Source organism: Urocitellus parryii, chromosome 16 (genome assembly GCF_045843805.1).
Source record: "Urocitellus parryii isolate mUroPar1 chromosome 16, mUroPar1.hap1, whole genome shotgun sequence".
In the NCBI taxonomy this organism is placed as follows: Eukaryota; Metazoa; Chordata; class Mammalia; order Rodentia; family Sciuridae; genus Urocitellus; species Urocitellus parryii.
Window position 1 is genome coordinate 2,569,425 of NC_135546.1, and position 72,089 is coordinate 2,641,513.

The following is a 72,089-nucleotide window of genomic DNA, read 5'->3' on the forward strand; positions in this document are numbered from 1 at the left end:
AGCCCAGGGCCTTCTTGGAAGGCTCGGGGACTGTTCCATACTCACATCCCAGGCAGCCCCTGGGTGCAGTTGGCTTGTACTCTGGAGCACCTCCACGTATTCCCAGAGGCTCACTGTTGGGTGTCCAGGAAGAATGAAAATGGCCTTCTTCTGGGTGACATCTCTGATGTCTCCAAGAAACACCAAAGGCTTTGCCTTAGCCCCAGAAGGAGCCAGCTTTCCACACTCTTTACAAGTTACGGACTTAGATTTTGTCACACAAAGTTTCCCCCTCCCTTCCCTATAGTTAATGCATACTTCATGCAAATTTCAGCAAATGTGAAAGCCACATCTACTAATAATATCAAAATATGCAGGGAATCAGATGGCTCTGGCATAAATTGTCTGCACTTTTCAACCCCTAACTGAACAAAGTCATAATTGCAAATCTCCCGGTTTTACTTGTCACTAATAATGGTCTCTTACTTGACCAGCATGAGCCGGCATTAAAGTTGCACATGCTATGAGAATTCTAATTTTCGGAGAGGAGGGACTACTTCTTAAGCCCTGGTTTTTACACAGATTGCTTTTCTGTATTAGCCTTTAACTTACATATGTAAATTTAATTACTTGAGGGGAAAACATACAGGCGTCCTGGGTGACGATTTTAATGACCAGCTCTAATTTGTGTGGTGTTTGAAACTCCGTGTTGTGTTATTTTACTAGGAGCAGTGGCAGTGCACGTGGAAGGTATGCAGGGCTCTGTTGGAATCCCAATTCATGCTGCACTTTAGTTTTTAAAAGCCTAAACTCATCTTCCAGTGAGGACCCAACGAACCTCAGCATGAGAGAAAATGAAGAGAATTAGATTTCCTTCTTTCCTCATTTCTCTTCAGCTTGACCCACAAATTACCAAACTATAATGTTCCAAAATTGAAAAGCAAAATTATTCTAAGTCTTTCCTTGTTTCCTAGAGGAAATATTTTGTTTCTTATTGATTTTTTACAGAAGACCCTGTCTGGCAAACAAGATAGAGTGCAAATTAATTAAGCAGAGAAACCTTTCTCACTAAAGGTACACAGAAGGCCGGAAAACACACTAGACATTTCTAAAGATCACAAATTAGCAAACACTGAAGATGAGCTGTTTAAAAAAAAAAAAATACAGAAAGAGGAGGCTCCTCTGAACAGAAGGACGTTGAGCGACATTTTGGAGGAGCCGCATTGCTCTCGCACCTTTGGACTCTTTCTCGGCTCCCGTAGGTTTTGCTGGAGATGGGAGCTGCTGGGGTGACACACCCTTCACTTATTTGGGGAATGCGATTTTCCATCCTGCCATTTCCTGGCACCCAGACAAGTGTTATAAAAATATGTCATCGTAAGCAGCCTAGAATAAATACTCAAATCCTCAGGGTTGTTTATCATTTCTCAAATGTCGGCCCGGTTTTACAGTCCCAGCTCTTTGTTCCACGGGGGTGGGTGGGTTGTTTGGAGTACACGCGGTTGGCCAGCCCAGGGGTCATGGCATGGGAGTGCGGCGGCTCACGGAGGACACAGTCTAAATGGATTCATGGGGTGGGGGTCTTACTGCCCATTAGTCAAAACCAGCCCACGTGGTTTGTTTTGTTCATAGGAGTTTTCTCAGTTGTGACCTGTGTCCTTTTGGCCAATGAAGGACATGAAGTAGAAGCCTTCTGTGGAGGCTGCGAGCCCTCAGTGGCATCAGTGCCCTGACATGGCTTGCTTATTCAACACCACCCCCGAGCCAGGAAGCAGGGAAGGAGGGTCCGCTCCCATGGAGTCTGTCCTGCAGAGGCTCACGCGCTGGGGAACAGGTTAGCACTGACCAGTTCAATTGTGGTCAGTCAGTCCTACTCCAGATTGCCACCTGCCTTTGACAGTGACACTTTTGGTTTGGCCTCACTGCGTTTTGTAAAAACTCTGTGTACACAGGGTATATTTAACATAAAACTAGATCTACTTCTACTCTCAGCCTATGAGGCTTGCATTAAACTAAAGCTAGATCGTTCTATTTTTAGATTTTTGATTATTCTACTTTCATTGCAAAATGCAAGGTCTGTGGTCGTCGGGAGAGTAGCTGCACATAGGGTATTACTTTGAACCAAAGTAATACTGTGGACTAGTGAACGTTTCTGAGCAGAGAATCTGTGCCCATGCATCTGTTTCTAAGCAAGCCCACTGGCCCTGATGTGCCTGTGTCCACCTGACGGCTACGACAGCAGGGGGTCTATCGCAGTGAGGACCTGGCATCCCACATGACCTTAGAGGGTTCCTAGAGACTCTGAGTGTTCGATGACTGCCTGCTTCGTTTACTAAATAAATAACAATACTTCGCTTATTGTTACATTCTGCCTTTTGAAACATTTCCTGTAGCATGACTTTGCCAGTACAAAGCTGGCTTTTTAAGTGATTTGTCTGTAACCAGGCAGTTTTAGAACTTTTACTTCCTTCGACTGTGCTAAAAAGCAATTCAAGAAGACTTAGAATTCTCCTGGGGGCTGATTTTATAGCAACAGTGAAAGCGCACAAACCTTGTGCTAGCAGCCAATTTCTTTCTTCAGTGAGGAAACAGCAACGGCACAAATGGTTTAACGCCATCATAAAACCCACTAACCATTGGGTATTAACATGCTTTTTATCATGAAGTTTTTATTGAAAATGATATTTGGAAGCTACTAATTTGGCGGCGATTTTTACCCTCCAGCATCCCCCCTTCTCTTGGAGGGCCTGGGAGGCCGTGGCCCAGGCACCCTGGAGCAGAGAGGTCGTGGTGTCCTGGGCTCGGCTGCGGGAGGCCAGTGGCTTGGATTCCACCCCCAGCTGAGCTCTGCCAAAAAGAAACACCTCCCACTGTGTCACCCACCCTAACCCCTAAAATCACGCCAGGCACCATTTGTGACATGGCTGGTACGTGCCTGAGTACCCTCTAATACCAGCTGCAGCATTCAATGGCAGCACTTCAGGTCTCAATGCTGGCCCTCCACAAAACACATGGAAAACCTGTTCCTCTCCCAGAAAGAAGTCAAAGCAGACTGCACATGCACATAGATGGGGACATGCATCCAAGAGAGAGGGAGATGTCTGTGCCCGCCTTCTCCAGCCCATCTGGCGCACGATTGGAGTAAACTCGTTGGGCAAGCGCTGGACAGGGATCCTTACTCTGCGAACCCTCTGGCCCTTCGGGAGGACGCCCAGTTGACGTATAGGTGGACAACGCACCACAGCCGCGCACACAGCCAAATGTGAGCCCTGCACACACCACCCAGAAAAACCTGGGCCTTTCCCAAAAGGAAGTGAAGACAGACCGTGCGCACGGAAATAGCGCGTGTGCCTCCCTGCCATCTGGAGCAGGAGCCCGGCGGAGGAGACGGGCGGGGGAGTAGGAGGCTGCTTCCCGGGGTTCCACGTTAGATCTGGGTGTACCCAGACCATCGAGGGTCAAACCTCAGCCAGATTTCCTTTGGAAGCGTGGCGTTCAATATCCACCAGGCTCCTGGTGAGACGTCGTGATACCACCACCAGACAGTGGCTTGCACGGCAGTTTAAACATGTTTGTGTGTGTAGCAAACCTTTGTGTGTGAGCTGTAAAAACTGTCATTAGGGCTGTTTCTCTTGGGAGAAACTGCCTGCTCGTGGAGTTAGGAGCAGTTTCTGGGGGAAAGGGTTGTTACTGTTGGGGTTTCGCTTGGCCATTTGACCTATGGTTTGGCTTGTTTTGCATTAACCAGCCCAAGTCCGACCAGCCCCTCATCACTTTCCAGATCTTACTCTAAAATCATACCAAGCTCTTAACTAGAAACAACCGTCTAAGCACAGCTGAATCTAGACCTGGCAAAAGATTCCTGGTCATGTGCATTTTTTGTAAGCATCGCACCCACACCTGTGTTAGTCCAATGTACACCAGTTTATGAGCTCCTGCCTCACAGATTGCAGGGACTGCGGCTTGTTCTATGCCACAGTTTAAATAAGGTAGATGCTCACCTTTCAAGTGCCTCCTTTGTTCTTTTCAATATATCCTCAGCACTAATCAAAGTGAATGTGAGCTTTTCCCTTGAACTGGTGCCCCTCTGTGGAGTGACCAAGGACACTGAAGGGAAGAAACCTTGATGGAATTTCCATTCTTTAGAGACTCCCAGCCTCTCTGGAAAATCAGTGACAGAAACGTGACAAAACCCAGGAGTTCCCAGAAGTTTGTTTAAAAACCAAGGTGAGAAAGCGTGCTCCCAGCTCAGCAGCCGGGCTGCCTGCGAAGGCCCTACTGCGCCCCGTGTGACTGATCAGAGGCCGTGAGCCCAAGCAGCACAACTATAGTTCCTGACAGTTGATGACACATTTTACAAAGAGCTAGAGGGGAGCAATTGGGAGCTTGCGAGACACAAAGTGATAAATGTATATAGGGAGAGGGAGATGATAACCACCCGGATTTGATCAATACCCATTGTATGCAGGACTCAAATTATCACAGTACTCCCCCCAAATATGTTCGACCATTATTATGTGTCAATAAAAAAGGAAAATGTTGGCATGACCTGCATGGGGAGGGGGCGATGAAGATTGTGGGGGTGTCTGGGTTTTGTGGAATTGTAATTTTTTTCTAAGTTGCTTTTTCCCTTTTGTCAATACACAAATGGAGGAAGTTGTGAGCAGGTTTAAGAAAAGCCACCATGCCTCAAACAACCTAGGAAATAGGTGGGCTCAAGGGCAGCACCCCTGAGCTAGGCAGCTTGCTCTTCTCTCTGGCTGGGTGGTTTCCACTGTGGTCAGAGCAAAGGGGACTTGTGTATTCAACACACAGAGTATAGCAATGAATATTCCACCCAGGATGGTTTCTGACAGACCTCAGCAAAGCAGGGAAGCGGGGTCTCCTTTTCTTCTCCTGTCTCTTGGGGTTTGTGAATCTCCCTTGAAGCAGGCGGAGAAGTCTCTGCAGGAAGGCCAGCCCCCTTCCAGAACCTACTTTGGTCTCCTTGTATATATTAGAACAATTAACATCTAGTCTCACCATACAAAGGACTTTCTCTCCTTTTATGTTGTAGTTCTTAAAATTCCCAGAATGGTGTACAGTAAAACTGTTCACTTGAGAAATTAAGTACCGTATGTGATAAGACAGTTGGATGAAATTTTTAAGCTGTCATTAAAAATGATTATAATTAGGACAAACTACAAGAAAATGCTTTAAAATTGAGACCCAAGTGAATTAAAAATTAAGGGGTGTATTATGTATCATCATGTTGAAGGGCCGGGCCTTACCAGCTTGCTCCCATTAACATGAATGCCGGCGTGCCTGCATGCCCGCTGCGTGCCCCGGGAGGAAGGCAGCCCGCACTTGTGTCTGCTGGTCACGGGCAAATCCACGTCCAGCTAGACGGTGCTCTCCGTGTACCCAGGAGTAGACAGGGAGCTCCTCAGCTCTGAGAGCTTCTCCCAAGTCCTTCTTTTCCTAGGAGGACACTAAAATATGTCAAGGCTGAGCCCTCGCATCCCACAGGGTGTTTGTTCCAGGTTCCTCTGGGCTGAAAGTGTGACCATATCCTTCAGGCCATTTTTGTCCCCTGGGGGTAAAAGTCAATTTCCTCCCCTTCAGTTAGAGAGATAAGAGTCATGAACCCTTTGCCAGGCCGGGGTGTCTGGCAACACCTTCAACCTTCCAAGGGCACGTTCCAGAAGGGCACAAGGGGGTCCTCTATCTCCCTTGGCTTCCCACCAGTTACCCTCCTCTCTCTGAGCTGCCTGCTGCAGCCCGCATCCTGATGGCACCCATGCTCCTCACCCCCAGGGATGGAGACACGTGGTGGTGACACTGGGTGGCAAAGCTGAACCTTGCTCACACTGAGGTCATCCGTAAGCACTAGTTCATCGCCCTACCAAGCCTTTGGGCCCTCTGTAGCAGGGAGGGAACGGCAGAGAGGTGGAAGTTACACAGAGGGAAGGAGGCCGGGCATGTCTGGGTACCAAGGCCCGGCCTCATGGGGCAGGTCAGGGGTGCCAGTCAATTGGTGTGAAAATGTGCTAAGAGACTGTCAGGCAGGAACTCTTAGAATAAACCAGATCCAGAAGGCCTTTGGGTTTACAGAATGAATATTGGCCATTCTGTCTATTTGAGAGACAGCGCAGAGCACCATGCTCCTCCCGTGTAACTGTGCAGCGGTGTCTGGCGGGCAGAGTCTGGAGGTGGCCGGGTCCTTCCCACACCCACCATTCCCCCCTTTGGCAATCTCTCCCCTCCAGTGTGGGCGGGAATGAGTCTTACCTCTCGCCAATGGGGACAGGCTTCGTGTTCACACACAGGCATTGCATGGGCCCAGGGCCACCTTCTGTGATGTCTCTCTTTGCTGCCTCTGGGAAGCTGGTGCCTTAAAGAAGGGCACACGGGGCCACCCCCAGGAGTGAGGGTGGCCTACAGCTGGCAGCCAGAAAGAAAAAAAAAAAAAGACAAGATGCTCTCAATTCTGCACCCAGGAGGAACCAGAGCTACCGGCCATCTAGTCTTCCAAGAAGAGCCTCCTGGACACCCAGACGGCAGCCTGTAAGCCACCTGAGCGGTGGCCAGGACCCTCCTGGAGACTCGAGGTCATTGGGCCGTGTTCTGTTGGATGCTCTACCACGTAGCCATAGCCAGGTGTCCCTCTGAATTTCACGTGTGGCAAGCTCAGGAATCAGGAGCTTGTCACCTGATCCGTGAATGACTGTCACCGTCACTGATTGTCTCTCTCCAATTTGTCTCATGAAAATGCCAAAATTCTTGCAGAAGCAAGAAAGTTCCTTGATTTTTTTTTCAAGTGGTATGTGACCACTGTTTTTGACTGAAATTATATTTGTTATGGTCTCAAGAGTTATCCTTCCCAAATGTCAAGTGTCTGCCATGGAAGCTCATAGGTAAAAGGAGACTTTTCCACACAGGATCCTCAGCCCTGGGCAGACCTCAATCGTCTGGGCTGAAAAGCAGATGTTGTTTTTTTAAACTTTTTCTTACAAAATAACTGGTAAGTGAAAGAGCTTGCAGAAGAAGCTCAGGGTCCAGTGACTGGACACACCTATAGTGCAAACTGATAGTTCTCAGTGCTCAGACTTAAGTCCAGTCCTTGCCAATGTATTTACCTTCCAGAATAATGAAATTTGGATAAATTGGATTAAGTTGCTGGTTGCATGGGTTATGGGGAGATCTCTCTCTCTCTCTCTCTCACTCTCTCTCTCTCTCTCTCTTTTTCTTTAGATGAAGACTTATTTTATTGGTTTATTGGGCTGGTTTTGTTTATTTTTAAATTTAATTATTTCATGTTTTTTTAGATTGGGTCTCACCATGTTGCCCAAGCTGGCTTTGGACTTCTGGGCTCATGGGATCCTCCTGCCCCAATCTCTATAGTAGCTGGGATGACAGGTACATGCCACTGCACCCAGATTTTTTTTTTAATCTCTCAAGGTCTAGCTACCAAAGACATTATTATACTGTGTATGTAAAAGCCTCTTCCTCTGTTTCTTCACTCCATCTCCTCACCCCAGCACTGTGAAATCCACTTTATTACCTCAGTAGGGATTTGTAGCCACAGTAATTCCTCCTGTGGCTCATGACTTGGTTTCCATCAGATGGTCACAAATTTGTGTGCTGTGACTTCGCCGGCCAGACCTGCTGTGCAGCTTGTCCTTGTGAGGACCCATGGCCTTCCCTGTGGTCTACGGGTTGTGGACATGTGGCCCTCCCACCCAGGTGGGCTTGGGGGTGACCTTGGCGCAAGTGGTTCCTTGAATCCTGGCCTGGTGCCAGGGCTGGCATGCTGCCCAGTCCCTTCTGGGTCCTGCTCTGCTTCCATGAGCTTTCTTTTCACCATCTTGTTTAGCAGAAAAGGAAACTGAGGCTCAGAGGCTGTGCTCACATGCGCTTCCTCGGGACACCAGGGAAAATTACAGTGGCGAGTTGAAGGAAAGATTTGACTGGGGATGAAAAATGCCAGGGTCTGTATAATTTAAACAAAATGAAAACTTTCTAATCCTATTTCAATATGAGAATCATCCTAACATGATTTGCCATATAAAGTAATAAAAGCCTTATTTATCCTAATAGGTTTCCCCAGTGGCTAAATAAAGAGATGAAACACTGACACAGGCATTGCACACAGCTGGAGCAGACCTCGGTGCTGGTAGCAGTTCCTTGCAGGGTTCACCCTATGGCTCCACGGACCGTCCCTCACCTGCCCTGGCCGTGGCTAACTCGCACATGGAAGGAAGGAGCCCACTGAAGTGTTTTCTGAGAAGCGCCTCCAGCTCCTCCGGCCTGTTTTATTGTTTCATCTTCTTCTAATGTTTATTATTTAAACTTTTGTTCTGAGGACCTAAATAGCACCACCTACAGCCACCTATATATGCGTTTCGTATAGACACGTATGTGCTTGGGTGCTGATTTCTTTTTAGAGTACTCAATGGCAAATGGTCTTCTTCCTTCCCCTGTCACTCACCATTCAGGAGCCGTGTCCTTGATTCTGCTGCTTGGGTCACCCATTCGGGCCGCCCGTCCACCAGCCTTGCTGCCTGATTAGCAAGGAGCACTCCCTCTCCCGGGTCTTAACACAGAACTCCCAGGAGCTGCCAGACATAAAGGCATCTGATGCCAAAACATCCAGGTGGGGAGGAAAAATTAATAAATTATAAGAATATTTTATATATACAATTCCAAATATGGTTGTGTGGAGTTTAGAAACATCTGGGTGATGAATTGGAAGTTCGCTTTGGCTTTGGCTTTGGCTCTTGGGCACAACGTAAACACAGGCTGCAAGTCCCTGGAGATAAATGGGAGGTGAGAAACTGCAAGAGGTGGAGAGAGGAAGAATTCGATTTTAAAGCCCTGGCCCACGCTGCTTGCCAAGTCGGAGGAAATGCTAAAAATCCAAAGCAGTCCAAAGTTTTTTCTCTCAGTCATATTAAAGATACAGTGTCCCAGGTAGCTAAAATTAGAAGCCACTTTGCATATTCTTCTGCCCTTTAGATGTAAAGTTTGGGAAAACGTGTATTTTTTTTTTTTTCATTTTTAGTTTATATTTGTTTTAAAGGCCCATGAACATGCTGTTGGTTGCAGTTTTCGTCTACTGATGGTACATAGGAACTAAGATTTGGGGCATTGAAGAGCTATTTTCTGAAAATAGTCTTTAAAAGTGCTATTCCTTTAAAAGTACCAGATGAAGATATACGGTGTATCGCATACAGTATGAATTTTAAAGCCTTTCACATCCAATTACTTGCAATAACTCAGCTTCCTTCCCAGCCTATAATAAATCATGTATATGTAAACGCTACAAAATTTAAATATGAGTAGAGTTTTAGTATAATAGTATATCACTAAGAATCAGTATTTTTGTTATATATAGTGCTGTTTAGTTTAGCGTACGTGAAGTGAAAATATCATTGATCTAGGTTTGCTAATTCAGAGTTTGTGGAGCTGGCTTGAAGTTGACTCTTCATTAGAGAAGTCATTTTTCTTAGAAAGCTCAAATTAAAGGTGTAAATAAGAGGTCAAATGGGAATGTATCAAGTACTGAAGAGTAAATTTAAAGTCCTCCAGAAGTACCATTTGCATACAAAATTGTTATGCTAATTATAAGTAATTCTTATTAAAGTAGGTCTCCTAAGATGCTCTTCAAGGCAGGTTCCCTTAGTGAATTAGAGTTACACAGTGTGGTAGAGAGTAATGAACTATAGAGTTTCTTTTAAATACTGTATTCTCCAATTTCAGAATTTTCATTAATTGTAAATTACCTTCTTGCTAATTAATCCAAATCGCTAACATTTTGCTAGAAATTTCAGTTTAGTTCCTAGCTTTCTCTTACAAAATTCAAGTTTGAATTTTTAAAAAACATTAAATTGGGCTGGGGCTATAGCTCAGTGGTAGAGCACCTGCCTAGCACATATGAGGCACTGGGTTCGATCCTCAGCACCACATAAAAATAAAGGAAAAGTATAATGTCCATCTACAACTAAAAGATTTTGAAAAAGAAAGAGGATTATAGTTTCTAACTAAATTTTGTGTGTTGTAACATTAGATTGAATGCTTTTATGGTTACAGTATTCTGAATTTCCCAGTGGTTAGAACTGGCATGTAGGTAAAATTACTAACAGAGAAACTTTCTAACAGAGGCAACTCCCATTAGAATTGGAGTAATGGACTCCAGGTTAAAGCTTGTCACTGAAGCGGGTGGAGCATTGGCTCCTGGTCAGATCTGCCAGTGGGAGGGACCCTTAGGCAACCCTACCAGCTATTTGGTCTCTAGGGATTCCTGTTTAGGTCCTTGTGGACCCAATACTGAAGATACTATTTGGAAGATGGAGACAATGTTGGGCTGGATCTGAGTTCTCCCAAGCAGAGGTTATTGCCGAGCTCCCTCCCCAACATAGACTCACAATCTTTTGCCTTCTGAGAAACTGCTCAGCACAAAGGGACAACTGCTCCAGAATGTTCTGACATGCCACTTACCTCTCCCTGTTCTCTGACTCCTCCTGGCTTCTGGAAGACTGGGAAACCTGGCTTACTCCGGCTTCCGTCAACCCTCAGCCTGCTCCTTTCTCTCACTGCCCCTTGTCCTTCCGGGTGCAGGACTCCTGTTTGTCCCTTGTTCTTCTACTCTCCTGCTTTGGTGCTGCGACCTAGGCAGACTGCACCTCACCTTCAGTCCCTCTTACTCACCCAGGTAATGCTGGCAGCCTCTGTGCTCTGCTCTGGCTTGGCCATCTAGGGACGTATCAGCGAGTCCAGCTCCTGCCCTTTGCTTTGGATCCCTGTCCTTTTGATAACAAGATAAGACTGTGTGTTCTGTCTGAGTCCTCCCTAGATTCCACGCACTGACTTGGGTTTTGTGGTCTGTCCACTTAGTGATTTCTGTGGATAGATTATTGGCTTACAAAAACCTTTTCTCTGTTGAAACCTACCTGCAAATTGGATTGGAATATCTTATCTTGCTCAGATTGTCAATCCTTACCAAATGTTCAATTCTCACAGTTTATTTTCCAATATCTGGCTACAATCCTCCAAGCTAATGTTTCCAATTTTCCTCCCTCCTGCTGGAATTGGCATCACCACCAACTAAAACCCGACTGTATCAGACTCTGAGTTGTCTTGCAGCTGGCACATGTCCCCAGAATCTGAAGCCTAAGAACTAAACCTCAAAGTACCAGAATCCTCTGGGACCAGCCACCGCCTGAACCACTAGGAGAATCTTGTCATAGGTGCACTTAGATGAGAGGCAACTGACACTGTGGACAGCCTCACCCAGGGCATCACCATCCCAGCTCAAGAGCAGAAGAAATTCTAAGTGCCAGGCACAGTCATATGCGCCTGTGGTCCCAGCTACCCTGGGGGCTGAAGCGGAGGATTCACTTGAGCTCCTGGGGTCCAAGGCCATTCTGGGCACACAGTGAGATACCTCTCAGAAGAGGGAAAATACCGAGAGAACTCATAATTGCATAACTAAAAGATTTCCCTGCAGGGTTTTTGTCATCTGGTGAGCTGGCCCCCAGGATTCTTCTCCTCCCAGCTCTTTGCTGGAACCCAGCCTCTCGCATCAGCATTTCCCTTTGCTGTTTTCTTGTTTTAAGATGCCTTATCTCCAGGACTCCAAGACAACTGCCCTTTACCACCTCTCAGCACATAGTTCAGCTGGATCAGGGGAATGCAGACAAGGATCATCAAGAAGCAGTCCTTTATGCTCTGTGCTACTCGGGAGGTTCCTGACCACCTCTGAGATGTCCAGCAACAAATAATATACTAAGCTAAAGGGGGACAACAGTGTTGAGCTCTGTCTAAGCCTCGTGCTCCCAGAAAGCAATGGGAGTTGGGAAGTGCCCCTACCCCTGCATTCTGAGAAAGAGCACTCTGCTGCTCCCGTGAAGACTCACCTTCATCAACGACCAGACGAAGCCCACCTTCCCAGGCTGCAGGCGTAGCGCAGAGGGGCAGCTGCTTGCTTAGCAAGCTCGAGGCCAACTTCCATCCCCAGCACTGCGACAAAGGAAAAGCCAAAGAGTGTCCATCCTCACGTCTCCCCTGAGGCCTGGGATGACCCTGTGTTTTCCTCTATGAAGCCCTAGGGGATCCTCCTGAATGACTTCCTGCTTAGTGAAATAAGCTGAGCCAATGATCTTCTTAATGATCCCGTGCGTATTGTCTGCTCTGTAGACATCTTCAAAGCATGCCCAGGAGCTTGGTACCCTGTAGGATGGCTTCGAGCTGCACTCAAGTCCTTTGTGTCATTCAAGGGAGGTGCATATTCATAATCCTACAAACTTCCTCAGTGGTTGTTCAGGGTGCCCAAATTCTCCCGCAGTGCAAACTGACATAGCAACCAACCGGGTGTCTCAACTCAGACTATAGAGACACCACCGCAAAAACTCTGATGCCCATTAATGTGATCTCTTCCTGCAATCCCAAGTATTCGTGTCCGGGGAAAGATGCAACAGGAAAATTTCCCGGTTCCCTGGTTATTTATTTCTATAAATGAAATAGAAATTAAAATCACTTGTCCAGCTTAAAAAAGGAAGGGAAAAAAACCAGAGTTGTTCACTTCCTGCTGCTCATCACTAAAGTGATGTCAATGCACATCTGTCAGCAGGTCAGTTCCCAGCGTCCTGTCAAATAGATCCCTTCCTGCTTTTATGGGCTGTATTTTGTGAGCACTGACAGTAAGAAAGGCAAAGATAGGAAGATAAAAGAATACTGCAGAAAACGTAAAATTAGAGTAAAATATGTAAATTGGAAAACTAAAGAATTTTCCTGCATAATTGAAGATATGATCATAAAGGAGACCTTATCTCTGCCATCTACTTTATCTTCAAATTAACAGTAGAGAGAAAATAGACTTACCTTTTGACTACTAATACAAAGTCTAAGTCACCTAAGTCCTTTGTGTCACTCAAGTCCTGTTTTCAAAACATCTCATCCAGAACACCCTATGTTCTGAGGATGAGCTGTTAATTCTGTAGCTTTTAATAACTGACAGCTCCACATTTAAATCTCAGGCTGCACATAAACTGTCAGCATCCAAATTTGCCCAGACAAACAGAACTGGAAAAAACAAAAATAACATGAAGAAAAAACATGCTAGTTAGCAGCTGTGTAAATAACAGCAGCCATGTTAACCAAAAAATGAGGCCAGCAGCCCCAGCAGAAGCAGAGGAGGAAATCCAGTCAGTGCCCTGGATCTAGAAGGGTCCACTGCAGTTTCTTTCCAAAGTTTGATCCTTCTTTCAAAGTTACTGACTCAAGGATCCTGGAGGAATAGCTTCCACAGCAGACCCAGGTCATTCAGGAAAAACCCAGGACTCAAGCAAAAACATAGAGAGAGAGGAAAAGTGACCAGCCTCACTCTCTTCATCTAATCATCTGCATTCACATTTACATGGAAAACCAAAAAACTGCTTCAAGTCAAATAACAGAGGGAAAAAGCTTCTTCATCCCTTGCAATGAGGCCACTATTCTAACTCAGTCAAAACCTCTTAGGCTGCACTGATGCCCAAGTGGGCTGAGGGTGGCTAGAGGCCATGGGGGCCAGGGGCACAGCTTTGCAAGCAGAAGGAACAAGTCAAGAGCTAGAGACCAAAGCAGAACTGTCCAAGAAAAATATAAGGTGATTACAAAATTTTAGCTACAAAATTTTAAAGTTTTGTAGTTACTACATTAAAAAAAAAAAAGCAGAAATGGAACAGGCACATCAATTTTAACTTATTTCATTTAACCTGACTACCTAACATAGTGTCACTTCAACTTCTAATCAATTTAAAAGCTTTTAATGTGATATTTTGCATTTTTATGCCAAGTCCTCACAATCTAGTGTGTACTGCATCTTTGCAGCACCTCTCAATTTGAATGCTGCAGTTTTAACAGTTGAAGTGAAGATAATTTTACTCAAACAGTAATGCTGTGTTTAACAGGAAAATATTTTATATGGCTTCAGCTTTTAAATTAGCATGTAAATTGATTAAAATTTAATTGAATTTGGAAATTCAGCTCCTCCGTTGCACTAGCTATATTTCGAGGGCTTGGGAGCTATATTCGGCCAACGGTGACCATTTTGGACAGCACTGGACTAAAGGGCCAGGAACTGGGCACAGCGGCCAGCATGGCAGAATGTGGAATTTGGTTGTGCTCTGTGTGTAATAACCAGCCATGGCAAGATTTGTCACTTTCTTATTTCTGATGTAACAAATTATATCAAACTTAGAAACTTAAAAAGCATGTATTCGTTATTTTCTAACTCTTCTGGTGGGAAATCTGAAAAGAGTGGTTCAGGGTTGCATCCTTCCAGAAGCTTCTCAGGAGAACCCTTCCTTGCTTCTTCCCACTTGTAGACACCACTGGCTTTCCTTCAACCTGCTGCCACGTCACCTCGTCTTCCTCTCATCCTGACCCTCTGCCTCCGTCTTACCAAGACTCTCAAGTGGATGCAGTCAACTTTGCATTACTGTGGCCAAAATACCTGCTGACAAGAACAACCTAGAGGAGGAAAGATTTTTGGGCTCGTGGTTTCAGAGGTTTAGTGTGTGGTCCCATGGTCGGCTGCCCCCATTGCCCTGGCTGAGGTGAGGCGGGACATCATGGAGGAAGAGCATGGCCCAAGAAAGCTGCCTAGAACAGGGTGGCCAGGAAGCAGAGACGGGGCTGGGGAGAAGACGAGCCCTTCCAGGGCACACCCCTAGTGACCTGCTTCCTCCAACCAGGTCCTACTTCCCTGTAGTCCGTCCAGTTACTGATGGGTTACTCTGTCAAATCGATTGATTCACCAAGGAGGTCGGAGTCCTAATGCTCCAATCACTGCCTAAAAGCCTCACCTCTGAATCTTGCTACTTTGGGGACCGTACTTTCAGTATTTGAGTTTTGGGGGGACCTTCCACATCCAAACCATAATAATCATAATAGTTTCTCTCAAATATTCCATGAAAATATCTCCATCTTGTGATCCTTAACTTTGTAGGGAAATTCAGACTTTGCCTCAAAAGATTCAAATTTGGGTCTGCTGAGATGAACCAAGGATAGACATATTAGCAAGGGAACGGCATATACTATACGCTCATCAGTGTGCTCGTGTGCATGGGCGTCATTCAAAAGAGGGGACTAGAGGCTGATGGCGGCTTAGATACCTTCTTGGAGGGGAAAGGGGAATGGTGAGGAGGAGGGAGCTCCAGGCAATTTTAGAGAGTTAGATGACTTTCAGAGCCGTGAATGGGCTCTACAGCAGACAGTAGCCGGGGACAAGGTTGCTGCCCGCTCTGGGGGAGGCGAGGACAAGTACTGGGGCCGTGAGGGCTAGAGCAGACGCTATGGGCAAAGGTCGCCTCATCAGGCAGCTGGAGTCTCCCAGGTGCAGTCTTCAGAGGATAGATGGTGTATTTAGCGGAGATAGGTGAGGACCTTTTTAGTCTTCTCTGTGAGTTACTCTTCCCTGGTTAATGAGCTTTGGGGAGGCAGTTTGAGACAGTTGCAGCCAAATAAGGGAACTTGAGAGAGGTCCTCTGTAGGCTCAGCGGTGAGGACCCAGGAGGGTCAGAGAGAATTGTCCTGGGGAGCTTCCAAGGCCTTCCAGGTTCTTGGTTGAGTCTCTGAAGTAAAGTGCAGATCATTGAAAGTTCACGTACCTCAGCTTCATGTGACCAGAGCTGCCTAAGGAAATGAAGCTGAGGAATCCACCACACCTGAGCATTACCATGCAGGGAGTCCCGGGAAGACGCGACGGCACAGGAGGGCATGAGCAGGGGAACTGTAGCAAGGCCTGGCCGTCAGGTTCTTCTTGGTGCCCTCCATCGTCATACCCAGGACATTCCTTTCTTCAGGGCACAGGTAGGACACCTTTCACATGAGGGGCTGAGGGCCAGCTTCAGGGGAAGGTCAGAGTCTTTCTTTCTCCTGTCATTTTACAATTTCCTTCAGGTAAAAATATTCAGTATGCCCAGGTGACATATTTTGGAGGAGCACATCCTAACCAAAATCACACTGCTATTAGGTACAGAATGACCCATGCACAAAAAGTGAGGACACAGCCTAAGCGGAAGCCGTGCAGAAATCCAGGTGCGGGTGATGGATGGTATTGTGGAGAAGCGCTGATTCGGTCTGTCTGGGCCTCCCCTACTCTTCTCCAGGACACTACTCATCACCATGTCACTCATGAGCTTCAACAGGCTACCAGGGTTGTGGCTCCGTGACTCAAGGCCAGCCAATCCACATGGCTGACCATCCTGGCAAGATGATCCAGGAATAAGTACATGCCTCAAAATGGATGTTTTAAATCTTGAGTTGTTCACTCTGGAACTAGAGGAAACTTGGCTCACAGGGGTGAAGACCTAAACCTGAGCGGTATGGACAGCTGTCTTTCCTGCCACATGGAGAAAACTTGGAGTAGAATATGATGGAGCCTGAGAAAAAGAGAGAATTCCAACAACACCGTGTGCGTTCCTTTTTCAAGTTGCACCTGGGACATTGCCTTGGGCTCTCTGTAGCATTGCTTTGTACTGCTTGTGTAAGTGTGCGTTACACTTCTCTCTCAGGCAACCAGATGAATCCTGGCTAATACCAGTCTCAAAAGGACTTGAAGGGTCGGGACTGGAAACGCACACCTCTCTGTCTCTGGGACTAGATATTCTCTCATTCTTGCCTCTCTGTGTTTGGGTTCCTTCTTCTCTTTCCCTGCAAAATGACTCGCTCAGCTTCTCCATCATATGGCAGAAATGGTGTTCACAGTGTTTGTCCTTCCTGTAAGCTTCCAGCAGAGACCAGCATGGATGAATCACAAAGAGAAGTTCCCAGAAAAGAGATTGTGGATGACCCCGCTTAATCTGTCTGAGGTCCTGCATCAGCCTCCTAAGTCACTGGGATCACAGGCATGTGCCACCATGCTCTACCCAACATTCTTATAAATCACACAATATGGATATTACGGTTCTCAAATTTGAAAAAATTTAAAACATGAATTTATAATTCCTTTGGTTATGAAACTGAGCTCATGACTGAGAAGCAAAGCAATTGAAGAGGGAAGGACCCAGGTCTAGCTCAGTGGTAGAGCACTCACCTAGCTGTGCAAAGCCCCTGCATTCCATCCCGGGGTTCCGGCTTTTTACAGCTCTGGGAAAAAGAGATCTTTGTAAATGTAGGCCAGCCCTTCAGACCAAAGAGAGGCCAAAGAGAGCCTGGGCAACTTAGCAGACCCTGCCTCAAAATAAAAATGAAGAAGTAAAAATAAAAATAAAGAAATAAAAATCCTGGGGACGTCGGGATGTGGTTCAGTGGTAGAGGCCTGCCCAGTTCTGCTAAGAAAAAAAGATGAAAAAAAAAAAGTCCACTTTCTCAGACACCCCTGTTCTGCCTCACCCACACGTTTTCAACCCGTGTGTCTGGTGTCTGGCATCATCTTTGCCATTGAGTGGAATAAGGAGAAAAGTTGAAAAACAGAGAGGGGGATGGGAGGGAATGTGGGCACTCTGCAGGCTCCAGACCCGGTACATACTTGGACGTTGCCCCTGGCATGTCTCATAGTCAGCGCAGACCTAATGTCACAGTTTACTTCAACCTTCTTCTCCAGCCTCCAAACCAGGGCCTGGCCTGAGTGGACCTCACGCCTGGTGGAGGTCCTTCCCCTCTGTGCCTCCCATGCACCTTCTCCAGCAAGTCCTACATCAGAGTCTGCAAACTCTTCTTGTAAAAGGTCAGACTGTAAATATGTAAAATATTATTGTTCTCTGTCACAAACGCTCAACTCTACCCTGGGGACAAAAGGAACCCTAGGCAATCAGTAGGCAAAGGGATACGGCCATGTTGAGTAAAACTTTATTTACAAAGACAGGCGTGGGCTGGACTGGGCCTCTGGGTGAGTTTGTCTCTGTCCTGCATCACTCCTTGCTCCTCCCCATCTTTTCTTTTCACCCAGGTTCATGCTCTACCCCCTCTCCATGGCCTGTCACAACAGCTGTCTAGTGGCTCAAGCCACCTGCCTCCTGGTGACACCCCAAACAGCCTCCACACATCAGCTGGCAGGTCTTCCCATAAACCCATACCTAGGCTTTCCTTGTTCCGATGATCATGACCCTGCAAGATGCCACTGGGCGGTCCTGCTGGGCCATTGTCCCTTCTTGCAACAAGCGCCCACCCCGCTCTGCTGTGGTCTCAGTGTTAGTCCCTGGAGCTTGCTGTGTTCCTCCTGACCACATCCCAAGCCTGTGGTCTGGACACGCTCTGTCACATCTCTCTCAGACCACAACTTCATGAGGATGGGAAGGCCCCCGGAGGAAGGCAGCCCTCCATCTCTTTGACTTCAGATTAGCGAACACAAGTTTAGATCTCTGATCTCCAGGCCTGTACAGTGATAAACTTGTGTTGTTTCAAGCCTGGTTGGCTGTCATTTCTTATCAGCAACAGTAGAAAACCAAGCGCTCATGCACTACTTGTGGAAAGACCCAATAAATGAATAAGCGAGTGAGTGATGGGTCAGGATTCAGCAGTGAATGAAATGGACCCCAAACGCCAAGTGCAGACTGATTGGTGGAGACGGGGGTGTGGTCTCTGAAAGGGAGTCCTGGAAGGTGGGAGTCATGCCCTAGGGCAAGGGCAGCTACGACATGGGTCAGAGTCCTCTCCTAAAAGCTCTATTCAGTTGGCAGGCTGTGTGGGACCTCAGAGGGCTGTCTTTTCCCTGAATTTAAGGAGGAAGATATTTCTTTTCATTGATTTGTCTTCATGATCCAAATCAATTGCTAGCTGAGGCTCCTCTCCCGGGGACCCCTCCTTGCCTTTCACTTTCTGAGAACAGACGCAACCCAGATGCAGTAGCAGTGCTCCCACCAGTTTCCCTGTTGTTCGGTTCCTACTTGAGGCCAGACGTGGGCCTTCAGCCAGGACCCCAGGAGCAGCCCAGCATCATTCTGGGTTCTTGGTCGCGTTGCTTGCTTCCCGGTGCCTAAGGGATGATAAGGCCCAAAGCGGGAGAAAGAGAAGAAGCTAATGTTTGGCCCCAGGGATAGATAGCAAGGGACCTGGTGATTTAAATTCATGTTCACAGGCACCCCCATTTTTTAAATATATATCATTTTCTCCATAATTATTGGCTTTAGAAACTAACTCTCTTTGGACTCGGCCAAGTCTGGTATTCTAGCAGCACTGTTCTCACACAACATTCACTAAGAAGAGGAGACAGACAGAGGGACATATGAGCTGGGTCTTGAAGGATGGACAGGTACACAGCCAGGAGGGTGTGGGAAAGACCCTGCTCTGGTCCTGCACCCTGACCCTGCAGCTGCTTCCCCTAAAGTGCTCATGGCAGGTGTTGGGTGTTCCAGCCACACTTGCTCTCTGTGGATCTCAGCCTTGGCACTTGGCATCCTCTTTTCCCCAAGTCTGCCCTCCCCACTTCCAATCTTTGACCCCCTGACACGTCTTCCTCTCTGAGAGGAAGCCCATTCCTTCTCCCACTGTAAAACATAGCCTCTCAGTGTGACTGTGTTCAGCGTCCAGCTCCTTCCGCAGACTGTGTGCATCATAAGGGAGCCAGTCAATCCACTCTAGCTCTCTGCGTTATTTCCTGGGCTGAAGAAGGGGCGCCATTTGCAGAAGATGGAAGGGGACTGGAGTCTGAATCGTAGATACAGACAGAGCAGAGCAGTTCCCATCTTGCCACTATGGGCCCTCTGCTTTGGTATGTGCTCAAGTTTGGATATGGTTTGGAGTTGAAATGTGATCCCCATTGTGAGCCATTGGGGGAGGCTTGATCTGACGATGGTGTTTACAGGGGGGCTCTGGGAGTTGACGAGGTCATTAGGTGGCACCCTGGGATTGAATCTTGGTGGCTTTATAAGAAGAGGGCAGGAGACCAGGACACACAGACACAGGCATGGTCCCTGCTCTGCGGTGGGCTGTCTCTGCAGGAGGAGGCCCATTGGAGCCCACGCTGAGCTGCTGGGGACTTCCATAATACCCCTTTGTTTCAAACTCCCCTGTTGTGGTATTTGTGTCGCCAGTAGCAGAAGGCAAAGGAAGCCAGCACTGTGCTGGGAAAGACTCTGAGCTTGCCTCAGATTCACTGGGAAAGAGCTGCAGCCCGTGCAGTAGAGAAGGCAGCCCGACCGACCGTGAGTTGGCATTATGGAAAGGGAAGCACGCGTGGCCTTTTGGTTTGTCCTTTAATATCTAAAGCGACTTATTTTATTCTGTCTTTATGTGCCGTGGGTGAGATTTCCCTGAAGTCGGGGAGCTCCCCCAGGGGCTGTTCTAGGCCGCTCGCCTTCCTCCAGGCATGGAGCTGAGGGTCACCGTGGCTGGATAATTGTGCGGAGAGCTTCGGGAGAACCGGGGGGCATGGCAGGAGCCAGCCTGTGCGCCAGCGCAGGGCCACATCCTGGGTGAGCTCATGCGCAGCTTCTCTTTCTTCTGAGCTGAGCTGATGCGGCTCTGGCACCTGCTTTACAGCCCCACTTTGTGCCATCAGGCAGCACCACATCATTGTCTCCGAGTCATCGTGACAATCAGGAGTCATGTTCAAATGACAAGGAAATTGTCGCTAGAATAAAAAAAAAAATAACTTGAGGGAAATGATGATTGTGTGTTCTCATTATCTGGCTTCCCAGCCTAAATATTTTGGCCATTACGAATCATTTGTTTTTCAAAATAAAATGAAGACCATACACTGCACTAAAAGGGGGGTTTCTTAGAAACCAGGTTCTTTTTTATTGTTTAATGAGACACGTAACAAAGATGGGTAGACACTGCCAGCCTTGCAGGAGAGTCTGTCAGGTTGGGGAAAGTTGGTATGAGGATCGACAGCAGGTGAATTATGAGCCCATATACAGGACCACCGGCCTTCCCCCACCCTGATGTCCCTGGACCACCAAACTCCCTGTGACCTTAAGCTCATTCGCATCAAGCTCCAACACCGCAGTCGTCCGGGTGCCAATCTCAAGTGATGGAGCTTGGCGAGTTCTGTTGAATGGATAAACGGTGGCTCTAGTCACCTGGGCATTCAGAGCATGTGTCTTTTGTAAGAGAGCTACACTCTCCACCCCCAAAATGTGTTCCCTCAGCTGCCAAATCATTAATGAATACGTTATTAAAGTACCTGAGCTTGTGTGGCTGAATGGCATGGATTTGGCTTAGGACCCTCTTGGCCTTTGAGTTTGGCTTGCTGAGAAGTGAGGGCTTGACCTGTGTTCCTCAAACACAGGCAGGTGCCTTCCAGAGAGCGCTGGAAGTCATGTGGGCACATGGCTTCTTCCCATTCAAACTCTGTTTTCATATTTTTAAAAAATAGCTCAATATTAAATAAAATCTGAAAAATAACAATAAAAAACTATAGCTATTCAAGGGGACCTCCAAAAACTATCTGGCAGCCCTTGACCTCTGGCTTTTACCTGGGAAGCTCCAATCTCACTTGGGTACCACAGTGGACACACTTTGAGAAACACCAACAAGTGTCAGATTCCATCGGATCTAATCCCATATGGTTTCCTGTCTGGGAAACTGGGTGAAGCAAACTCCAATGGCAGTTCCTTCCTCCAAAAGGAGGAAACTTCGACCGTGCCTGTGGGTGGTTGTGGGAGCAGGGCTGTGTGGGTAGCCAACGCTTCTGGAGGCCTCCCCGCTGCTGCTGTCGTGGTGTCCGAGTGCGCCAGCCACGGAGAAGACTCTACACAGCGGAGCCACCGTCAAACGCTGAGAGGAGAAGAGAATTGGCGGATAAAGTTCAACCTGAACCAATGTTCAAAACTTATGAAAAAATCAACTAAAGTGCTGGGTTTCCAGTGGAGGTCAGAGAGGTTTTCTATGGCAAAGTCTCTGGTGGTCCTGCTCGTATTCTTCCTACCCGCAGGGCACTTACCACCTCAGGACTGGAAAGCTGACATTATGATAGGTCCAAGGTTACCCCATCTTCTGCCGGCATTCCTGGCAAGGCTAGCCCTGACCTCTCGTTGCCAGTTCCCAGCATCTCCGTCTTTCTCTCCTCCAGGTGCTTTGCTCACCTTCTCTTCCTCCCCCGTCTGCAGACAGACCATAAGGTAGGACCTAAAGACTGCAAATGATGTCAGACTTGCCATGGTGCCATCTTTGACCAAACTTAAATACAAGATTTTCCAAGCAAACACAGACAGTAGAGGGAACAAATAAACCCCAAACAGGAGGAGGTGTGACTTGGAGCCACTAGCTCTGGCTGCTGTGGCCAGCCACAGTGTTCAGGGCAGCATCCGTATTTGTACCATGTGAGCACATTCCCCAGATCCAACTAAGGATGCTTGAGGGGCGGCTTCTCTTCTCCTCTTCAAGTGCATTCCAGGAACTGAGATTCCCAACCTGCTAATTCAGCTGCGTGTTCTATGTGGGACCGAGACTAGCATCTCAGAAAGTGAAGACTAGGAAGGTTCCTGAAGCATTGCATAATTCAAAACATAATTTAAGACAAATTTTCCCATAACAATAAGTGAGATTCTCATTACTTTCCAACGATGACTTTATTGGCATTTTACTACAATACATTTTTCTTGACTGTAAGAACTGGAATTTGTTTTTAAATGCCACCATACTGTGTAATGTTCAAGTTTGGGCTCTCAGAGGCATGGCGTCCTAGGGAGAGTAAGCTAAGGAAAAGCAAAGCCATCTTGTGTAGGACTGGTCTACAGCTGTTGCCCCACTATGGTGGCAGAGCAGAGGGCCAGTGAACACCACAGTGCTCACAAGGCCTGGTGTCCTTCCTCTCTGACCAGCTTGTCAGACCTGGTGTGTAGGGGGACACCAGCACTTGGGCTTGACTTCCAATGCTGCTGTGAGCTTTGCAACTCATTCCTGGCTGTGGGATGGAGCTCACGATGCTGTTCGACACCTACAACACCACGAGGTCCTGAGCTAGTTCTTGCAGGAGGAGGTGGGTCAGCGCTGTCAGAGTCAATCTGCAGGACTCCTGCATTGGCGAGCACATCAGTGTTAGCAGCTGTTGTCCTTGTTGTTGTGTCTGGGGTCTACTGTGGTGCCCCAAATAAAACTAGGCTGAGGCCAGTCCTTGGAGAACTTGGAAATAGAATTAAGACAGTGCTCTGGAAGGTAAAGGGGCAAAGTAAACCCACAGTAAATCAGAGCAGGCAGAGGTAGGGCCGAACTCCTGAACACAAAACAGCGCTCATCCAGCGAGGCTTGGTTGTATCAACATATTTTGGAGAAGAATATGTCCAACCTTAGGAGAGTTTGGATGGACAAAGATCTGAAGTCAAGGCAAAGACACAATGAACATACAGGGTCGAGACTGTCCATCCCAGCCCTGCCTAGGAGAGGGAGCTTCGTGGCTGAGCTTCTGTCAGATGCCACATCTATCTTAGCTGACACTATCTCCCCCCCCGGCCCCCGGTGGTGCTTGGGAATTGAGCCAGGGCCTCATACAGGCTGGAGGAGTGCTATACCACTGAGCTGCATTCCCATTAATATTTAAATGCTTGCTTACTGAGCAGGGTTCCAACTATGAGTTGGCCTCCCAACTGGTTCCACCAGATACTAACATCCATCCTCAAGTACGAGAGTTTATGATTAGTGTTGGGGGATCCACAAACCTCTTGGAGTTATATCCAAACTATTGAGAGTCTAGGCATTTTTCTGAAAATATTTCTGCTTGTCCTCTTGGCCACAAAGGTTTCTATGACCCCCAAAAGATTAAAAATCAACTGGTCCCTTAACAGGGGTGTCCCCTGTGAATTATGTCTTATTGTAAGCAAAGAATTTGATTTTCTGGCCTTATTTGTCCGTCTTCGTGGTATAGGATAATGTGTAGTCTACAACCTGCCCAACCACACGTGGTTACCCTGCTTGATGAACGTCACCACTTCCTAGAAAGCAGCAATGGGAGAGAAGAAGAAAGGGAACAGAACAACAGATTAGGCCTAGGTGTTGACGAGGTCCCAGATTCTCTAAGTCTTCCGTATCTTGGCTGATGACAAGTTTCCCGCTGCCACTACTAACTAAGTGCACCTTTTCCTATTTTAATCTCCTTTTGTAAGCCCTTCATTTAAAATTTTTCACTTAATTAATAGTCTGAGGCACATTTAGTAAATTGGACTTGATTCTAAATTGCTTTGTGAGAGTTCCAACTAATTTTATACTTGAACCTGAAGAAGGACAATTAAAAAAAAAAAAGCCAGCTTTACTGGGTAAGAGCCTTGGCAAGAAATAAGAAACTCTTATTTTTCTCAAGGAAAAATAAACAGTGGTCAGAAAGGTAGGGAGGATGAAGGGAGAGGTCCGCAGGCTCAGCTCTGAGTCCACGTCTGGCCAGGTTGGCCGGGACCTCAGGATGTGCTATTGATGTCCACGCGCAATCTCTGGAGGGCACTGGCCCAGGGCCAGCAGCTGTCTCCTCTCCCCGTGAGAACACGTTTTCCTGAGTTCAGGTAAATAGTGCCACACTGCAAGAGGATACCTCTCATGTGGAGCACCTCGTGGGAGGACTTCTCTGAGCTGCACCCCTGCTGAAGGCAGCCAGACTCCCTCGTAACCAGCCAGAGCCAGCCCTCCAGAGACACAGAGACTCACACAGGTAGGACCAGAGGGCAGCCTGGCAGAGAACCTGCAGGGCATGCTCTCCTGCCAGGGGCATCGCTACAGCCAGGAGGTTAGGGGCCCCGGACTTGGAAATGACGTAGGCTCCTCAGTTCCTCTCGGAGTCACTCACTCTTCCAGAGCATCGTGGGTAATGCCTTCCTGCTTGGCTCTGTTGAGGAAACGCAGGGCCGTGCGGGGCACTGGTGATCTTTCAGCAATCACAGCACCCGCGTCTTCTGTAATATCTTGCCATCACTGTCATCACCATTCACGTCACCTCACCCCAACCCAACACCCAGCTTTTCTCCAGCTTCACAACAAATCACGGGGTATGTGGCCAAATAACACAGCTGACTGCAGCAAGCGGAGGAGACAATGCTCAGTCACGAAACTTCAAGCAGATCAGTGCCCTAGGACCCTGAAGAAGGCAGCCAGCTACCCTCACAAAGAAGTGCTGTGTCTGGATCTTGAACATGAGCAGCAGATAAAGAAGAGGGAATTGGAAATGGTTCTGGCATTAGCCAGGTTTCTTTTCTTTTTTCTTTTTTTTTTTTGTACTGGTGACTGAACTACTTGGGGGCACTCAACCACTGAGCCATATCCCCAGCCCAATTTTGCATTTTTATTTAGAGACAGGGTCTCACAGAGTTGCTTTGCACTTTGCCATTGATGAGGCTGGTTTTGAACTCAATCCTCCTGTGTCGGCCTCCGAGCTGCTGGGATTACAGGTGTGAGCCACCGCGCCCGGCTAGCCCAGGTTTCTTGATCTTAGCGTGTGGGCATTCTGGGACATGGCATTCTCTTGGCAGGGAGGAGTGTATCTTGTGTAGTGCAGGACATTTGGAGGCAACTCTGGCCTCCACCCACTAAAATCCCACAGTACCCCCCAGCTGTAACACCCAAAATTGTTTCCAGATATTGCCAGTGTCTGGGGAGGGAATTTGTCCCTACTTGAGAGCCCCTGGGTCAGTTCACTTGCATGGATCATAGGGCCATGCCAAGAAATAGGACAGAACAAGGGCCTACTGCAAAATGAGGCTGTTCCCAGATCCAGGGAGCAGGACCATGAGACATTCTCCACCCACAGGTTACCTTGGGACAAATAAACTCCACCCCTTTACAGCCTACTGTGGCTCAAGAAAAGAGAGCAACAGTGCTGTTGGCTACAAGCCCCTCCCTGGAAAAGGAAGGCGAGGCACTTGATGGACTGACCTACCAAGACTGTATGCAGGGCAGAAGTGGCAGTTCCCAAAGGCTCTGACCAAAGGCGATGGGGCGAGGAAGCAGGGGAAAGGGTGCCGGTGGGAAGTTAAGGCACAGGGTGCCATCGCTGGGCCACTGAGCTGTTTCTGACTAGTGCTGAGTGCCTTGTATTCACTTGAAAAGAAAAAGGAAAAAAAAAAAAAAAAGACCATTCCTAGAGGACTTCTGAGGAAGGCTCCACAGCGTGAATGACCGGAGGCCACTTGGTGCCTCCAGGTGTTTCTCTGTAGGGGGAAGGCTGGAGTCCGAGAATCTTCCGGGTCTGATGCCTGGCAATTCAGCTTCCCTTTTGCTCCTCTATCCAAATCCTTGTTTGTCCCACCTCCCAAGCCCAGCTCCACTGCCTAGACCTGAGCTGTGTGGTAGGAGGAAGCCAAAGGTGGGCAGCGGGCCTGTGCCAGGGCTCCGGGTCAGACACCCCTGCAGCTTGAGCTGGAGCCTCCGTCCGGGTGAAGGCCGCCGTCGTTTCAGGTTTGTCTTAGCCATTGCAGTTTACTGGGTGCATTAAATGCAAGCTCAGCTCATGGCCTCCCACCCACTTGCAGAACCCTGAGTACAAACAGTGACCTTCCTCTGTGCACTCGGCACCTGCCAGCAGATGCTGCAATGACAGTGACAGATGTTATAATGGGAAAGCCCGCGGTGGTCCTGCTCTGTGGCTCCACACTACCTCACTCATTTGTTGAGTGCTGTAGTAGAGAGGAGAGGAGAGGGAGCATGGGGTGCAGGGAAATGGGGATTAAACATGTAAATATGTCATTATTTTTAATGACCTTGTTTCTCGACATCAAGTCTGTTTGTATTGACAAATAAGTATGCAAATGTTTATATCAACACTCACTTCATTAAAATAGTAAATGGTTGAAGTTAATATTAGTGCATCATTGAAATCTTGAGTAGTTTTGATTACATAGCAATAAGCTACTGATGAGTATCATTATGTACCAATCATACAAAAATGAGCCACCGAAGGCCATATTTCCAAAATTGGGATGAGCAAGTACTTTCACAAAAACAGACACATGCAAGTGCCAGAGACTCTGTCTCTGCAAATGGAAAATTGCATCTGCACATATGCAATTGGACATGCATGGTGTAATTAGTGTCCCAAAGGATGCGCACATGGGTGCCTTAGACCCCAAAGACACTCTGCCCCTCCCATTCTACCCACCCTTGTTCTCTTGATTCACCCCCACCCCCACCCAAAGATAATATTTTAGTTTGAAGACAAGATATTTTGAGAAGAGCAGACTCTTTCCAAGTAAGAAGGCATGCACGTGTATGCGTTCTGGGGCTGGTTTTCCTGGAGGGACCACTTCCCTCTTCAGGTGTGCTGCTTCTCCAGGTCTGCCTTGCTGAGCACACTGTCCCATGCAAACCTGGTGAGAAGATTCAGCACTGGAAAAGGTGATTTGAGAGATACGCAGCGTGTTGGAGGGACCAACGTCATTTACTTGAGAATATTTCCCAGGACCCGACTGAGGATTTCTAGACTTCTTTGCCATGTGGCTTAAATTTTCAGTCTATGCGGGAGGCGTAGAAGTTCTCTGTGTTAACAAAGTGCTGAGTTTTTCACGTAGAAATGAACTGTAAATAGGTTTTTGTTCCATAACAAGGAAGATCTGGTTGGGCAGAGGCCAGCCAGCCAGTAGTTTGTGGCACACTTGTCACAAGCAAGGTGCTTGCAGGATCTGAAAGGACACTGCTTCCTGAGAGGGCATGTTGGAGTTGGCAGGTGAAAGACGTCTTCATACAGAGAAATGCTGGATTGATCCAAGTGACCAGAAAGAGGAAAATAGAGGGCTGCTGTCAGGGGAGGACTGGCTGAAGAAACCACGAGGTTGACCTTGGACTTGGACTTGCAGGCTGGTGGTGGGTGGGGGGCGAAGGAGCAGTTTTGACTACAGCAGGAGCTGGAAGCAGGAAAGGAGAGGTCCTTCCCTGGCACAGGGACGAGAGAGGAGCAGCATCCTGGGAGCCCTGAGAATAAAGCCGGGCCGGGAGGGCAGAACCACTTCTCACAGGTCTTGACATATCAGCCAAAAGCAATATGGAAAGGAATGCAGTGTTGGGAGCTACCCTGGAATGTATTTATTTTGAAACAATCTCAAACTTACAACAAAGTTGCAAGAATGTTACAAAGATTAAGTTGCTGACATGACTCCAGATCACCCCTGATACTTGAGAGTGTATTTCCCACAAACAGAGACATTCTTCTACATCTACCGTACAAATATGGAGATGAGGAAATCAGTGTCGTCGGCGTTACAGTTGCCACAGTACCATTTGTCTGGCCTTCTTCTGTCTGCAAGTTTCCCTGACTTTCAAGACTTGAATGCTTTTGAAGATTACAGGCCAGTACATTTGCAGAATTTCCCTAAGTTTGGATTTGTCTCATGACCCCTCTTGATTGGATTCACTTAATTCATCTTTGGCAAGAATATTGCTGCCTTGGTTTGGATCTGGAATGTACCCAAAGGCTCGTGTGCTGAAGGCTTGCTCCTCAGTGCAGCAATGTCCAGCATGGGGCATTGAAGTGCCTGGATCAGGGGGCTATGATGTCAGTGGAGCAGTCCACTGCTGGAAGAATAACAAGAATGGACCATTGGGAGGAGGTGTGAACTGTAGGAGGCGGGTCCCACTTGGAGGACAAGGGTCACGGGGTAAAAAAAATGACTAATACAATCGGAGAAGTGAAGCTGTTCTTGTTGGGATATTCCTTTCATTTATTTACTTGTGTCTGTGTCTGTGCTGAGGGTACTAGAAATTTGACTTGGTGGCCCTCTACTACTGAGCCATACTCCCAACCCTTTTGAGACAAGGTGTCACAAACTTGCCCAGCCTGGCCTGGAACTTGTGATTCTCCTGCCTCAGCCTCCCCAGTCCCCGAGATTGCAGGTGTGCACAGCCGATGATACCACCAGTTATCCGTGACGAGTCCTGCTTCCCCACATATTGAAGTTTGAACATTACAGAAGCACCCCAGGCAAGAATATGAAGCAGGGTTTATTAAAAAGGGGTGCAGCTGGTATCCTGCTATCCTGAGAAAGGAGGTGTTCTGCCCTTTTATACGTCCTAGGCTTCCTTTGTTCTCCTGCTTTTCTCCTTTATCATTCTGCTTCCTGCCTAGTGACTAGGCCCAGGGATGCTCCAAGGGAGGGCCAAGGGGTGGGAAATAGGTGGGCTGAAGGCCAAGGGCAGGGTGGAGCAGCCCTGTTAACAAGCTCACAGCTCCCTGTAAGGATGGAAAGTTCCTGCGACAGGTTACCTCAGCAACAGGTTGGAGCAGGGGCAGGTTCTTGATAAGATCCCTCAGGGGACAGTCTCCAATCTCCCAGACTCACTCCTAGATCTGACCTGACTCCATTTACCTATCTACACTGACTGCCTGTCTAATTCTGGCTTCATTGCCACCAGCTTTTCTTGAGATATCCTGTGAGGTACCTTGGAATTTCATTTGTGCTTGGGGACAGGAAGTCTGATCTGTGGATTCACAGGGAAACTGAGCAGAGAAGTGAAACTCTCCTGACCTTAGGGACAATGGACACATTGTTGATTCCACCAAATGGATGGCAGAAGAGTCTGGAGGACACACAGGACGGTCCTCATAGCCTGTGGTCTTCTGCAGTGGAGGTAACAGGGTGTCCTGGTCTTCTGGCCTTTAGCTCCAGCCACAGCCAGGCCAGCATCTCCTCCTGGGACCCCAAGCTTCCCAACAGCAAGCCACGTGACTAGACCCGAGAGGAAGAACCACCAGTGTGGAAGTAAGGAACGTGGAGTCTGCTTTCCCATGCACACCCTGCGTGGATAGTGGCGGGGAGCAAAAGATGGGCTTCAAAGTCAGGGCACCACGCAGTAAGAGGTCCTCATTTAGTACAGAATCAGGAGTGTGCTATTCTGGCAGGAAGTGCAAGCTGCAGGGAAGACCTGAATTGCCTGGATATCAGGTACAGTTTTTAGAAAATGTTTGCCATAGCAGGCGAGAGGCCAGAGGCAGGAAAGAGGCTCTTCTTCCCTGAACAGAGACACTGGGCAAGGGACTGAGGCCTGCAGTGCCAACGCTTCTGTCCTGTTCCACTGAACTGCACTCCTCCCAGGGCCGGAGAAGCAGGGTCACGCCAGAAGTGTCCCAGAAGAAGACCAAACCCACGCCCAGCTCACCCTCAGATGGAGGGAAGAAAGCCCAGGGAACCAAGCCTAGGCTTCCAGCAAAGCCCATCTCAAGTCCTGCCCTTGCCTCTTACACACCAGCGTTCCACACTACTTCCCTGCCAGAGCCTCAACACAGCCACCCAGGAAGGGGAGCCACTGGCTGCTGCACTGCTACTGTAGAGGACATTTTGTGACAGCGAACAATTGCAGAGAGCTCCCTGTATGCTTGGCATCTATGCGTCTGGTTTTCTTTACTCCTCTTAACGATCATTAAAAGTAGTCACCTTGCGTGGTAGAAAGCAGGGGTACAGGAAGGAACGCTATGAGGGTCAGCTTGTGCATCGCTGTGACCAAAACACCTCACAAGAACAACGTGGAAAAGGGAAAGTTTATTTGGGCCTCAGGGTTACAGAGGTCTCAGTCTATAGATAGCTGACTCCATTGCTCTGGGCTCAAGATGAGGCAGCACATCATGGACAAGGGGCCAACAGAGGACAGCTGCTCAGCTCCCAGCAGCCAGGAAGGGGGGGCCAAAGGAAAGACGGGTCTGGAAGGGCACCTCCCCCTACAGTTAACCACCCAGTGAGTCCATTCAAACTAGGACGGGCTGATTAGGTCACATCTCAGAGTCTAATCATCACGCCTTGGGACATTCCTGCCTTAACAGAGCTTTTATGGGACACCTTATATACAGAGCCTAACAAACAATATTGCCAAATATGTTGCATCAGATACAAACAGTGTGTGACCTTCAGAACCGTCATATGACTCCTTCTGGTGTGAAATAAAGAGGCTGAGGTTTCTAAACTAGAGACTGGGGCAGGTGAGGACAAGAGGGGCCCCTCAGGGATCCTTAGCTCAAAGGCAAGAACAAGCGTCTGCCTCAGACCTCCAGTCAAGGAGCACCACGTGGTGAGCTCAGGCAGGCGCCCCACGGTGGAAAGGAATTGCCCAATCATTGCAGAAAAACCCCGGCACTGATTGGCCAACGTGGGCTTGCAGCTGCGTCTCACAGGAGGCGTTTAGTGCAGACTGCTGGGCCGCCCCAGCTCCAGCTCAGCACACCGGGGTGGGGCCCAGAATTGGCATTTATAACAAGCTCCAGGTGATAGAAGTGCGGCAGGTCTAGAAACCCTGCTTCCAGAGCCACCATTGTAGCACAGAGATTGCAATCAGCTACTCTGGAGAATCAAAGTCCATTCCCAGTCTTGCTCTATGATTTCTAAGCAGAAGCTCAATGTTTTGGGGGTTTTAAATGTTTAAAAATTAGTATATAAGAAAAAAACCTCTTTCTACCTTCAAGCATGGAAAGAATCTAGCCACACACATTCCTTTGTCACCCATGGGCTGGCATGGAAGTTTCCTCCAGTTTGGCGGGCTCGGTTCCCGTCTGGCTCTTGGAGGGGAGACGAGATTTGTACCCTGGATTAATACATGTTCAACGTCTGTATGCTACTACTCCTTACTTTCATACCTTCTTTACATCATGCATTAGTGAGATTTTAGTACCAGAGTCATGGCCACGGGAGGAGCTGCCATCATGCCCTGGTTAACATTGCTCCTGGCCCTCAATCCGCACTGAGAAACTATCATAGGGCAGCTCCCACCCCGGCCTCCCCCAAACTTCGTTCCTGTATGCGTGAGTGTTAATCTTCATCTAAGAAGTGACGTCTTGGTGGCCAGTGTGTCGATGTCCGTGTTACCGTAAACTAACGGGGAGCGCTCTCCAGACGTGGTCCTAAGAGCCCTGCGGCTCTCCCGCACCTGGGACCCAGCTGCATTCCATGAGGTGCTTGATTTTCCTCGTGGCCCTGCAGAAGGAACGGTTCAGGGTTGACTGGGGAGAAAACCCAGCCCTCCTTCAGGCCTGTGTGGAGCCCCGCAACAATGCGGAGGGCGCCCAGCGCCCACGAGCCCCCACGGGCACGCGCTGGGTTCCCGCCCCCACGGGCACGCGCTGGTCCTGGGAGGCGGAGGCCCCGCCCACTCACGTGGAAAGGCCCGGAGCGCACGCCGGCGCCCACCTGAGGTCAGGGCCACGGGCTCCTCCCGGAGCGGAGCGGCCCGCGCCTGGGTCGTGGACTTCTTGGCCGTCAGAACCGTGAGCACTTGTTTTATTTCTCCACGGGTTAACGGGTCTGAAGGGTTTCGTGAGGCGCCTACGTGGATAAGATAGGCCCTAGGTGAGATTTTGTTCTCGTCAGGTTTTCTTCTGGTGTCCTTGACATCTAAGAACTCTGTTTTGGAATATTAATCAGAAGATGTAGAAGGATTTTCTGTAACGTTGACATAAGATAAACTAGAGTCGCGCTTTTTCTTGCTAGTGGGTTGGTTTCTTTCCTTGTCTCACGGGGGCTCAGTCATTGCATCAGTGGATGATGATGATGATGATGATGATGATGATGGTGATGATGGTGATGATGATGGTGATGGTGATGGTGATGGTGATGGTGATGGTGGTGGCGGCGGCGGCGGAGGTGGCGGCAGCTACACAGCCTCTGTGGGCTGCGTGAGTATCCAGAGTCTGGCATCGGAATCCCCACTCTTAGCTGGTCTGAACGCTAGCGAGTCTGCCACATGGAGGACCCAGGGCATCCCAGTCAAATCTGAGGGGGAGAGCCCCATGTGATTTATGTGAGGAATCAAGTTTAGATGTAGAAAACCTGGCATCTCAGAGAAAACTCAGAGCCTTGATAATTGATTAAATTAATTGATTAATATATAATCATATATAATTAATATATAATCATATATATTAATTGATTAATATATATGGAAAAATTGTGAAAATATGGTCTGTGGGTAATTTTCAAGCTGCAGAACACTCCAGGTACCTACCTAGAACGGTACAGATGCATGGTGTTCTCTAAAAAACACCTTAATGAGTAATGCTTTTACATGAATGTGTACATTATTAATCGGATCATCTATGCAACTTGGAAAATATTCATATATTTGTATGCATGAGATAATGTGTCTTTCAGTTCCATGAGCAATGCTTGCACACACACAGATTCTCGAGCCCTGGTAACAACTTCACAGCCCGGAGACTGGGCTGCAAGTACAGCCCAAGAAAAATAATTATTAATAAATATTGTAGGGTTGTATGAGACCTGGAGCAACTTTACAGGCTGTACCCCTAAAAGGTTTTGAATAATGGCTTACGTTCAACTTCCAAAACTAGTTGCTCCTCTACAGCAGGGTTCTCAGCACTTCTGAGAGTCGCTTGGAGACTTGGTAGAGCCACAAGGGCCAGTTCCTAGCTTCCCTGAGCCTGGCCCCCAGCTCTCCAGGTGATCCCAACATACCCCAAGTGGACACGTTGTTGTTGTTGTCGTCGTAGGGCTGGGCTTCTCAACCTCAGCTCTATAGGCCTGTTTGCTGCTTAGCCCTCTGCTGCGTGGATGTCCAGTGCTCTGCAGGCTGCTGAGCTGCTTTCCTGGGCTGCACCCTCCGCAGTCATAATAGACCACAGGTCTCCAGGCCACTGTCCCATGTCCCTGCAGATTGGGGCTCACCCTAGTTGAGGATCACTGGCCTCCAGGACAGAGTGCCAGTTGTGTGTATGGATCCTAGGGTGAGGTAGGTTTTCCAGAGACCTACACGGAAAGCCCCAGACCCAGAGAGCCTGTGGCTCTGCCCACCGTTCCTCACCTCCTGGGTCGTGCCCGGGAGATGGTGCTGCCATGATGAGGCTCCGACTGAGAAACTCTACTCTATTCTGATCCTGACATATATGGATAGGCCCCGCTGGATGCTCGAACATTACTTTGTGGTTTGGGCTCAATTTGGAGGCGATATGCAAGGCCCCCCAGACATTTGTGCCAGACCTGGTCACATCTGTCACACAACGACCATATCACCAAATACCTCTTTCAGAAAAGAAGGAAGTCTTTTCTAAAGCCAGTTTTCAACCTGCGTTTGAAGATTATATTCCACAAAGTTGAAAAATGTCCTTGTCCATTTTGTAGTGAGTTAGGGCATAAATAGCCAGCTCGCTTCCCTCGAGTGAGGTCCCGGTCCCACGTAGTAGCTCTGCTTCTGCTGTTTTACCGACTTTTATTTACTTGACAGGGTCTGACAGGAAATTCTCACACAGATCATATATCCCCATTGATGGGGGCACTGGGGAGCACACTCGCAGTGCCTGGGGCCACAGGGTCCATGGCTGGCATTTCCTCAGTTCCCTTCCACCTCCTGGCATGCAGCAGAGCCTCCCCCTGCATCCATGAGGTCTTTGCAGCACGTCAGCACAGTTCAGAAGACCTAGGCCCTTTGCACCATAATCACCAGATAATGGTGCAAACTTAAAAGGCTCCAGAGAAGGGAACCTGACAAGTGTAAGCACATGATCCTCTGACTGAAACCCTGCCCCCATGACAATCCGCCTAGCTTTCTGGGTAGATCTGGGTGGGTCTAGGGTCTGAAATACCTTGCTCTTCAAGGTGGCTGGTTTGTGTTGAAGTCCACAGTGTGCAAGAAGTCTGTTCCCTAAAATGTGCCCTTCTCCTTTGCTTTCACTGAGAGACAGGTGGCTCTCAGTGAATGGGAGCGAGTTTCATGTAGGGAGAGAAGCTCTTTGTGCGAATTACCCTACATTCACTCTCTTCTTTGCAAGGAATCAGAAAAAAAAAAAATCTAAAAATAAGCAGAGACTCATTATTTGGAATTCCTCTGCCTGTTGTGTTGAATTTTGACACTGGCATTCCAGAAACTCCCAGAGTGAATTAAAGAGGTGTCTTCTATCTGTGTTTGCACAGACATATCAGATCCAGCCTTGGGGGAAAAAATACCAAATTTGCCCCCATCAGATGCTCCTCCCCTCCCTCCTGGCCCCAATTCTAAGAAGCATCTCCAATCATTGGTAATGCAAGGGGCATGAGAGGAGGTAACAGTGCAGTTTATAGCAGAGATAAAACCCGGCTAGAACACTCACCTTATGATGCTATTAATATAAAAGTAATTATGAGGGTTGGCTCTAATTAGAATGTTCGCTTAGAATTGAGATAGAAGGGTAGAATAGTTTTCTGGTGTTGGAATTTCATTCGTTGACTTGACAACTTTTTTCCATGCTTTTTACCAAGTGGGACTTAAAATCTTGATTGTTAGGATGGCAGCATTTAAACACTGATCATGGCTGGGGGTGTAGCTCAGCAGTAGAGTACTTACCTAGCATGTGCAAAGCCTGGGTTCTACCCCAGGGACCATGAAAAAATTAAAGTTGTATAAGCATTGACTTGAAGTTGCTTATGATATGTAAAATCAGCATTCAAAGGAAGCTTGCACTTTATGTGTACTCTATAATATATAATATAAAAAAAAAATCACATAAATACATGTACACATGTCGAATGGCTTGAATTCGCCCCTAGAAAAGGTATGTTCAAGTCATAACCTTTGAAACCTGTGAATGCAATCTATTTGAAAATACGGGCTTACTATAGATGTAATCAAATTCAGGTGAGATCAAGCTTGGTGGGCCCTAAATCTGGGAATGGGTGTCCTCATAAGAGCCAGCACATGCACACAACAGGAGGAAGATCCCCAAGCCAGGGAGGGCAAGGTCTTCCACAACCTTCAGAAGCTGCAGGGCTGGAGGGGGAACCAGGTTCTCTGAGGTGCAGGAGGAATCCGCCTGCTGACTTGTTCAGACTTGTACCCTCCTGAACTTGGAGAGGATAGGTGGCTTTGGGCACCAGTTTGGGCCATTTGTCACAGTCCTAGGAAACTAGTAACTTTTTCATGTCTATATTGAGTATATTTTTATTCAAAATAAAACCATTTTGGCTTAAAATAAAACAACTTTAAATGTTTTTAAAAATGTGGTTCAGTCTTAAGTCCAAGAGATGGTTTCTTTAATTAAAAACCAAATAATACCATTTTCCTTTTAAAATCCATTGCTCTAAAAGACGTTCTTCTGGTCTGGGCTTGTAACTGTGTGGTAGAGCGCTTACTTGGCATGCACAAGGCCCCAGTTTTGATTCTTAAACATACCCCCCCCCAAAAAAGGGGGGGGGGAAGCATCTGGAAACCTAAAATGTAATTCCTATCAAAAAACTAATAAGAGGGCTGGGGGTTATGACTCAGTGGTAGAGTGCTTGCCTAGCAAACGTGAAGCACTGGGTTCAATCCTCAGCACCACATAAAAATAAAAGTATTGTGTCTATGTACAACTGAAAAAAATTTTTTAAAAAACATAAGAATGAAAACGTAAAGGAACTCTAATTGCCTACAATTGTCACATACCGCCACAGCTCTGTACTCTCTGAACTCATTTCTTTATATTTCATTCAACAATTTGACTTATCTAACAAATATTCCTAACAATTCTAGGACATTACTACTGTAAGTGATGACCAATACTGGAGTTTTGGAGTTGAATCCTCAGGGCAGATATGAGTACATAAGTTGTTATAAACCAACCATTAAGGGAGAACAAAGAAAATTTTTAAAAGAAATACTGCACAGCTAACTATGCATGTGTATAATGCCAACAAGAGTCATCAAGGAAATCTAAGTTTTACATTCTGTGTCTTCAGATGTAAAAAGTCAGAAGCTGTAGGGAAATGTGTACTGAAAAAATAAACATTTCAAAGTTGCTTCTTCAGAAAAAAAAAATTATGTGGACACGCTACTTACATGTAGCACACAATATCCTTCAGTCTTAATTATAACAAGTATTATGTTAGCTGCCAAAACATAACCTTTAATTTTGGAAACAATTTTTTTAATTAATTTGTTCTTATTTAGAAAATTCTTATGAATGTAAATGGGCTTGTCTGTGATCTGTGTTGATATTTAAGGTGCTTACATAACCATATGGAAAACGAGATGAAAATTCCTGTTTACATTTCTTGAACATTTTACATATTTTTTAAAGTTCAAATTTTTTAATGTTAAAAGTGTTCTTGTTTATAACGCACATAAATATGTTTCTCAGAAAAGTAATTCTAATAAATGTTTGCTTGAATCTTTGAATCCAGCTTCTAATACAGTACCGGAAGCTTGGGTAGTATAAGAGGTGAGGTGAGTCTAACTAGTTTAACTAACCAGTGGCCAGTTCAAAATGGTGTCAGATTTGTTATCTTTGCAGATCTGGGTAGTGACACCTGAAATTTTAAGTACTTTTCCCTCTACAGAGTTTTAGCCACCCCCTCAATATTTCATACAAGTCACCCTGTGTTTTTTTCCAGCCATAGGCAACAGTTTAAAATTTACATTTAAATCTGAGCGCCCTCAGGCACCAAGTTCCTCTCACCCCTCTGTGCTCTCTCTCCTGCAGAACTTGCTGTCCCTTTATGTGTCCTTTCTGGCCCCCCAAGGCATCTGAGTGTTTTACTAAAGCTATGACATACTGTCTAATGAACTATCAGTAACACCTTCACAGTTTCATCCACCATTGACTATTAGATGTTGCTATTTGGGGTGTCTAAAGGTTTTGAAGATGTGGGGGAATCTCCCTGGTGTCAAAGGCTCACCAGAAAAGCCCCACACTCTCCCAGGAGGACTCCAGAAGCCTCCAAACTGGACAGGGAAAGGCTCACACACACTGAGCGCTTAGGGAACCCCCCTGCCACCACCAGCCTTGTTATTGTAACATTCAGCCACAGAGCTCACTGAGTGTGAGGTTTTTGGCTGGGCCAGGAGCACTCGGAGCCGGTGCCACCAAGACAGGTGTTTGGTGTGTGACAACGTCTGGCCCAGCGTGGAACATAACCCATCTCAGTCATCCTGAGAATATTGCAAGAGAAATAGAGCATGGGATTTAACATTGAAAATTAGAAGTTGATCCTACTTCTTAGACTAAAATTGAGATTGACAAAATTGAGATTTATCTACATAAACCCTTAAACAAAGATGTGGTTCTGAATCACAATTAGGGAACTGGGGAGAAAAATGAAGTTGAGGATTTTGTCCTGTTTAATTTCTTAAAGGAAACTCTCTTTCAAAGGGAAAAGAACTTTAGAAAGACATAGGAACAGCTTTTTCCTATGTCGTCCTGGGCTGGTCTCTGGCAAGCATCACGTCAAACACACACGTGCTTCTCCATGTCCTACTTCTGAATGGGTCCCCAGCCTCCATAACTACCTAGATACTCATGTGCTAGGAGACCAAGCAAAGACTCATCGATCAGAAAGAGGGTGTCTATGAAGTCCTGACCCCAGACTATTTCTCCATCATTAGCCCCAACCTGTTTTGCATGAAAAGTGTGCTAGCTAACACAGACCTCAGGTGACTTAAAATAAACCCTGTTGCAACATGTTGGCCTAAGGAACCTTCCCGTGACTACATCATCTAAAGCCCAGCTGTCATTCAAAATGATTAACAAGCACCTGCCTGTTGGCTTTGTGTCCCTTTCATGAACAGGAAGTAACTCCAGGGCCATAGACATTTTGCCTAAGAGATACATGTTTTAGCTATATAAAGACCAGAGCAGAGTCTCAAGAAAACCTCACTTAATAATTGAGTTCATCAAAGTCACAGGACACAAGATAGTATGGAAAATGTAAATTTTTCCCCCCAAACGATGAGCGTTCAGAAACTGAAATAAAAAATTACAGTGCCGTACAGAATTGTTCCAAAGAAAGCAGCATACTTAGGTATGCGTGTGACAAAACATCTACAGGATTTGTATGCTTAAGACGATGAAATGCTGATGAATGAAGTTAAAGACCTAAAAATGTACATGTACAGCCTTCACGGATTGGAAGCCACAACATCATAGTAATGTCGTTCTTTCCAAATTGATCTATATGCTTAATGCAATTCATATCAAAATTCCAGCAAGATTTCTCAAAGACATAGACAAGCATATGCTAAAATTTATACAGTCCTAAGCCCTAAAAATAACTAAAACAATCCTGACACAAGATTAAAGTGAAAGGAATTGCTTATCTGACATGAAGGCTTGCCACAGAGGGACAGTAGTCAGTACAGCATGGCTTTGAGGGGTGGGTCACAGGACACAGGAACAGAAAGGACAGAAAGACTCACACAGCCAGCTCGGTGGAGGAAGAGCAGCCCTTTCCAAGGTGCTGCTCCAACAAGTGGACATTGTCAGGCCAAACTGAAGAGATACAAATCTAAACCTGAGGCCCCTGTGCACCAATTAAGTCAAAATGGATAACGCGCATCTGTAAAACGTAAACCTGTGAAACTTCTGGAAAAACCCAGCAGAAAACCTTGGGGACCTACAGGCTGAGCAACAAGTTCCTAAGCTGTGCCCAAAGCATAATTATCACTCTTGGTTTGGGCTCCTTCTTAGGGAGGTCACCTACCAGATACCGCGCACTGTCAGGGCGTCAGAATGGGTGGGTGTTGGGAAGAAGAATCTGTTTGGTTGTTTTCTTAGAGAATCACTCTGGTTGTTGAATTAGACACATAAATTGTACCTTAGATGTTCAGAATGTCATTTGCTCATATTGCTTTAAAAATCACAAACGTGGTACAAAAGTGGAGGGTCTTCCTCACTTGAAGTTAAACCATTCGCCTTAAGAGAAGGTTAACAGTGAATGTTAATTCTCAGCTCTCGAGATCTCTGCCTTAAATAGGAACTGTCTTTTTATATTAAAACATGAGGACAGTAGCCTTTGGAAAAGATGTGCAATCTAATTAAAATGGAGAGATTAGCTGCCCTTGGAATATTTGCAAAGCCTAGAAAGGTAATTTAATGAAATGTATACAATTTTATCTGGCTTTAATTTTTAATGAGATAATTTATAATGTGCGCCTGTTTCTCTCACTTCCTTGCAGTGGCCAAATGGTGAATGTGTTTATCAACAACAATAGAATTCTAAGACCCTTGGGTCTAGCAAGATCTGGAAGTAAGAGCCCGTTGACCAACACAGCAGAGGAATTTCACTCTGCCTGCCAAGTGCTGCCTTTCGGCTAGAGTGGCAGTGAGTTCCCAACTTAAGACTCTGTAATGGAATAGATCCAAAAGTTTAAGCCATCTCAGAAAAACACTCCAGGGGGAGTTGAATAGTGACTTTTTTCTGACAGACTTGAACCCATGAGCAGCAGGGACCCATGAGTGTCCACAGCAGCAGCCGGGTGTTTTCAATGCAAGGCATTTTATCTGCATCATGATAAAGCACCATGTGACAGGCCCCATGCCTCTGGATTGCGTGACTCTTAACCCGAGTTCAGATTCTCCCCTCCTTAAGCACATGTCTGAATTGAGTTTTCCTGGCACATTTGAAGGCAAGCCTGGCTAGATGTCTTACTCTAACTGGTGCAGTAAGTGGAAACAATAGTTGGAGGTTCTAGTGTGAAGCTTTAAAAACATTTCTATTAATACACATTGATTGTACATATCAATAATGGGGTTCATTGTGATATTTCCACACATGCATGCAGTGAGCACCAATCAAATAAAACTTACCATATCCACCCTCCCACATCCTCCCCATCTCTAGTGATCCCTGTTTTGACTTTCAGGTTGATGGTTTGAGCTTCCGCCTATGGGAGAGAATGTGAGGTACATGATTGTCTTCGTCTGGCTTATTTCATTTAACATGAGCCCCTTTAGTTCTGTTTATTTTGCTGCAAATGACAGGATTTCATTCTTTGTGGCTGAATAATATTCTGTTGTGTATATATATACCATTTTTTCCTTGTCTGTTCATCTGTTGGTGGGTGGGTACCTAAGGAAAACTGTGTGTCCTAGCTATCGTGAATAGTGCCACAGTAAACAGGAGCATGCAGGTATCTCTTTGTTCTTATTTCATCTCCCTTGGGGACATCCAGAAGTGGGACCCCTGGATCACAATGCAGGTCTATTTTCAGCTTTTTGAGGAACCTCCATACCATTCCCCATAATGGGGTAAGAGTCCCTTTCTCTTCGCACTGTGCCACCATTTGTTGTTTGGGGTATTTGTGCGTGTTCTTCACAGTAGCAGTCCTGCCTGGGGTGAGATGGTATCTCATTATAGTTCTGGTGTTTATTTCCTGGATGATTAATGACATTGAGCATTTTGTCATTTGTTTTTTGACCATTTGTATTTCTACTTTTGAGAAGGGTCTATTCAGATAATTTGCCCATTTTTACATTGCATTCCTTGTTTTTTAGTGAGATTTTGAGTTCCTTATATATTCTGGGTTGTTTTTGTTTGCTTTCAGAATGTGCTACGCCAGAGTCCTGTCCTGAGGGGCACTCACAGCCTCCTTCAATTCTGGTTCAATTCTCCCACTCTGCACTGTCTCCTCGGGCCCTTGGTTCCTTCCTAGGTGCTGCAGGAGCTCTTCAGTTTAACATCATCATTTATTGATTTTGGCCTTTGTTTCCTGCACTTTTAGGGTCTTAGCCAGAAAAATCCCTGTTGGTAACAACGTCTTGACTGGTTTCCTCTGTTTTCTGCTGGTGGTTTCAGAGCCTTGGGCCCTTGATTTAGGTCTTTGTTCAGTGTGAGCCAGTCTTTGTACATTCTGGGATCACTGTTGTTCCGCTGTTCTGTGTCTGTTTTGATGCAGTGTGACGTGGTCACGCTGGCTCCGCCAGTGCCTTGAAACCCGGCAATGCAGTGTCGCCAGCTTTGGTCTTCTGCTCGAGGTTGCTTTGGCCACTTAGGGCGTTTTGTGCTTCCATATGAATTTGGGGATTTTTTTTCTAGTTTTGTGAGGAATGTTGTTGGTATTTTGATAGGGACTCTGTTGAGCTCTGAATCGCTTCGGTGGTGTAGACATTTTAACAAGATTAGTTCTTCCACTCCGTGGACATGAGAGACCTTCCCATCTTTTAGCGTCTTTAATTTCTTTCATCAGTGTTTTGTAATTATTATTGAAAGGCTTTTCACTTCCTTGCTCAAGTTCATTCCTAGAGGTTTCTGTCTGGTGACTAGGACTGCTCTCGAGAATTCTCGCTCAGCCAATTCATCATTGTGTAAAAATGCTGCTGACTTTTGTATGTTGGTTTTGTATCCAGCGAGCTCACTGTGATGGGCGCCCGTTGTCCCTGGTGGGGCCTGCAGTGCTCTCTGTATGTGGAGTCATTCCATCTGCAAGCTGGACTAGTTTGACCTCCTTCCTGTTGGTGTGACTTTTATTTCTCTCTCTGCCCAAAACTTCTAGTGCATGTTGAATAAAGGTGGCAAATGAACGCCATGATCTTGCTCCTGATGTCGGGAGATCTTTCAGTTTTCCGGTTCAGTACAACATTGGCTGCAAGTCTCCCGGGTACCGTCCCTGAGTGCCTCGAAAGGGGTATGACATCCTACCAAGAGCTCTTCCTTCTTCTGCTGGGATGCCCACGTGGTTTTCCCTTGGCTCTGTGGATGTGATGGACGTTTACTGGTCTGTCTGCGTGGGGAGCCACCCCTTCGTCTCTGGGGGGAAGCCAGCTTGATCCTGCTGAGTGATCTCCTGGATGTGCTGCTGGATTCCATCCGCCAGGGCTGTGGAGTTCAGTGTTCATCGGGGATGTTGGTCTAGAGTTTTCTCCTCAGGTTGTGTCTTTGTCTGGCTTTGGTAACAGGATAACGCTGACCTCATAAAATGGGTTTGGAAAGGTTCCCTTTGAGAAGCGTTGCCATTACTTCTTCAAAAGTTTGGTAAAATTCGGCAGGGAAGCCCTCTGGCCCTGGGCTTCTCTTCACTGGGAGTCTTTTTATTAGTGATTCAATCTCCTGGTCTTTTCAGGGCTCTTAGGTCCTCATGATTCAATTTTGAAAAATCCGATGTCTTCAAACATGTATCCGTTTATTCTCGGTTGTTCAATTCCTTAGAATAGTTTTTCATAATATTCTGTGATGATCCTTTGTATTTCTGTGGTATTGACTCTCTCCTTTTATCTGTAATATTATATATTTGGGTCTTCTCTTTTTCTTGATTAATCTAGGTAAAACCTTGAAATTTTTGTTCATCCTTCAAACAAACCAATCCCTTTTCACCAATTTATTTTATTATTTTTTTAAGTCTCTATGTCACTGGTTTCTCTTAATTCTTCTTTTCTGAGTTCTTGAGATGCATCATTAGGTTGGCTGTTTAAAATCTTCCCTCTTTTGTGAGCACTTATGACTGTAAGCTTCCCTCTTAGCAATACTTTGGGAGAACAGCAAAAGCAGTCCTATGTTGTGCTTCCATTTTCATTTGTTTCTAGAAATTTTTAAATTTTCTTTGACCCACTATTCATTCAAAAGTACGTTTCTGGGGCTGGGGTCATGGCTCAGTGGTAGGGCATTCACCTAGCATGCCTGGGGCCTGGGATTGTATTCTCAGTACGGCATATAAATAAATGAATAAAATAAAGGTCCTTCAACAACTAAAGAGATTTAAAGTACAGTTGCTCCTTCTCCATGCATTTGTATGATCTCTAAGACTTCCTTAGTGTTGTTGACTCCTAGCTATTTCACTGTGACCGGGAAGTGTACGCGATGTATGCAGTTTTTTTATTTTTCTCAAAAGCTGATTTTTTTCACTTAATATATGGTGTGTTCTAGACACGTTCCATGGATTGATGAAGAGAATGTGTCTTCTGCAGCTGTGGGGCGGGATGTTCTGAAAATGCCTGTCAATTCCATGTCATCCGTAGACTGTTTCTGTGCTGATGTTTTGTGTGGGTGGTCTGTTCAGTGATGGTGTGGGAATCCCTCTCTCCCTTTAAGTCAAATAGTGTTTGTTTTCTCAAACTGGTGCTGCCACTTGAGATACCTGCAGGTTTACAGTTTCGTTTCTTCTTGCTGAATCAAACCCTTGATCAGGACACGTGACCTCTTGGGTCCCTTCTTGAGATCCTGTCTTAGTCTGTTTCCTCAGATATGAGCTGTTCCTGCTCGAGTATCATCTTACTCCTGCTCTCTATGTGCCTTTACATGTGAAGTCAGTCTCTCATAGGCAGCATGTTTTTGGGTCTCTCTCTCTCTCTCTCTCTCTCTCTCTTTCTCTCTCATCCATTCAGCTAATCTGTTTGTTTTAATTGGAGAATTCAGTCGATTTGCACTCATGGTTAATGAGAGGCAAGAACCTATTTCTGCTACTTTATTCATTTTCTTTTGGTTTTGAATGTCCTTTGTTCTTTCTTCCTCGCTTGGTCTTTGCTGTTGGTGGCTCACTGTATTGGCGGTGTCTGGTTCTTCTCTGCTTCTCCTGAGTTTCTGCTGCTTTTACAGGGTGTGTGCTTTCACCAGAGGATGTAGGACCCCATAAGTGTTTTTGATAGGATGGTGTTGTCATGGATTCCTAGTGTTTGCTTGTTTCAGAGGGTTTTCCCCTTTCATTTTCTCAGGGCAGCTTTTCTGGGGACAGTGTTCTTGGTTGATGGTTACTTTCCTTCGGAACTCGGAGCATGTTTCCTCATGGACTGTAGAACTTCTGCTGAGATGTCCGTGTGAGTCTCATGACGATGTGACGTGGCACTTTCGCACAGTCTAGATTCCTTCTGTTGCTGGCTACTCTTGGTTTGACGCAGTGTGGTGAAGGGCTTTTCTGGTCATGTCTGTTTTGAGTCCTTTAAGTCTTTCTCAAGATTGGGGCAGTTTCCTTTTATTTCAGTGAAATTGGTTTTCTATGCCCTTAACTTTCTTTCTCTACCTTTGCATATTCCAAATATGGATATTTGTCTGTTTGAGGTTGTCTAAAATCCTTGAGTGGTCTTTTCGTTGGGGGAGGCAGTCTGGAGTATTTCTAAAGATCTGTGTACAAGTTCGGATGTTGTTTCCTCTACTTGATCTACTCTGTTGATGACACTTTTGACTGTATTTTAAGTTACTGAATTCTCCATTTTCAAGATTTGTTTGGTCATTTTAAACATCTGTCTCATTGCCCAGTTTCTCACTCCTACCATGTGTTGCCTTCCTAACTTGATTCAACTCTTGATCTCCTCAAGCTTTTCAAAGATCATGCTTTTATATTCTCCATCAGGCACTCCGTCTACGTCAGTTGGTTTGGATTTTGTTGCTAGGGCATCGTGTTCTTGGGAGGTGGCATATCGCCTCTTGTGTTTGCACATTGATGTGTGCCTCTGGTGCATCAGAACCTACTGCCATGCCAGGGTCGCTTCCTAGTGAGCAGAGCTCTGGAGCTGTGTCTTGGTGTGGCCTTTGTTTCCAGCGGGCACCGCAGCAGTCTCCCCGTAGCTGGGCTGCTGTCATAATGAGTGTGGGCAAGGTGTGTACGTGGTGGATGGGGAGTCCTGCCATGAGACACTGCAGAGGGGGCACTAGAGCAGCTCAGACACTCGTGCAGACAGGAGTGGCCAGGGCTGCTCACTGTGCGGCTGCCCCTGTGATGGGAGTGGCGGCCATAAATCGGGCCATGGCAGCTTCCTCGGGCACTGTCAATGCCACTCCTGTCCAAGGAGGCACCTCTGGCCTTGCAGCCCCAGCGGTAGCAAGGGCCTAAAGCCCTTGTCCTCAGAGCAGTCTGTGGCAGGAATTACTGCCCCCAGGCCCCATCTGGGCCTGCAACCGCAAACCATTGGTGTCCTCCCCACAGCTGTGGGCTACAGTGTGGGAGCTGGAGCCAGTTTTTCCCAGGCCCCTTCAGTTGCAGTGCCACTTAGGGCATGGGACTGAGACTGGAGGTGACAAAGTCCCGCTTGGCCCCCTTTGGCCAAATGCACCTGGGGATAGGGCAATAGTCAGAGCCACAGAGCTGCTAGAGGCCCCCAGGGCATCCCTGAGGAGGGCAGCAGCAAGACGGAAGCCTTCTGATGCCCAGGAGGACAGTGGGAACCATGTGGGCACTTGCCTTCACTGACCTGACTCTGCAGGCAGCCGACCAAGCCCCTGTGCTCGGAGGACAGGGCTGTGGCCTTCTGGTTCTGAAGGGCAGTGTCCCCTGTCCCTCCATGATGCAGTACCTGTTTTCTTGTGTAATTTATATATAAGAACTCTTATTATATAGAGAGAGCTCAATTTTCCATATCTCTGGTTGTATACATAGTGTTCTCACACCAATCTCACATCTGTACTTTGGATAGTAATGATCATCACATTCCACTATCATTAATTACCCCCTGCCCCTTCCCTTCCCCTCCCACCCCTCTGCCCTACTAGAGTTCGTCATTCCTCCCATGCCCCCCCTCCCTACCCCACTATGAATCGGCCTCCTTGTATCAGAGAAAACATTCAGCATTAGGTTTTTTGGGATTGGCTAGCTTCACTTAGCATTATCTTATCTAACTCCCTCCACTTACCTGCAAACCTGTTTTCTGTAGTGCACGGCATCCAGGGGATGTGGGTCACGGCCACTTGCTGCTACCACAGCCCAGGCAGGGCAATGGAACGCCTGTCCAGTCATGAGCGAGACCCTGGAGATTCCCTTCAGTAGGGGTGGGGACACAGCCAGTGCATGGGGAGGCAGAGGGAAACTGCACGATTTAACATGGAACGCAGCTGAACTTGAGCAATCCCCGCCTGCCAAGGGGAATCTTGAAATTGCCAAGCCAATTTTCTTTCCTCTTTCTTCTAAAGAATATGGCCTCTCTCCTGCAGGAGAGAGGCCAAGTAAATCTACATAATAAAAGACTGAGAAAGAGAAGATGAGGGAAGCAGAGGGAAAACAAGACTCAGGAACAGAGGAGAGAAACCCCCAGGAGTAGCTGGTAGGAGTGCGCGCCAGGCACTGCCCAGGACATTGATTAGTGGGCTCTCTTCAGTGAACAGAGAAGCACGCCCTCCGTCAGGTGGTCCATGAGCTGAAGCTCTGTGGGAACCTCAGATTCATTAGGAGAACACAAACACGCATCATCTGCTCTCTCTTGTGGATTCAGTATTCGAAGGGGGTACGGTTGCATTTTGTAGGGCATGGTGAGTAGTTTTGAGTCAGGCTGGGTGCAAAACATAGCTTAGCCAAGTATTAGTGTTATGGGTTAATGAGAGGCGTCTCCAAAAGCTCAAGTGTGAGGTAGCGCAAGAGGGTTTAGGGGTGAAATGAGTAGGTTTTGAGAGCCTTAGCCCAATCAGTGCATTGATCTCCTGAGAGCGTTAACTGGGTGGTGACTGCAGGCAGCCCCCAAACAAACTTTTCCTCTTCTAATTGTTCTTGTCATATCTTTGGGTCACAGTGATGCAACCCATAGTCTGTGAGTCAGCTTGACTGAAGCAGACACCTTGGTAAGATCCAGTTGTCCATAAGCAGACAGTTTTTAATATAGGCAACATTGCAAACTCCCAAGCATTGCGTGGAGCATACTTCCATGAGAAAATGTATTTGTGGTTTATTTATATTTGCTAAATCTAGTGTCTGCAAGCAGTGTTACTCTGATCCAGACCCACAGTTCCTCAAAGCCACGACCATGATCTACTTTCTTCTGCTCCCCTCGAGTGAGCGCCAAGTGGTCCGTGGACATCCAAGGTAAAGGACCTCAGAGAAGCAGTGAGCACTCCCGTGTGTCCTCACCAAGCCAACTGTATGTCTGCAGGCAATGCAAGCCCTCAGCAGGGACTATATTATGATCCCTGCTTTTATAGAAGGGAAATTGTGCATCCAAGACACCAACAACCTAGCCAAGGACACGCAGATGGAGATGACGGAGTGGAAGCTCTAAACTCAGAACTCAGTGTAGTCATCTGTCACTTGGGATTATTGTCTTGGTCTATTTTCTGTTGCTATAACAGAATATCTGAAACTGGATAATTTATATAGAAAAGTGATTTATTTGGTTCACAAATAAAAGAAGCCCAAGAACATTTCTCTGTCATCATGACAGTCAGCATCCAGTGTAGGCCTGTGTGATGCAGTGTGACAGGGCGGGGGGCGTCCTGTTGCAGCACATGCGAGCCTGCCAGAGATCCTCTTTATAACCAGGGCCCTCGAGTCAGGACTCTAGTGAGTGCAGGAGTGCATTAGTCCACTTGTGAAGATAGGGTCCCCTCCTGAAGTCCTCCAAATGTCATTCACATATGACTCTGCGGACTCAGTTTCTAACTCATGAAATTTAGGGGACACATTTAAACTCTAGCAATGATTCTGTTAAGACGCTTTCCTGGGAGGACCTAGTAAGTCACAGGACACCCCACCGTTTCCTGGAAAGATCTAGAACACCTTGCATCTCGTGGCTCAGGTCTGCCTGGCATAGTGAAGCGTGAGACTTCTGGTGCAGCTTTAACCTTTACACAATTGATGTGGGTCCCCCAAAGCCTATTGGCTGGTGGGCAGCACGCCCTGCCCTCACTGGCTGCCCACCAGGGCTGTGCTCAGCTAGGGGAGCAGTGAAGGTCCCTCATGCCTGGGGCAGATAGTTAGTCCTGTGATGCCCTGTGCAGAAAAATGTATGAAGTCACCAAAATGGCAGCTAGGTGAATGTCTGCTTGCCACAGTTCTGTGGAGGCCAAATGCACCTTAAAGATCTTTCCATATTGGTTTGGAGAATAGACTCTGTACGTTTGGCAGAGTCTGAGAAGTGAAGCTCCCAGGGCAGGGGCTCTTCCCGTAGATCTGATCACAGAAAAAGTCCTGCAAGTTTGCTTTCCACTCTCCCAAATGCCATTCACAATTTTAATGCCTGAGTATCCACCCCTTCCTATGGGACAGACGGTTTGGAAGAGACTATCACTTCCTTAGCCCAAACAGATTGATATTTCACTGGGGAACTGGCTCTGTCTGTAGATGACAACCATTAAGCTTCTGGCTGCAGAGAGGCCTTTGATTCATTCGAAAAAGTGCTTTGGATTAGGCCCTGGGGAGACGGTGACATGGGGTGGTTTAGACCCTTGTGCAGCATGTAGATATGTTCTCTCAAGAACGCGCTCATTCTGTTCAGGTAAGGCTGCCTGGTCTGAAATGCTTGGGACCAGAAGTGTCACGTTTTGTAGCCCTTCAGGTTTTGGATTTTCAAAAGACGAAGGATACTCAACCTGTCCTGCAGTTGGAGAAAAAAAATAACATGAGTCACAGAGCTCTGAGAAGAATGGACAGGGCAGAGGAGCGCCTGCAGTCCCCTTTGGTTGTGTGTGGCCGCCTCGGTACCAGAGCGCCTGTCATCCCACGTTCCAGATGAGAGAAGGCGAGTGCGGACTGGCTTGGTCTTCCACGTGGCTTCCCGGAACACCACTTTCTTCCACAAGAGTGGCTGCGCCCCCATTAACCAGAACACATGCACTTGAAAGTGACAGACGCTGCACTCAGAGTGGCTTATGCTAAGAAGGGGTTTTCTTGGGTCATGAAATCAAATTGTCCAGAGAGAGAATCTGAGTGGCCCAGGTCTCCAGTGTATCAGGAGCAGCTCACCCCTGCCAGGGGACTCTGATCAATGTGAAGGCCTGAGGGTGTTTTCCACCTCAGCAATAGGAGGGGGAGGAGGAAACAAGCTCGTCCTTCCTGGTAATTCTCAGAGTTCCCCAGCCTGGATCCACTGTTCAAAAGCACCAGGATGTCGGTGTCCAAACCAAGAAGAGGGTGAACACCTGGGTTTGGGGTGGGGCAGCTCCAACAGAATAACAGGGACAGAGGGAGGGCCACGGGGTCATCCATAGCAAGTCGAGGGGCTGCCTTCTTGAACAGAAGCTAAGGCACATCGCGCAGAGAAAAACAGATATCAGGTACCTGGGTTTAATGGCTTCTCTGTGACGTTATAAACGCAGAACTATAACTTGTAAAACAGAGTTAAAGAGCTTTTGTGAAATTGCGTGATGCTCCAGCCGTGGCTCGTCCCCCCGAATTCTGTGTCTGGAAGCCTGGTGCTCAGGATGGCAGGCGGAAGTGGGGGAACCCTGGCGGGTGGGTCTAGTGGATGTTATCAGGCCTGGGGCACCACCCTGTGAGGGAACTGCACCGTTCTAGGGGGACCCTGCTTAGCGCGCTGGAGAAGGGGCTCTTGTAATAAGTGCACGGCGGGCCCTTCCCAGTCTTGGCTTCCCGACTCGCACATGACTGCACTCTCCCCCGTGACACCATCCCCCTACAGCAGGACAGCAGGAAGACCCTGCCCAGGGTTTCAGGCTGAACACGTGATGTTGAGCACAGAACCCAGTTCACAGTAAGAACTCGGCAATATCTGACCTTTCAGCATAAATGACGCAGACAAAAGGTCAAGGCCCAGACATCGATTCTCACCAAGACCAAGTACATCATTCCCAGGACCCAGGGCACCACGAATCCGTGGGTCCCCTCTTACAGGCATCAGCAAGGATTTCGGGACAGTGACTGCAGACCAGGGACCCAAGTGCACAGCCATCAGAGCACAGGGCCTTCACCAGGTGTAGTGGTGGCAGGCCTGTGACCATGGCTCTGATTTGCTCATCTTTTGAGAAAGCAAGTCACTTCTGGGCAAGAACCGAGAGGGCCTGTGCCCAAGGCCCACCTCCCTGGAACCTGGGAGCGAGCCCCACTGTCTGCCCCTGCTGGGAGCATGGATGAGACGAGCGGCTCCTGGGAAATGCCATGTTGAGTCGACTTTAAGGAGGTGCGAAGGAAACAAGAGACTTTTTTTTTTTTTTTTTTTGGATGGGGAAGTTTCTGGAGATGGAAGGAAATGACAGTTTGGGAGGGAATTTTCAGTGGAATAACATTATAAATAGCTCTTAAAGCCCAACAAAGTGAAGACCATAAAAATGGATGCATTGCACAGCCCGGAATTCCACCAAGATTCTCTTTCAACAATGCACTTTATTAATAAATCGGTTCTCTCTACTCCATTAAAATCATAAAGCTAAGCAGTTTGTGGCTGGGTTAATGTCATTTCTGTCCTCACTTGAAGAGCTCACTTGAGCAGCAAAGACTTGTTTTGATCTAAGAGATTTAAAAATACATTTTTGAAAATTTGATTCCTATAATTTGGAAAAAATAGATCTTGTTTATTCTGCAGGGTGAGTTACTGTACAGCTCCACAGCCATAGAGGGGGGGCGCCCAAACAATCCTCTCATCTTCCCAGGCATCAGTGGTAGAGGAGAAAGTCCCCCTTGCTTTGTCCGACCCAAGATGATCCAAGATGACCCAATCCTGCGCCAGCCTCAAACTCAAGGGCGAGCACTGGGCCATGCCCTCCTCACTTTGAATCCCGTGGCAGTTTAGCCTTGACTGCGACCATGACCAGTAGCAAAGTGGCGTGCTTCTTAGTCAGTGGGAATATTAAATGAACATTCACTTGAAACCTCACATGTGAAAAGCAGTCAGCTGGGTGGGAGGCACATATTTACTTTAGCATCCCCAATAAAGGAAAGAATATAAAGTAAAGAAAGGACAGGGTGGACGGCAATTTAAAGCATGCGTCACACCTTCAGGAAGCCCCAGGAGGGCTGAGGGTGACCACCAAGGTCATGGACAGAGGGAAGACGGCAACACAACTTTGCATTTGGCCTGTGGTCAGAAAAGTGACCATGGAAACACGCTCGGCTCTGCGTGCTCCTCGAGGAGGAGCTGTGTGCCGCCGTGTTCTTTACCCAGCTGCCCTGCGTCTGCCCCCACCCCTGCCTGTCCTGCAGGAGCCCTCGCAGGCAGTGACTCGTGACTCGTGGCTCAGCAGCTTTAGGGTGGGTTGGGATCTGCTGAAAGGAAAGACTTGCCCTACCTGCCGGGGGTCACCTCAGGGCTGTAGGTGTTCCTCAGGGCCATTTCCCCCCAGGAGGGCAGTGAGAGGTCTTGGAGTGTCATTCTGAGGAGCACGCTGGTGTTAGCAGGGCCGTCCCACCCTGAATACCCCTCTGTTCTGTGTACCCACACCACCTATCTGCCTGCCCCTTCGTCCCTGAAGGGCCGTCCCAGCTGGTGTTCAAGTAACCCTTCTCTTCTGTGATGTAAGTTTGTTTTTAACTGATACAGTAAGGGATGAACTCTGTATGGGGGCTGTTTATGGAGTGGCAGGTGAAGTTTTCAATACATGTGTGCTCTGTGTAATGTTTAAATCAGGTTAACAGCCACCTCTACAAACGCTGATCATTTCTTTAGGGCAGAGACATTCAACATCCTTTCTTTTAGCTTCTTGAAAGATAGGGTACAACATCATTATTGACAGTCACCATGTGTTCCTCCTCCTCCTCCTCCTGTCTCCTGCAAGCAAACCTGACACAGCACCGAAGCTTCTCCTATGCCAGCCTCAGTCCTCCCACCGTGTCATCTTGTGGGCATCGCACAACCCTCACAGGAAGGGCCAGTTCAGGGCCCCATCTCGATTGCATCCCGTCTAATTGTTGTACTTTGAGATTCGTTATTACTGTGCCTGACAGCTGCGGCTTTCCCATGGGCATGCAGGTATGCCGGACAGGACATGCAGGGCTTGGAGGCACCCAGGGTTTCAAGTATTCACTGGGGGTCTCCAAATGCATCTCCCTCGGGGAAGGGAGGCTGCTATAAGTCAGGCTAGGACAAGGGCCAGAGAAGAGGCGGACTGGTGGCTGCTGGTGTTAGCAAAGCTTTATGGAACGCAGCCACACCCTTTGAGCACCTCCTGTCCAGTGCTGTTTTCACTCTGTCTGTACTGGCCTCAGAGACTGCGTCCCTCTTGAAGGGTGAAATATTTGCTACTTCACTCTTTGGAAAGTGTATGAACCTCTGGCTTAAGAAACAATAAGAATGCACACTTGTAGTGCTCCTGACACACATGAAGCAGGACCAAGTGGGGTGGATGATAGAATTCTGCAGCAGATCTGGGGAGGGGGTCGCTCTCATCGTCGGTTCCCTCAAGTAAGGAAACAAGTGCAGAGCAGGATCATCCAACCTGTGGAGAGGAGCGGGAATCTAACCTCAGGCAACATACCCAGCTCCCCGAGGCCGTTCTGTCACCCAGCCTTCTTGCATCCCTGCCTGAGTGGGAGAAAAGCCCCAGGCTACCCACGGAGGGTGTCACTTAGCTAAGTGATTCATTCATCTGGAAAAAGCAAGGACTGGGCTGGATTTTAACCCAGCCCAGCCATTAAGGAGCTTGTTCACCCTGACCTTTGAAATCAATCTTCTGTGTTTACCTTGCCTCTCAGGAATGACTCTCACTCTGTAGTCGTCTGGAGCATCTTCCCCTTCTCCCAGGCTAATGACTGCTGGCTGTAATACTAGACCCCGCAGCGGCCCAGCAGCGGCCCAGCAGCGGCCCATCAGACCACGAGTTATGCATGAAACCTATGAATGTACAGTATTCATTGTTGCATTTTCTCTCAAGTCAATAAAAAGGAAACAACTTATTATAAGGGCCCAATGCCTACTTTGTGCATTACGAGAGTCTTTTCCTGGAATTACGTGTCATGCCACCCATATTTAGGGCCCAAGGTAATTAGGGAAAGTCTGGGCTCCTCTCATGAGCTAGAACATGTGGAGTGATGAGTCCTTCCTGAGAATCAAGACTTCCTAAGTATCAGTTTACACATCTGTAAAATGGAGATGACACCCCCTCCTTGAAGAGTTCTGGTGGGGGATTCAACTTACAGAATCAAGTATGATGTTGAACGCAGCATTTCATAAGCTCCGGGTAGATGGAAGTATTTTTTTCCTCCAGTTCTAAATGTGCTCAGTCATCTAAGAATTACAGCTTGCTAGGAAAGATCCTTGAGCAACCCTAAGCCTGTCATCCTCGGGCATTCCAGCCTCCCTGAACAAAGGACCCTAGGAAGGCATCCCAGACCTCAAACATCACTCACTTCTGTGGGAGAAGGCACCACAACTCCAGCTGAGGATTTTCAAAGTATTTTAATTCTCAGGGGAGCCTGCTCTGCTAGCTCACACCTCCCAGGAGTGCCCAGCCTCGGTGAGATTCCCAGCCGGAGAACAGTGCCCAAAAAGGAAAAGAAAGTATAGAAATACAGTGTTTCAAACAATGTACTCAGCCACCACGTATTGGGGAACTCCTAACATCTGCCTGGAGGTGGCAAGGCCCAGGACGGAGGAGTGGTGAGAGGCGGTTTCCAGGTCCCAGCTTTCTCCAGAAGGAGACCACCAAGAGGGGCCTTGGGTCCTGGGCCTGGTCCTGGTCCCGGTCCCGGTCCTTGAGGAATCTGAGGCTTGGGGAAAGACAGGGATGCTGGCCCAGGTTGGAATGTGCCTGGTGCCCCACAGAGGCAGACCACTCACACAGGAGGCGCACTCCCAGCAGGTCCAGGCCCAGGCAGGAAGTCCTCCCAGGTGGGAAGGTGATGGCTGGGAAGTGGGGCGGGGTGGGAGCTGTGATGAGGGGAGGCAGTGGTGCGGGCAGCCTTGCTGAATGAGGAGTCAAAACACAGATGTCAGCGGGCAAGCTGGGGTAGGCTGAGAGCATATTACCGTGGCCATGAGTGACTGGCCGGGGAGGTGAATCCTATCCTCCGTGGTCAATAGGCCTGCACCCTTGGCAGTCCTGCAGTGAGTCCACACCGTCACTGGCACCTCATCCCTCCCCCGGCTTCCACCGTGAGCATCTGCCATAAGCTTCACGTGGATCTGATCACCTCTCAGTGTCCCCTTTGTACCACTTAACGTCTGGCAGGTGACATCCATGTGGGTGTTTGGTACTGGCAGGCTTAAGAGATAAAAAGCAGCAGAGGGACACCAACTTTGTGACTGCTTGGGACGGCTCCACACTGGGTGCCATTTTCCTCTCTGTCCCCGGGTGGCTGATTCCTCTCGTGGTTGTGAACAGATCTGCTTTTCTGCTCATGCGCATGCAGAAGACGGGTGTTTGGGAACCTGCTCTGTGGAGAACCTGAACCCTTGACAGGCAGGAGAGGTGGCGGCAGGCAGGCATGTGCGTTGTCCCCTCAGAGAGCAGTCCATGCCAGGAAGGCCATGAAGTTGTACCTCGCTCTCTGCCGCGCACACAGGGCTAGACTGCAGAGATTCCCCATACTGCTCACCTCGCCACCTAGAGCGCCACTGGCTGTTTCTCTGGGGCAGCGGAACAAGTCCAGAGGGTCTGACTGAGGGCTCGGAGCCGCCCGCTGTATTAGAGTTCTCGAGAGAAAGACGATGGGACATGCGCACACGTGCGAATGCACACGCGCGCACCCAGAGTACACAAGCTGCTGCACAGATGCATGCAGATACGAGGAGGCTGACTACAGGAATGGGCTCACGCGTTCATGGAGACCGACAGCTGCCACGATGAGCAGTCTGCAAGCTGGAGAAGCAGGGCAGCCGGTGATGCCCTTCAGCTCAGAACCAAGGCTTGAGGGCAGGTGAGGATGGATGCCCAGCCCCAGCTGTCCAGGGCCTCCAAGCATTGGGTGGTCCCCTCCCCATCAGTGAGGGCCGATCTCTGCTAAGGATACCAAGTCAAATGCCGACCTCTTCAGAAAGGCCGTCACAGACACACCCAGAAGTAACATTTGCCTCCTGTCTGGGCCTCGCTTAGCCCCGTCAGGTTGACATGTGAAATCGGCCATCACACATCCCTCTCTTGAAGATGTGGGTCTTGTAGGTTGGAAATGCTTAGGATGAAGCTGATGTTCAGCCTTGTTCCCCACAGTGGGGTCCCAGAGGCCCAGCTGGCGTCGTGAGCAGGCTGGGTTGGGCTGGTAGAGCACCATCAGGGCTTTCTCTTCCCATGGGACTCTGACGAGGAGCCGTCAGTGAGTCGGGAACAGGCCAGCGTGGCTCACTCCAGTCCCCAGCCTGCCGGACTACAGAACTCCTCTCATGGGACGTCTGTGTGGACAAGAACCTCGGAGCACATGTTTTTAAAAATGTTGCCATGGATGTTAGTGGCAGAAGTCAGAGGGCCTCCCCAGGTGTATTTTGATCTGGGCTAAGGGGCGATTGATGCTTGATTCTCTTTTAGGATTCCACATCACATTGGTAACCGAATTCCCCCCACCAAAAGAAAAAAAATGCAACTGTTAGAAATGCAGGGAAGAGGAGATGCAAGAGGAATGGAGAGATGTTGGTCACAGTGGTGGGATGAACGAAATCTGGGGAACTAAAGGAACTAGAGCCCGGCACAGGAACTGTAGATGACAGTACTGTGTGTACTTGAACTTGGCCAACAGTAGGTAGTGTTGTCACCAGGACAACAGCGTGTGACGTGATGGATGTGGTAATGAGTTTGGACTGTGTTGATCATTTCTGTGTGTATGTATTTCAAGACCTGCTGTACACCTCCCATGCCTGCAATTTACCCATAAAGCTGGAAACAGACTACATTAAGTTTTGTCTAAATTGATAATATGCAACAAAGATAACTAGACAAACATAATCTCGCCAAAGGATCCCTATTGTGCAGCTGATTCCCACAGTACGTGTAGAGAGGTGCTTCCTGTAGTAGGACTTCCCTCCCCCCACCCCAAGGCCAAGAGGGGCAGCAGCAGATTCCAAAGCAAGAGATGCTTACACCTCTTCTGCCTTCCATCCTCAAAGGCTGGCACTCCAGGTGTCATTCTTGCTTTCTATTAGCTCAGTACTGTCTCCAAATCTAGAAACTCTCCTCTCCTGCCTGCAATTCCTCTCAAATGCAGGGAGACACTCATTCCCCAGTGGAAGCTTCCAAAACAGCTCGGTTATCAATGAAAAGTTTCTTGTAATTCAGGTAAAACATGTAACATACATAAACCATGGGTCACAATTCTGTGGTAAATGTCAGCAAAGGAGGTGGTTAAAGTGGTACATATACACAATGGGATATTACACAGCGATAAAAGAGAACGAAATCATGCCGTTTGCAGGTAATTGGTTGAGGTTGGAGAAGATAATGTAAGTGAAGTGAGCCAATCCCCCAAAACCAAATGCTGAATGTCTTCTCTGATATAAGGAGAGTGATTCATAGTGGCGTAGGGAGGGGGAGCAAGGGAGGAATAGACAGACTCTAGATAGGGCAGAGGGGTGGGAGGGAAGGGAGGGGGCAGGGGGTTAGCAAGGAGGGTGGAATGTGATGGACATCATTATTCAAAGCACAGGTATGAAGACACCCAGAGATATGAAAAATTGTGCTGTAGATATGTAATAAGAATTGTAAGGCAATCCACTGTCACTTATTTTTAAAAAATCAATTTAAGAAAAATTTTAAAGGTTCAGAGGTAATGAAAAAGAGTTGAAAGGCTACCTTTTCAATGCTCCTGCCACTTCTTCTTAGAGATTTTTTATGAAATTCAATAAGTTAAAAAAAATGGGACTTAACCTAAAGGCTACTAATAATTTATTTTCATATTTAAATTTAGGTTGTAATTATACGTGCACTTTTTCAGCCACTTAAAAATCACTCCCCAGTCACTTTTCTATCACTATCTGCTTTTGTCAGCTTTGCATCACTGTGACCATAGGATGACAAGAACATCTTAGAGGAGGAGGCGTTCAGTTGGGCTCCCAGTTCAAAGGTTCTGTCCTTGGTCGAATGACTCCATTGCGCTGGGCCCAAGGGGAAAGCATGGCGAGGGGTGTGGCACAGTAAAGCAGCCCAGTTCATGACAACCAGGAAGCAGGGATAATGTGATCCCAAGGGCGAGACCCCAGCGATCGACTTCCCCAGCCACGCCCCACCTGCCTATAGCCACCACCCAATAATCCATCCAAATTATTATTATTTTTTAAAGAGAGAGGGAGAGAGGGGGAGAGAGAGAGAATTTCAATATATTTTTTTTTAATTTTCGGCGGACACAACATCTTTGTTTGTATGTGGTGCTGAGGATCGAACCCGGACCGCGCGCATGCCAGGGGAGCGTGCTACCGCTTGAGCCACATCCCCAGTCCCATCCAAATTATTGATCCATCAAATAGTCGGACCCGTTCTTCAGTCACAGCTCTCACACCTAGCCACCTCACCCGCAGACATTGCTGCCACGGCTCACGCACGAACTTTCTGGGGACACCTCATATCCAGAACATAACACAGTCACAGATGTTTAGAAAAACATCGCAGCGTTCCCTCACATCCTCCTACCGTCCCCTCTCAGTCCCCTCTGAAGGGCCCGTGTGTGCTGACCTCCTCCTGTTCACGGCCTGCTTTCCTCAGGTGCTGCCAAACACTCTGCATAGGGCTCAAAAGCAGTTCTTGCAAAACTTCCCTCCATACTCTCCAAAAGCAGTTTTCCAGCATTTCCATCATTTTATGGAATTCTTCTTTCCCATACAACTTTGTATTTTAGTGAATTCATGTCGTCCTATTGGATGGTTGAACTCACCCATGAGAGTGGCCAGAGACGCTTCTGAGTGGCAGTTAGTGCTGAGCGTAAAGGAAGGACAGAGTAGTGATGACTCTTCATGTTCTGATGGCTTCTGCTTTTTTTGAAACCTGGTCACCTAGGGATTGAATTATGTGGTGTCTTTGCACATGCATCTGAAAATTCCTGAGTCGGAAACCACTAGTCTCTTTTCAGACTGCAATGTTGTAGAAACCAGACTTGTAAACAAGAAGATCTTTAGTGCTTGGCGGGGTGTTAGTCAAACTCTGTTGCCAGAATCGTGGGGACGTTTTTGAGACAGAGCGCCACTCAAAGGAGGGAGGGCTCCGATTGTTTATCACCTCCTATTTCAGTTTCTTAGATTTCGTCTTCTTTGCACCCAATAAAGGGTCGTCCTGCTTAGACACATTGAAAGATGGGTGCATTTGCTTCTGTTTATATAAAGAACAAAAGTACCCAAATTAGTGCCTGCTTACAAGTCCCCCTGGAGGTGCTCTTGGGATTGTAAGGAGTGCCCGTGGTCCTGCCTCTCCCACCTTGTCGTGGATTTGGAGATCTCTCCATCACTGTGGCCCGGGCGTGTTCACTTCCCACTTTGGCTTACAGCCCAATAGTGCCGTCTCTGTGATGTTGCTCAGATCGTCCCGTCTTGGGCCATCGGGAGCTCTGGTAGTTGCCTCCTGTCTCTGTGGACACCCCCTCTTGTTCTCCAGGCACTTTCTCCACTTCTGGTGGCACCAAGGTGGCACATCACAGCTCAGCTGTTCCCTTCCATGTCTGAGTCCTGAAATCAGCTGTTTTCCTGTCAGATTCCTGGTTCTTGTTATTAGAGAAGTGTATAAAATGAAGCTTCTTGAAAGTAGGACTTTGTCTTTGTTTAACACGTTTAACAATACTTTGTTTAACAATACTTATGTAAGTCCCCAGGCCAATTAATTCTGACAGAAGAGATGCTTCCATGACTGAAGGGGATCACTGGTTTATAAATGTCCCTATGCTCTGGATTTAGCATGCCATGGGCAATACCATGTTAGAGAAGGACGGATGAGGTGGCCTCTGGGTGCAGCGGGTCACTTTTTCATACCTTGTTTCTCTGTAGAGATAATAAGTACACCTACCTACTAGGACGTTTGAATGAACCATTGTACGTAAGGCACTAAGGACAGTACCTGCACATAGCAAGTGCTCAATAAATTCTAGGTCTTCGTATCCTCTGGGTGTTGGTCTTTGGATTCTTCCATCGGTCTCCCGTGGCAGCACCTACTGGTTGACACTAATTTTGCATTTTAACCTGCATATCGGAGGCAAGGAGCAGCCTTCAGCTCACCTTGTACTGTAGGCCAAAGAATAGGAATAATCACATCCTTCTAATCTAGGTTTCAGACCCCAACTGAGGAAGAAAGAAAGTCAGATAATGAGTAGAACTTCAGTTTTGTGGCTGGGATGAGTTTTATTGTTGGACATGGGCATGAGATCCAAATGGCATGTGTGCTCCTTCCCTGGAGGCTAGACTTGGGACCTGTCTAGCCTCTGTCTAGCAGAGGGTAGCTGCTCATTGTCAGCCGAGCCTAGCAGGCCCAGAGGACAGGCCATGTGTAGCACCATTTGTGGCAGTGACCTACATGGAGAGGACGTCAGCCAGTGGGGCCGGATCCCAGTGGGACCCTCATTGCCAGGCACTGCCTCCCTCCCTCCCTCCCACAGGGGAAGCCAGTGAGGCGCAGCGGGGAGCGGAGGCCCGCATCTCCCCTCCACGGAGGAGAGCGAGGGAACGTCCTTCCTAGGTCCACCCCTTCCCGTAAAGCGTGACTCATAGAAAACACAAACATCTTTTCTTGCCCATCAGAGGATTGGGTCACATGTGAAGGACCTCAGCAGCCGAAAGAGGCCTCTCTTACCTGAGCCAGAAAAATGCAAGAATCTGATTGATTTGACTTCTTGCTTTTAAATCCTAACTGCATTTTCAGACCCAAAGCAAATATTATCCATGGAAGTCAGCTGCTTGGCCAACACAAGAGCAGTTTTGTCCCCGCCACATGAATTCAAGTTCGGGTAGGTCAGGAGCCTTGGGCAGAAACCGCAGGCCTCCCTCTGGGTGCTGAGCACCTGAAGAGAGCGTTTTCCAGCTTTTATCAATGGAGGGATCGACAGCCCCGAGCCCTTGGCCTGCGTGTGGCTAAGGCAGCGCAACTCAAGAGTGGGAGAGGGGACGCGTCTCACCTGCTGACACTGATGGATGGTCTAGGGGAGCTTGGGGTCTCATGCTGAGCATCTTGAGGCCACTTTGAGTTCAGTGGGGAAGAGGGCTGTGACATCTGTCATGAGCAGGTCGAGGTGCAGCAGTGGTCAGGACTCGGCTTCTCTACCTGTTCTGCGCTCTGGTCCCTGTCACATGTCAACTATTGTGTGGTCGTTTCCCGGCTTGTTGAAAGCTGCGAATGCTCTGACACCTGTTGCCTCTTTGTTGAAATGGACTGGTCCTTGAGAAGGTAGGCACTCCAGGGCGCAGAGGGAGCGTCACAGCCAGCAGGATGTCCTGGACCGGCAGTGTGACAGAGGTGAGTCCAGCTGCCGTGGCTCCTGTACTCACGGTAACAGTGACAGCAGTGGTGGCAACACTGCGCACACCTGGAAACCTGCCGCCAAATGAAGTGAACAGCAGGGGAACCGTGCACCTCCTCCTGTGCTCATCCCTGGGCAGTGAGGGACCCCTGCCTCCCATCCTCTCCTCCCTGGGGGAAATCACAAACCTGTTTTCCTTCAACGGCTGGTTGTGTTGTACCATTTGGGAGACGTAGAACACGGCAAAGCCCAAGTCGCGACCCACGCGACCTTCAGGGGCTAGCTTTCCGAGCATGTGCTGCTGAGAGTTCCCGGGCAGGTGGTCTTGGCCGGCTTCCCGTTCTGGCTCTGTAATTAACTTTTCTATTACTGATGCTGTCACCATCAGTGCTACCATAAACGTACTTCAACACGACTCTTGGTTCACGTTTGTGAGATTTTCTCAGGGTATATATAGGTATATGCTAGAAGCACAATTTCTACTTGGCATGCAGTGTGCAAATTCAGCTGTGCGCACAGAGCCCCGTGTGCTCTGTGCTTTTAGAATCTGGCTGGTGGGCTGGGGAGCCCACCTAGCCCCCTGATTTCAGCCACGCATGGTGGTGTTGGGTCTTGCCAAATGACTGAATGTGACATGGCATCTTATGCAGATATTAATTTGCATTTTTCTGACAACAAATGAACTGGAGCATCTTGGTAGGGGGGATTTATATTTGCTTTTTGTGTAAAGTGACTATTGATGTCTTTTATATATTTTCTTAGTATTGGATGTTTGGTCTGAATTTCTGTTGGGTTGTTTTAAGAACATTTTAGTTTTGAAAACCATCTGGAATTGATATTTAAGTATACTGGGGATCCAACTGTATGCTGTTGATAGTGAAAACCAGTTGTCCTGGCACCCCTTTCGGGAGGGTGCTCCTGTCCCTGCGTCTCTACTAGGCCAGTAGGCCAGCCGTGTGGCCTCTGGATGTGCAGTGCCTGTGGACGCGCTGTTCCCACACACTAGTTCATTGGCGTGCCTTTTTGCAGAGCTTGGTAGTAAGTGTTGCTGTCTGGTTGGCACCCCACCTGCTTGTCCTCTGAACTGTTGCTAGGACTCCATTATAGTTCTCATGAGTTTTGGAAACAGATTATCAAATTCTTTCCCATCCCGACACCTCCCCCCGCCAATAAACCTTTTGGGGAGTTGAAATTATATTGAATATAAAGATCTAATTGAGGAGAATCAATGATACATGGATCTGATTCATACTTTCCATAGGATTTTATCATAATCTACACAGTAGACATCTTAAATAGATGTATTGATAAGAAATTTTGTTTCTCTAATACATGTACTTATTAATTCCTTTTTCCTTCTTACTCAAATAAATAGGATTCCCATCATTTCGAACCACAGTAATGATAGAAAATGGCAGTGTTATTTCTGATCTTAAACACATGGAAGATTTTTTCATTATCTATGATCTGTACTATAGCTTTTGTTACCCAGATGTTTCAAGCTGAAGATATCTCTACATTGAGCTAGAGCTTAGACAGCTAGATAAGTGGATACAGTTTATAGGTAGATTTTAATCTATATATATATATTTAGTAGTAGTTGCTAAAATTTTTCAGATTTTTTATAGTTAATCTTGCAGTTTTCTCTTTTAATTAACATTCTAAAGTCAGACCATTCCTATACTCCAAAGGAAAGAGATGTTCGATTTCGATGTATTTATTTCTATATATTTGGGTGTGTTTACTTAGTATCCAATCTAAATATTCCTAGAGAAATAGGCTTATAAATTTCTTTCTTGTTTTATCCTTATCACCCTTTGGGATTAAAGATGTACTTATAAAATGAATTATGCGATTCTCTCTTTCTCCCTCTTTGTTCAGTTTCTTTCATTAGTGTTTTTAATTTTCACTGCAGAGGTCTTCACTTCCTTTGTTAAGCTTATTCCTATATAGCTTTTGTGAATGGTATTGCTTTAATAATTTCTTCCTCAGCAAGTTCACTATCGGTGTATACAAAGATTTTTATGATCTAGTATAGTAGATTTTTATGTTGATCTGGTGAAAGTGGTTATGTTGAAGTCCCATGATATCATTGTATTGAAGTCTGTCTCTCCCTTTAGGTCTAGTGGTGTTTATTTTACAAAATGAAATGCTCCAACATTAGGTACATATAGATTTACCTACATATAGACCGTTATTTCTTCTTGTTGAATTGATCCTTTGATCATTACATCGTAGCCTTCTTTGTCTCTGGTCTGACACTTTATCTCATCAGATATAGGTATAGCTACTCCTGCTTGCTTTATGTATCCATTTGCTTGGGATATCCTTTTCCTTTCTTGTGTTCTGAGTCTTTACTTGTATAGTTTATTGTAGGCAGCAAAAATTTGGGTCTTGGTTTTTTTCTACATCAGCTAGTCTGTGTCTTTTAGTTGAAAAATTCAGTTCATTTACATTCAAGGGTTATTACTGATAGACTTACTCCTCTGAATTTGTTGATTTTCTTCTAGTTTTAAATATTCTTTGTTCTTTCTTTTTTCATCTTAATGATTTGATGGCATATTGTATTGATAATATTAGATTCTTTTTCTCTTTAGTGTATTTACTTTTCTAGTAAGATTTATACTTCCACATGCTTAAATGATGGTCGTTACTTTTCTTCTGTATGTAGGACTCCCTTAAACTCTTTTTTTTTTATTGGAAGGACTTAATTCTTAATTTTTTCAGAATATCCTTGATGAATATAGTATTCTTGGTTGGCAGAAATTCTGTTTCAGGACTTGGAATACTTCATTCCATTCCCTCCTTGCTTATAGGGTTTCTGCTGAGCAGTTTGCTGTTATTCCAGCAAATGCTCCTTGGCATTTTCTCTAAGAAGACTTTAGAATTCTTTGTCTTGTGCCTTTGACTTTGACTATGATATACCATGGTGTATATCTTTTCTGGTCATGTGTATTTGAGGGTCCTAAAAGTTTCTTGTACATAGGTTAGTGGTATTTGCTTTTATTTCATTGAATAGTATTTATATGTCATTAACTATTTTCACTTTGGGTATTCCAAAAACGTGAATAGTCTCTTAAAGTTATCTTTAAAAAATCTTAAATGTTCTCTTCATGATTTCTTTTCTTATTTGGGGGGTATTTTAAAAGATATACAGATTCAGGTACTCTGTACTTGCTGTCTTCTCTTGTTGAGGCTTTCAAACACACACACACACACACACACATACACACACAAATAAGTGTGTGGATATATGTAACATAACTTATTTTTTATTTGAGTTCTTTAGTTCTTTTTTCAGAATCTCTTTGCTGAATTTCTCATTTCTATCCTGTATTGTTTTCATTATTTCCTTTAACTGTTCACCAGTATGCTCTTGGATCTCATTGAGTTTTTGTATAATCATTATTTTAAATTCTTTATCAGGCATGCCACTTGTATTTCTTTGGTATCTTTGGTATTGTGGTTATGTTCTCTTGGAGGCATTGTATTACCTTGTTTTTACATTTCTTATGTTTCTACATTCAGATTTGTGCACTGGTGGATGAGGGATCTCTACTACTGTTATGGGTGTTCTTTTTAAGAAGCAGCTTTTTTTGAAGATGTGTCTTGGGATGTTGTTTTGTTGCGCAACAATAGCTCTGTTTTCAGTTAGGCATCATAGGGAAGTTTCCCCAAAGCTTTTTTGGCTGTGATTAATGACTCTGGGCAAGGTGTGTATCATGGTGGAATTGAGACCCACTGAATTCCTGGGCCACTTAAAAGATGGGACACTAGTGGCTGAGGCAGGTTCGGTGCAAAGAGCAGCAGGCATGGGCTGCTTGCTTTGTGGCTGCTGCTGCAAATGATGGGGTTCTTCAGGCACTGTTGATGCTAGCTCTGCTCACAGTAAGAGACTCTGCCTTTGGCAGCTTCTTCAGTGATGGGCTGCCTAACTGCTTGTTTCTGACAGTCAGATTCTGCACCAGGTGCTGAGGCGAAGGTGGAGGACAGCAGTTGCCCCTTTCTGGTGCTCACTCCCAGTGCTGACAGCAGCTTGTAGCCAGCCGAGAGGGGTAGTGGCCAGTGGCAGCAAGAATGTGGTATTCTTTGCTTGTGACAGAGCAAGTCCAGGATGGACTGCAGTTCTTCTCAGCTGCTATGGCCTTGCACTCGAGGGGTGGGTGTGCCAGGAAGTGCTCCCTGGGTCCCCTGCTCCTGTTGTGCCTGACAGCTGGAGCCATGGGGTTGCTCAGGATCCTCTCGGCACCGGCGGCATCTGGGGTGATGCCGTTCCCCCTTCCCCCGCATGGAAAGAGGTTCCTTAGCATTGTACAGGAACAGGGGCAGGCCTTCCTCATGGGCATCTGCCTGTGGGAGTCTCTGCACTGGTGTGAGTCCACAAGCATCTCCGCTGCCTCTGTTCTCAAAGTCCCAGTTCCCTGATCCGCCAGTGCCCTCCATTCCTCTCTGGGTCACAGCACCTGTCCCCGACAGTGCAGGGCACCCAGGGGGCTTATATCCCAATCGCTCCGCAGGGCCAAGGCCTCTGTTCCCCAGCCAGTGCAGTGGAATGCCCGCAGAGTCCCAGAGAGGGGCATTTGCAAGGGTTTCTGACCCTGACAGCACCGCACTTGGACTCCCTTCTCCAGATGGCTCTGGCTCGAGCAGCCTGGGCGCTCACTGGGAGAGGATGTGAGCTCCTTTCCCAAAGCGAGGCTGCTGCGCAGATCTGCCTTCTTGTCTCAGTGGGCTGCAAGCTTGTGGGACTGGGAAAGGTTCCAGTAGCTAGGATTTTCATTCTCCATGCTGCTAGAGTTTGCTGGGAATCTCTCTTTCACCCTCATTTCTCCCCTGAAAAGGGAGACCGCTCCACCCCGACTGTGCAGCCAGGGAGGCAGATGCCAGGCTATTTTTCCCTCTTTCTTTGCTGTTTTCCCTGATCTCTCGGAATCTTTGCAGGTTCCAGACTCTATATTGCTGATTTCCAAAATTCTCCCTCAGTCATTTGTCTCAAAATGTAGCTTGTACTCTTCCTGTGGAGGAGGTGAGTGCTAGGTGCCTCTATTGTGCCATCTCGGGTCCCCTGATTAATTTTTAAGAAACAGTATGGTATAAGTGTGGAATACAGCCAAGCTGCTCTCACAGAGGCTGAGGGTGGGGGGCTTGTGGTGTAGCCTGTGATCACGTGACTTCAAGAGCTGAGGCAGGAGGAGTGCAGATTTGAGGCCAGCCTCTGGGACTTAGAGACCCTGTCTTAAAATTTAAAAAAAAAAAAAAAAAGGACTGGGGATGTAGCTCCGAGGTAGACAGCCCTTGGGTTCAGTCTTCAAGGAAGAAGGAAGGAAAGAAGAACACAGCTGAGGGCAGAGGCTGGGGGAATGTGGGCCATCGGAAGCCCAGCTGGGGTCAGGAGCAGACGTGGGGGAAGGTGGCAAAGCAGGGTGAGTCGGGGAGCAGTTGTGTCCTGTGTGTCCGAAAATCCAGAAGATTCTGAATAGTTCTTTACCATACGAAGTGATCAGTGAAGAAGACAATAAAGCTTCCAAAGTGAAGTATGAGTTCACCTTGCCCCGGTGCGGGACAGAGGGCTCGGTTCTCTGCACGCTCTTCAGTGCCAGCCACTCTTCTGGTGTCCCGTCGTGAGGGGAAAGCCCTAGTTTGCCTTTCCCATGATTCATTTACTTAGTGGTTCTTGTTAGTCCATGTGACAGTAGAGTCCACTTTGACATGATCATAAAAACGTGGGATACAGCTTGCTCCGATTCAGTCCCAGCACCTCTCTTCCCCTCCTTCCCCCACCCCTGCTCCCTGCCCTCTATTAACCTTTCTGCTGTTTAACCAGAGTTATTTTTTAATAGAATCCTGTGTCTGTTCGCAGTGGGGAGGTTTCTGTGGAACCAGTCACCTGTGTACATGGAAAGTCGAGTCAGATCCTCCCCACTACGTCTTCCCTACCCTATCCCACTTTCCTTCACTTCCCTGTGCCTACTGCATTGAACGTCTATTCTCTTTTTTTTTTTTAGCCATCCCCACCCCTTATTGTGGGTGAGCTTCATATCAGAGAAAACATTCAACCTTTGGTTTGGGGGATCAGCTTATTTCACTTACATGATAGTCTCCAGATCTGTCCATTTGCCAGCAAATGTCATTCTTCTTAATGGCTGAGTAATACTCCCTTGCATGTGTGTGAGTGTACACACACACACACACACACATTTTCTTTCTCTCTTCATCTGTTGAATGGTACCTAGGTTGTCTCCATAGCTTTGCTAATGTGAATTGATCTGGTGTAAACATTGATGTGTCCACATCACTCTAGTATGCTGATTTTAAAACCTTTGGATATATACCAAGGAGTGGGTTATCTGGGTCGAATGGTGGTTCCGTCCCTAGTGTTTTGAAGAATCTCAGACAGCTTTCCAGATTGTTGGCGCAATTTGCAGTCCCGTTAACAACGTTTGCGTGTACTCTTTTCCCCACATCCTCACCAGTGTTTGTTACTTGTACTTTTGATAATTGCCATTCTGACTGCAGAGACATGATATCTCAGTGTTGTTTTAAATAGCATCTCTCTAATTACTAGAGATGTTGAATATTTTTTCATATATTTGTTGACCACTCATACTTCTTCTTTTGTTAAGTAACTGTCACTTCATTTGCCCATATTTTGTTGGAATACTTGGGTTCTGTTTGTTTTTGGTGATCAAGTTTTTGAACTCTTTGTAAAGTCTGTATATTAACACCCTGGGGAGCAGGTGGCGAACACTTCTCTCCCATTGTCTCTTCATGCTCCTGTTGTCTCCTTTTCTGTGAAGAAACTTTTTAATTTGATGCCATCCCATTTATGGATTTTTTTATTTGACTTCTTTCACTTTAGGAGTCTTGGTAAGGAAGTCAGTTCCTGAGCTGGTCTGTTGGGGTGTTGAGCCTACCTTTTCTTTACCAGGTGCAGGATTTCTGGTCTGAGGTCTAGGTCTTTGATCCACTTTGAGTTGAGTTTTGTGAAGGGTGAGAGATAGAGGTTCAATTTCAACCTCCTACATACAGATTTCCATTCTCCCCAGGACCATTTGTTGAAGAGGCTGTCACTTCTCCAGTGTGTGTTTATGGTGCCTTTGCCCAGTATGTGTATAACTGTAGTTTATGTGGGTCGTGATTGTATTTATGAGGTGTGTCTCTGTGTCACCCATGCTGTTCCATTGGTGGTCTTGCCTGTTTTGGGTGCAGTACATGCTGTTTTTGTGATTCAAGCTCTGTAGTATGATCTAGAGTCTGGGCGTGGGAGGCCTCCTGATTCGCTGTCCACACTAAGGATTGCTTTGGCTCTTCTGGGCCTCGTGTTTTCCTAGATGAATTTTATGACTGCCTTTTCTATTTCTATGAAGAATGCCACTGGAATTTTGGTGGGATTTGGACTGAACCTGCATAGTGCTTTTGGTAGTAAGGGCATTTAGACACTATCAACTCTGCCTGTTTAAGAACATGGGAGGCCTTTCCGTCTGCTCAGGTTTTCTGTTTCTGTCTTTACTGTTCTATAGTTGCATTGGAGGGGTCCTTACCCTCTTTTGTCAGTTTGATTACCAAGGTTTTTTTGTTGCTGGTGTGTATGTGTGTGTGTGTGTGTGTGTGTGTGTGTGTGTGTGTGTGTGTGTTAGGCTTCTGTGAATGGAATCGTTTTCCTGATTTCTTTTTCAGCAGATTCATCATTAGAGTATCGGGATGCAGCTGACTTACGGGTGTTGATTTTGTATCCTTCTACTTTGGAGAACTCATTTATGAGTTATTGAAGTTTTCTAGTGAAGGTTTTGGGTCTTCTAAATACAGGACTATGTCATTGGCAAAAAGATAGTTGGAGCTCCTCTTGTTCTGTTCACATCCCTCTGCTTTCCTTCTCTTGCCTAATTCTCTGACTAGAGTTTGAGGGATTATGTTGAATAGAAGTGGTGAAAGTGGGCGTTCATGTCTTGTTCCTGTTCTTAGAGGGAATGGTTTCAGTTTTTCTCCATTCAGAATAATGTGGGCCTTGGGATTGTCACAGAGAGCCTTTACAATGTAGAGGAATGTTTTTCTAGTATTTTAATCATGAATGCATGCAGTATTTTATCAAATGCTTTTTCTACATCTGTTGAGGTAGTCCTGTGATTCTGGTCTTTAAGTCTATTGATGTGATGAATTACATTTATTGATTTTTGTATGTTGAACCAACCTTGCATCCCTGAGATGAAACCCATTGGATCATGGAGCACTATCTTTTCAACGTGTTTTTGTTTGTGATTTGCCAGTGTTTTATTAATGATTTATATTAATCAAGTACATTTGCCTGAAGATTTCTTACCTTGATGTCTTTGTTTGGTTTTGGTATCAGGGCGATACCGGCTTCATAGAAGGAGTGTGGAAGAGCTTCGTATTTTCTATTTTGTAGAATAATTTGATGAAGATTGTTATTAGTTATTCCTTAAAGGTCTAGTACAACTCAGCTAAGAATCCATCTGGTCCTGGGCTTTTCTTTCTTGGTTGTTTTTTTTAAGTATATATATTTGGTTGTATTTGGACACAGTATCTTTATTCCATTCATTCATTTTTATGTGGTGGGAACCCAGGGTCCCACATGTACTAGGCAAGCACTCTACCACTGAGCCACAACCCCAGCCTCTTGGTTGGCTTTTGATGGATTTTTCAAATTCATTACTCAAAATTGATCTGTTTAAGTTTTCTACATACTCCTGGCTCAATTTGGATAGATCATATGTCTCTAGGAATCTGTCGATGTCCTCAAGATTTTCTAGCTTACTGGAGTTTAAATTTTCAAAATATTTTGCATCCCAGGAGTGGCTGTGGTGGTATTTCCTTTTTCATCTCAGATTTTAATAACTTGGGTTTTCCCCTCTTTCTTTTGATCAGCTTAAGGGTTTATCAATTTTGTTTATTCTTTCAAAAAAACACAATTTTTTCATTGATCTTTGAATTATTTTTATCTCAATTTTATTGATTTTTGGCTCTGATTTTAATTATTTTCTGTCTTCTGATTTGAATGTTTATTTGTTCTTTTTCTATGGTCTTGAGATGTAATATTAGATGATTTATTTTGTAGCTTTCTAATCTTTTAATGTATGAGCTCAATACTATGAACTTTCCTCTTAGAACTATATTCATAGTGACCCAAAGATTTCGAGATATTGCAACACTATTCTCATTTACCTCTTAGTCTTTTTTAAATTTCTCCCCTGACATCTTCTGCTATCCATTCATCATTCAAAAGTGTATTATTTAGTTTCCATGTGTTAAAATAATTTCCATTTTTACCATATCATTGATTTCTAGTTTCATTATGCTCTGATAGAATGCAAAGTTTTATCCCTGTTCATTTGTTTTTGCTAAGATTTACTTTGAGGCCTAAAATATGGTCTATTTTAGACAGTGTTCCATGTGGTGCTGAAAAGAAAGTATATTCAGTCATTGAGTGAAATATTCCATATATGTCTGTTAAGTCCAAATAATTAATTGTATTCTTTAGTTTTCTAATATCTTTATTTAGTTTTTGTTTGGGTGATCTGTCCAATGATAAAAGAGGCATGTTAAAGTCACCCAGTATTATTGTGCTGTGGTGTATTTAACTCAAAATATTGGGAAGTATTTGTCTAATGTACAAAAGTACTCTATTGTTTGGGCTATAAATACTCACAATCATTATTTCTTGTTGTGTGAGTCCCGTAAGCAGTACAGAATGCCCTTCTTTGTCTTTTCTGATTAACTCTGGATTGAAGTCCACTTTATCTGATATGACATCCTGCTTGTTTATGAGATCCATATGAGTGGTATGTTTTTTCCCATCCTTTTGTTGGAGACAACATGTTTGTCTTTAATCAAATCTGCCAACCTATTCAACTGAGGAGTTTAGACCATTTGTATTCAGTGTTGTTATTGAGACATGATTTTTCTTTACTGTCATTTTTGTTTCTAGTGTTTAAACTGCATTTCATTCTCATTCAATTGACTATTCTTCTATTGTAGTTCCTCCCTCTGCTGGTTTCCTTTTTTATTTTTCATTTCTTCTTCATGAAATATTTTATGGAGTATGTTTGTAGTGCAGGCTTTCTAGTTATGAAATCTTTTAGCTTTTGTTTATTCTGAAGTTTAATTTTGCTGGGTATAGTATTCTTGGTTGGCATCTATTTTGTTTCAGGGCTTGGTATATAATATTCTAATACCACCTAGATTTTAGGGTCTGGGATGAAAAATCAGTTGAAATATGGAGTTGTTTACCTTTAAATGTGACTGGACATTTTTCTCTAGCAGCTTTTAAAATTCTATCCTTATAGGCATTTTAGGCGTTTTCATAATAATGTGGTTTTGAGTGGATGTGTTGTGATTTCATATATTTGGAGTTCTGTAAGCCTCCTGTATTTTAATTTCCATTTCATTCTTAAGGTTTGGACATTTTTCTGATATTCATTGAAAATATTGTGCATTCCTTTAGTTTGTGTTTCAGACCCTTCATGTATCCCAATGAATTTTAAATCTGGTCTTTTAATGTTATCCCATATTTCTTGAATATTCTATTCATGGTCTCTTAACTCTTTTCTTTGGTCACCTTTATTTTCAAGATTATATATTTTGCCTTCAAGGCCTGAAAATCTGTCTTCAAAGTGGTATAGTCTATTAGTGACACTTTCCATTGAATTTTAAAGTTTTATTGATTCTTTCATTTCTAGGATTTCCATTTGATTGTTTTTCAGAATCTTTGTTTCACTTCTTGTATTTTCTCTCTGATTTCACTCCTTATTTTGTCTTAACCCTTTGTAGAATGGGTTAACTAGAAACTTTCTTAATTCCTTCTCACATCTTTGGTTGTTTGAGATGGTTTCTTTCCTTGCTTTTTCATATTGTTTGTCTCTCTACTCATCAGTATGGTTCTGATTTCTTCTTTTAAGTGAAGGAATACTTTTTGAGCTTCTTTCTCTTAAAATCTCTGTGTTGGGTGAATACGCATATAATGATATTTTAATTCACTGTGTGATCTCTGCAATATCAGCCCCACTTTAAGTGATGTCACTAAGCCTTATTCACTATAGTCACTTCTGTGCCGGGCCTCAGTGTGTTCAACCTTATGAGAACAGAAACTTATGGCAGTTGACTTCTGCTGTTCCTCAAGTTCAGATATATAATAATTATAATAAAAGTTCTGGAACAGGTCTAAAAAGTAGGTGTTAAATTTAGTCAACTTCCTATAACTCTCAGTGAGGGTTTAAAGATGGGAAGACATAAGATTGGGCAATAGAGGGGACAGAAACGGGAGAATGAGAGAGAGGGAGGGAGAGAGAAGGGGAGGGAAGGAGAGGGATAACTGTAAAAAGTGTAATTTACACCAAGGTAAAGGAGAGAGATGGATGGGTGCCATTTGAAGTTGTAGCAGACAGTGCCAGAGAGTGAGTAGGGTATAAGAGAGGTGGGTATAGAATAGAGCTGGGAAAACAAGGATAGGAAGATTGATTCCAATTAATGCTTTAAAACTATTAGATGAAATCCGTCCAAACTGGTTGAAGGTACAAAGTTGGCAACTGGGTTAACAATTTTCATTCAAATTGAGGAGTTATTTGTATGCTTAAAGTTGACCTTAGAGTTGTTTATAGCATACCATGTCCAGGTGACAGAAATTCTTG